This window comes from Chaetodon trifascialis, chromosome 8 (genome assembly GCF_039877785.1).
Source record: "Chaetodon trifascialis isolate fChaTrf1 chromosome 8, fChaTrf1.hap1, whole genome shotgun sequence".
NCBI classification, from domain to species: domain Eukaryota; kingdom Metazoa; phylum Chordata; class Actinopteri; order Chaetodontiformes; family Chaetodontidae; genus Chaetodon; species Chaetodon trifascialis.
Window position 1 is genome coordinate 14,781,743 of NC_092063.1, and position 70,990 is coordinate 14,852,732.

The 70,990-nt window shown below is 42.7% G+C and overlaps 3 protein-coding genes across 7 annotated transcripts; 2 read left to right on the forward strand and 1 right to left on the reverse strand.

Moving 5' to 3' along the window:
• Positions 1-457: 457 nt before the first annotated feature.
• On the reverse strand, positions 458-13,239 carry larp4aa (La ribonucleoprotein 4Aa). 2 transcript variants are annotated; one of them, XM_070968354.1, is made up of 17 exons: positions 12,669-13,239; positions 10,171-10,288; positions 9,679-9,837; positions 8,547-8,631; positions 8,299-8,435; positions 8,104-8,207; positions 7,887-7,997; positions 7,743-7,796; positions 7,413-7,622; positions 6,814-6,917; positions 6,613-6,654; positions 4,348-4,587; positions 4,186-4,240; positions 3,914-4,072; positions 3,670-3,809; positions 3,369-3,579; positions 458-3,043 (listed from the first exon to the last, which is right to left on the reverse strand). In XM_070968354.1, exons 1-17 carry the CDS (start codon positions 12,783-12,785, stop codon positions 2,651-2,653), a joined length of 2,439 nt encoding a protein of 812 aa, XP_070824455.1. In that variant the 5' UTR covers positions 12,786-13,239; the 3' UTR covers positions 458-2,650. The 2 variants fall into 2 exon arrangements, with proteins under 2 accessions (XP_070824455.1, XP_070824456.1); XM_070968355.1 differs by lacking the exon at positions 6,613-6,654 and having other exon boundaries at positions 12,669-13,235.
• A 3,834-nt stretch (positions 13,240-17,073) lies between these two features.
• Positions 17,074-28,611, forward strand: ifrd2 (interferon-related developmental regulator 2). Of its 2 annotated transcripts, XM_070969273.1 has the most exons (13): positions 17,074-17,645; positions 18,747-18,803; positions 22,461-22,577; positions 22,821-22,905; positions 23,118-23,242; positions 23,449-23,606; positions 24,456-24,509; positions 24,864-25,042; positions 25,320-25,428; positions 25,571-25,705; positions 25,905-26,033; positions 26,613-26,705; positions 26,933-28,611. In XM_070969273.1, exons 1-13 carry the CDS (start codon positions 17,603-17,605, stop codon positions 27,011-27,013), a joined length of 1,365 nt encoding a protein of 454 aa, XP_070825374.1. In that variant the 5' UTR covers positions 17,074-17,602; the 3' UTR covers positions 27,014-28,611. The 2 variants fall into 2 exon arrangements, with proteins under 2 accessions (XP_070825374.1, XP_070825376.1); XM_070969275.1 differs by lacking the exon at positions 18,747-18,803 and having other exon boundaries at positions 17,477-17,645.
• Positions 28,612-29,242: 631 nt separating this feature from the next.
• Positions 29,243-38,270, forward strand: LOC139335589 (acylamino-acid-releasing enzyme). Of its 3 annotated transcripts, XM_070969252.1 has the most exons (22): positions 29,243-29,644; positions 31,287-31,422; positions 31,669-31,744; positions 31,830-31,905; positions 32,127-32,239; positions 32,491-32,625; positions 32,878-32,969; positions 33,393-33,430; positions 33,516-33,637; positions 33,774-33,834; positions 34,286-34,380; positions 34,590-34,641; positions 35,473-35,576; positions 35,738-35,870; positions 36,073-36,156; positions 36,270-36,350; positions 36,724-36,812; positions 36,986-37,179; positions 37,278-37,380; positions 37,641-37,747; positions 37,883-37,978; positions 38,031-38,270. In XM_070969252.1, the coding sequence occupies exons 1-22, from the start codon at positions 29,527-29,529 to the stop codon at positions 38,101-38,103; spliced, it is 2,178 nt and encodes a 725-aa protein (XP_070825353.1). In that variant the 5' UTR covers positions 29,243-29,526; the 3' UTR covers positions 38,104-38,270. The 3 variants fall into 3 exon arrangements, with proteins under 3 accessions (XP_070825353.1, XP_070825354.1, XP_070825355.1); XM_070969253.1 differs by having other exon boundaries at positions 37,883-38,270; XM_070969254.1 differs by lacking the exons at positions 37,641-37,747; positions 37,883-37,978; positions 38,031-38,270 and having other exon boundaries at positions 36,986-37,194; positions 37,278-37,363.
• Positions 38,271-70,990: the final 32,720 nt, after the last annotated feature.

Genomic DNA, 70,990 nt, shown 5'->3' on the forward strand with positions numbered 1-70,990 from the left:
GCCTGTGAAGGGCAGCTGTAAAGACATGACAGTGAGACCCAAGCCCAGGCTGTAATCATATTTTTATGTCCGAATCAAACTATATTTTTGTTTATTCTGTCCAATACAGACCTTATGACCTTTTACTGCAGAATTCCTTTAGGTCTTGCAACAAAACACACATTGATGCAGTAATCAGAGAAATTTCCCTGTTACATTTGAAAATGCGACAGCTTGAATCCTGCCTGAGTGCTAAACTTTACTCAACAGAATGTCTCAAACCCCACCCAAAGCCTGATGCGTTGATGGGACCTGTCGTGGGTGGAGACATGAGCTGAAAACAACTTGGATTCAGCAGGCCTGGATTGGTTTACTGAACACCTTAAAATACCTGAAAACAGAAGTCAGGGCTGATTATTTTGACTGAAACCCACGAACAAAACACAAAAAAAAGCAGAAAGAAATGTGACACTGAAGGCCAAATCAAAATAATTTATTTTTGGTGACATTTCATACAGTTCTAGGATTGTGTCTCAAACACTTGGTTGATCCATTACTATATTTCCTTTTGCCACCCCAACCCAAATTAACAGAAAATAACCCAAACATAAGGAGGAGGAAGGGGCAATTCCTGTAGGTATTTGCAAGCCTGTCAACATCAACCATATGCTTCTAAATTGATTTCACATTACCCATGAGTAAGATTCTTTTTAAAAACAAGTTAGTGCATTTCTTTAATTATACTAAACCACTAGCTGCTCATACTCATTAATGAAAAAGAAATAACAGCCCCAGTGATTGGTTACTCGTTTTACTGCATTACTAAACCCAAAGTCAATGCATCAAGTATTTTCGCTCAGCTGACATCTCGAACAGTATATAAATGTCATATGCGTGATTTTATTTTGCCAATGCGATTTCACACAACTTTGGGGAAACCAGCCTACCAAGATTGGGAGAAAAGCGTTGTGCATCAGAATTAAAATAAATAAATTTTAAAAAGCAATACATACAGTGAGTCAAACTTCAAATTCTAAGTCAACCTGTTTGTTTTTCAAAAATTAAAAAAAAGGAGAGAAAAGAAAGAAAGAAAGAAAAAAAAAAAACATAACGGCAAACTCACCCTAAAAAGCACAAAACAATCTGGTGATACCTGCTGCCAAAAGCCTCCCTCTGTAAATTCAGTACTACAACAATTACATTCTCCCACACACATTTCTAGTGAAGGGTTATTACAATATAGCATAGGCAACTACACCTCTACAGCTTCTTCAAAATCCAGTTTCACTGAGCCAAAAGTTTCCCCAACACTACATCATTTAGCGGACCTCGCGAGTAAAAATCAAACTTTATCCGAGCACACTACGATCGCAGGCAGCTGGCACATAGCACGTGAAAATGCTCCAATTCTCTTTAGACGCACGACTTGGCTGCCAAATATTATGTCGCTATCATCCTTAGCTAAGAGCACTCCTCAAGTCTATTTTTGACACTATGCCATTGTTGAGAACAATTCACAGATATAAGCTTAACCTGGATATCCTGTGATGACGTAGAAAAGCCAAACCTCACCTAAACCATCGGGCGCACTGAACAGTCAAATCTTACCATGAACCTAATCTGCCTTTTCTTTCTCTCTTGGAAAACATCAACCTACTACCCAAGCAAACATGTAAACAGAGAACCTGACTGATTATCAACATGACAATGTTCTGAATCCATCAGAGTGGGCAGACCCCAAAAATCTGTTCTGATAGACAGATAAAACTTAGTATGAAAAACTTTGGACCAGGCTAACAGGTTCACCGCGGCCAACCGGCCAGCGAGCGCCCCAAAGTGGTTTTCGGCTTCAAACAAAACCACACATCTGACTGCGGCGTACATCGACAGCGTCCGATATCTGACTGATAACGATTTAAGCCAATTATGAACCAGGATCAAAATACTACCATAGAACATATTTCATTAATATACATTAGAAGACCACACTGTCCAGTTTTCAGGACAATGATTCTGAATCTCTGATGTAAAAATCAAAGAAAAAAAAAAAAAAATCATCCATTTCATCAGTGCAACAGCACACTGGAGCACTTCAGTCATTTTGCTTAACAATCAATGCATACACAGACATCAGTCAACCCTTCAGTCATACTTGCAAACCTAAGCACACAAGGAAAAAAACAAAACAAAAAAACCCAACAAAAAACTGATGTCTCATTGCGTGTTAGTGATATTTTTGTATATGTACATGACATATATGCATGTTCTTTTCGTCTTAGTGCATATTGTTCTTGCAGACATCTATTCGTTAAAATAAAACAAGAAGGTAGAGGGCCGTGTATGAGGCCCGTCCTCCCACCTCTCCCTAGCAGAGCATAAATGAGACGTCCTCCAGATCAATCACACTTAAAATTCTTTTAAGCACAACGCTGGAGGCCAAAACAAAAATTTTTTGTTTCCTTTTGAAAAACACTCATCGAAGTTCTTCAGGTGTCATTTTGCCCATTAGTCCTGGATGTCCCGGTCTTATTGTCATTTTAAAAGCTTTTCTTTGGACAAGTTCCAGGGGGAAGGTGGCTACCATAATGTTGCTTTTATGTTATTCATTTTTATATAATTATATATATCCATGTATATATTCATACATCTTTTTTCTATTCATATCAAGTTTTTACTTTGGCGATACTGGGGGGATATTCTGCTCTTTGCCAGTGTGCCTGTAGCCTCCCTGGGGGGAGCCGCGTCGAGCCGGAGGCGGGCGCCTCTGGTCCCGAAATTTGAGGCCCCCGGTGCCTCTGGGGCCATTGCTGCGGTAGTAGCCTTGAGAGTCACGTTCACGTGGTGGCCGGCTCTCCTTGCATTCCCAGCCACCCTCCCTGTCGTGGCCTTTCTCTTGCTTGTCTCCAGGACCGCTGCTGGAGCCTGGCTCCTCGGCCTTGTTCACGCGCAGCTCGCGCAACGGCTGGCCTGACGCGTTGCCCGAGGAAGCTGGGGCAGGGGCTGCAGGGGGAGGGTCCTTGGGTGGCCGTTGGCACACCTCGGCGTAGCTGAGCTTACGGGGCTCCTGAGCCAAGGCAGGAAAAAGCACAATTTTAAAAACATGCAACACAGAATCCAAATAATACATTCAGCCTTGTGGTTCCTCTAGTCAATCCCTCAGATCTCATAATCTTAACGCTCACTGGGGTAGGAGTGAACCGTCTGGACTTTTGGTGGGAAAGGGCAGAGAGAGACAAAGGACAGAAACTAAAGAAGAGAGACAGACAGAGGACGGGGGAGGGAACCAAAGCCAGTTGGTCCACTACCTCACTTCCCTCTATGCGCAAATGGTGTCATCATCAGGACTGTGCTCCGGTGTGGGCTGTTACTGCAAAGAAGCAGATCCTCACCTGTGCAGGGCTGGGAGTCGTCGCTGTAGCAGGAGCCGGCGTGCTGGGTGTCGCTGGCGTGGAGGCAGCAGAGGACTGAGGCCTGGAGCTAGGCACAGGCTGTGTGGAGGAGGGCGGGTTCACGGTAGTTTGAACGGGTGTGCGTGGAGTCACTTTTGCAGCTGGAGCTGACGACTCTGCCCGGTCAACCCTCTTCTCCTGACGAGTGATACTGTCAGAACACGGAGTACCCAACGTTAGTTACGACTTTAAGTCTAATACAGACGTTTGTCTTTGAATTGTCATGTTTGGACGGTCTTACCCAGGGGCTGAGGGTCCATGTGGTTGTGTGGCAGATTTTGCCACGGTCAGGGCAGGACTTGAGACAGCCACAGCCTCCTCTGCGACTTGGGCTTGGCCTGAACTGGGACTCACAGTGGCTTCCTTATTGGCTTGTTCGGTCTATAAACAGCAAGGAGGCATGCATGTTACACCTCCAACGTTTCCCTCTAAGCAATAATGTCACTACAGTTTTATCTAGGAGATTAGTCTTAATTTCTTCTTACCTTGTCCCGGTACAAGCCGCGTACAACGTCTGACATTCGGTTTTCTAGCACTGGCTCTCCCTGTGTACTGACCACACAGCCAGGAAGAGGTGGGAAATTGGTAGCAGCCAAGTCAAACTTGGGTGGAGAGACCTTTGCCTCTGCTAGCGGTACCGGCCTCTGAGGAAGGAAATTGAAATGGAGGCAAAAATAAGGGAAAAGTCACGAGCTGTTTCACGCTTAAAATGACAAATGCCAACACGACAAAAGACAACGTGAAAACTGCCATTTACCGCAATCCGTTCGTCTTCTCGCCTCCTCCGTGTTCCTCTGTAGGTTGTGCCCCGTCTGAAATGCAAATAAATGATCAGTCGAGTGTCGCTGGTCGCGCCACAGCACGCGAGCAGCAGGCCAGCCACATATCAGACCTGCCAGTTTGGGTAAAACAGGTTTACCTTCCACGTCCGGCCATGCCGCCGTCGTCGCTGGGGTCCAAAGACGAGGAAGAGGAGGAGAGATGCGAGAATGCTGAGCTCAGGTCGGAGGCTGTCTGGACTGGGTTAGTGGTGGAGGCCCCGGCAGCAGTCGGGGCAGGCGGCTGCGGGCTGCACAGTCCAGTCAGACTCTCCAAGGGGACGGGGGTTATAGACGCACTGGTCACCTCACTTGTCCTCACCTGGGGCTTCACGTGGTTTCTGTTGCAGAGGGGGAAAGGTGAAAATGAGCAGGGTCAATATCATCTTGAAAACACTCTTAAAACATACTGGTAACCAGTGTTTCCTGCAGAGCTTTTTTTCCTTGTGGGCATAATTTTGGACTCCAGGAGGTGTTACACTGACCATACTACTGGCTTTTACAGCAAATGCTTCCAACCAGTTTGACTTCCTGCTTTTAGGGCGGCTGTTAATACGATAGGAAAATTTGCAGAGGAAGAATGAAATCCATCTCACTGCACATGTGGTCATCTTTATATTACGTCCAAGTTATTGTCCGGTGGTAATGCATTTGCAAGCACTTGTTCCAATGCCCAGCAGCTGTTACAGATATGTAAATCCAGTTTAACGAGCTACCACCTGTCTGGTCCGATGAGTGGAGCTTGTGTTTGGACGTGAATGCAATTACAACCCTGATTCTAAAGAAATTGGGATGCGGTGTTAGACAAACAAAAGGTGACAATTTAATAATCCTTTTTTGACATATACTCAATTGAGAGCAGTACAAAGACAACATATTTAACGTTTGACCTCATTAACTTAATTGATGTTTGTAAATATCTGCTTATTCTGGATTTGATGCAGCAACAATTTTCAAACAATTTGGGACAGGAGCAGCTTAAGACTGGGAAAGATGTGGAATGCTCCAAAAACACCTGTTTGGATCATTCCACAGGTAAACAGGCTCATTGGTAACAGGGGATAGTATCGTGATTGGGTATGAAAGGGGCATCCTGGAAAGGCTCAGTTGTTCACAAGCGAGGATGGAGCGAGGTTCACCACTTTGTCAGACGGTTGTTGGTTAACACAGTTTGTTTGCATTCTGTTTTCAGCCTCCCAGCTTGTTTGGAATCAGGGTTGAACATACAGAAACCTGCACTGTAATCACAGCGGCTATAGGAATGAAATTGGAGCAGACAGGAATAAACCTACATAAATCACTGGAGGCTGAAGCATCTAAACGGACTTCAAAGGAAACACTGGTGGCATCAGTTTGCTGGAGGAATTAGACAGCATGCTGTGTCCTCAGGACAAATGCGGAGACATGCAGGACTACATCTGTGCTCATGATTGGCTGAAGCAGGGAGACTTTTGATGTCAACATACTCCATGTTTGGCAATCTGCAACCAACCACAAACTCACTGAGAAGAGCTGACAACGCCCATGGTAAACCCAGATGGGCGACTAATATCTTAATGCACCGCAATTAGCGCTTTTGGAGAGAGACACTGTTTGTCTCGCAGCTTGATTCACATTGTTCGATCTCCTAAGGAGTCTTTGACCCTCAGATCTCATAATCTGAACGCTCATTGGGATGAGAGTGAAGCACCTAACTTTGGAAGGGAAGGCTAGAGAGAAAAGAAGAGGAGGAGAAAGGGAGAACCAAAGCCAGCTACTCCACTCCCTGGTTTCCCTCTATGCGCATCTTGATCTCATCACTGGGTCTGACTTAGGAAGAGTTCAGTGACATATTAGTGAAGCTGATTTTTCAGCATACAGATTAAAGCTGGACAGCCGGCTGACCAAGACTCAACTCTAAAGTGTCAGCATTTCTTGTTATAGCCTATAACAACACATGGACTATGGTAATACAACCACTGACGAGGAAAGCAGCAGTAAAACAAAGAAAAGACAATGACCAAATACAATGGATGGTTAGTTGTGATGGAGAGAAACTGTTATATGTAATAATGTCACAGCAAAGAGGATAATTTGGAGCCAAGGTGGCCAGAGCTGGGAAAAGCCAGTTGCTCAGAATCAGATAGCAGCAGCTGCTGCTGCCATGTTGTAGGTAAGCCTACATTTATCAAATGACATGGCAAATCCAGGATGTCCATTACCTGGCAACAAACATTTATCACACTGATGAAAAGGATTACGGCTCGGCAAATCTGACTGGCAGAAGGCAGGGGGGGCCCCCGTTATGGATTTAGTCATTTGGCTGCTGCAGTATGGTAAGAGATGAGGGGAGCAATGAAGCTTATCATACAGTATAATAGTGGTACCTGAAGGCATTTATTACATTCTTTCTTGAATAGAGGGGGACACTGTGGGGACAGTAAGAAGACAGGGAGTGAAGAACATTTCCCTGCTGAAGTTACCATTATCTTCAAGCAAAATTTAATATCAAGTGGTAAAACATTGCACTTAGATATACGTTTATGCAAACACCACATTTAAAAAAAAAAGAAAAAAGAGGTTCTTACCGGTTTCTGTTGAATGGGCGCGTGATATTAAGAGAATTGGAGCCAGTTTTGTAGTGTCCGGCTGAGCCAAATCCATTCACAAAGCTACTGTTGGGAAACGGTGCCTGCACAAGGACAAAAAATAAATAAAAGACAGTGTTTACAAATCCCATTTCATGCAACAATGTATTCAAGGTAATTTGTTTAGCAGCTACCACAAGGGCCTGAATACAAATTTCCTTTATTACTGGCTGTGTTTACTCCAGAAAACTTGAATATGTTGGCTCACTTGTTATGCAAAATAATGTGTGTTTATGTCTACTGACAAGTCCAACTGCAAGACGGGAGAGACTCATTTGAATTCACTTAATGCATTTCTGTTCAGATGTTAAAACAAACAAGGTGGCGATGACTAACAAGCGACTGGGCAGGTTTTCTGGATGCGGGGGGGCCAACAGCTACTGCTGGTGCACAACTTGTGGCTTTCAAGCTTAATTACTTGCATCACATTTTAGGCATCGAATGCTAATGGCGCATGGAAATGCATGAGGGATGAATTCCAGAGTAACTTTGAGTTAGTGCGACGTGTCTCACAGCAGTGTAGGTGCAGCGTGTCTCACCAGAGGAGTTTCGAAATACGGTGTGGGCGAAGGCGTCCAGGTGGGAGGTACGATGCCGTAGACTGGATACTGCTGCTGGGGGTAGACGTGCTGCATGTAGAGTGGAGAGCTGTACTGGGACTGGCTCTGGGACTGCTGAGCGTACAGGCTGCTGTCCATGCTACGGTAGCCATTCTTCGCAAAGAATGTGTTGATGGCCTTTATCCTGGCCTGTCAGCATGGGGAAATTTTTTTTTTTTTTTTTTTTAAATCAGGAGGAGTGAAATGACTCAAAAGAAATTTAGAAACGGCCCTTTTCAAAATGACGACCAGAGTTTTAAGCGAACTCACCATAATGGGGTTTCCCTGAAACGTTTTTACTTCCTCTCTCAAGTACTTGTATGCCTAGAGGAGCAGAAGAAGGACTCATCAGGCGATTCGCGGTTCAACATGTCGACTGAATGTTAAGAAAAGTGCCATCGTGACTTGCGTTACCTGCTGAGCATCTGTGTCTGATTGGAATGTGATGTACCAGTTGTTGTTGTGCGCGAACTCGACACTTATCACCTTTGGACAGTTGTCATTTTTGAACAGAGCCTCCACTTCCTGTGAAATAGATGCAAAGAATGGACTCACACTTCGGATAAATATTAACTTTAATCTCACGCTTCGTGCAGTATTCATTGCTAATGTGTGCACAAGTTAGCTTTACCTCGACAGGTGTGGTTTCAGGGACCTCCCTCAGGATGATAATGCACCGCTTGTGATTTGGACGTACTTTCTCCCCCTTCTCGTCCACTTGTACCATCGGCGAGGCTGAGGGAAATTCAGGGGGTTTAAATCCAGACACATAACAGATGTAGGCTTGCCATTTTAACACAAACCATATCTGAAACTTTGCACTCACATCTCAACACATCCAGGATGAGGTCCATGTCAGTGGTGAGGACCTTGATGCCCTCCATGCTGGCTATAGTCCAAATAGGGACAAACTGGTCACTGTCCATCTGGGACATCAGGTACAAATCCTTCGAGAGGTTTTCTCTGAATCACAAAATGACAAAGTCTTGTGGATCAGCCTTCCCTTGACTTGGGAAACAAGTCCAGTTTCCACATTCTACAGTACAAAAGGTGCTTTGAGTGCTTGGCTCTTACCGAGAGAAATAAAACTCCAGCTCTTTCTTCAGAGACTCTCGTAGATTCTCGGAGGAGATCGGCTGTTCTTCAGGTTTGGAATCCACTGAAAACCAAAAAGAAAATGTCAACGGTAAAAAAAGTGACAATATAATTCATAACAAGTTCATCTGGAACATAGATACTTTCAGAGAGACTCAGGGATTGGGTGGGGGGATAACATCTGATGTGTGTCATCCACCCGCTGCCATACAGGGTGAACATACAGTCAGTGGCCACTTTATTAGCTACACCTGTAAAGTCTAATTACAACTGTTCTCCTGCTCGTGCAACTTTTATGTTGAGTCTTTTATCAGTAATAGAGTGGTCCCCCAAACCTGGATTGTCAGAGTCGGCACTTGTTTGTCATGCACCTGCTGTGGCTCTGCCCACCCCACACTACACTCTTATGATCAGCCTACATGCGTCTGATGCTTTACCTATGAGACCCACGCTGTAATGCCTTTGTGAATCATCTGTGATGTGAACTGACAGTCAGCACCAGAGCTGAGGGCGTTGGAGGTCTTGTTTTGGCCTTGGTTTGTAAAACTTATAGCCTGCCATGCCTTCACTCCTGCATTGCTTTGTGTAGTGACACAGCATAAAAAAGTGCAGTGGTTTAACTGACAAAAGGTGAGTAGACTCCCAACCCATGACTTAAATAATCAACTTTTAGGGGGCATCTGTTATCAGTGAGGTCATTGTTAGTGATGCTGTCTGCCCCTCTCCTGTAAGCCAATGGGAAGGACAAAAAGGCACGCTGAGCATAACTGTGGAGTGTAGACTGCTTCATTACCTTTCATTAAGTAATAATATGCAACTCATGTGAGTATTATTTAATGAGTATGACTGAGCCTGAGAAAACAGATATGAAATGTATTTTGTGGCTGTAGTTATGTGGCTCCAAAGTCCAAGAAAATTACCCTGATGTCATCATCAGGGGACAATAAAGTTGAGCACAATCATGTGGCCTGGACAGCCAGCAGTCTGCAGGTTTTCATTCCACTCAAGCAAACTTATTTTAAATCCCATCCAAACTTTAGCATTCAGATAATAAAAATGAACAAATGCTGATGTCACGGTTGGTGAGTGCACATGAGGTGATGTTACTGACCTGAGGTCCCTGTGGTGGACTCAGCGGGAGTAAATCCCAGCTCCGGAGGGTCCATTCCATTTACTGCTATCTCAGCTGTTGCTGTGGAGCTGCTGTCATCCAGGGCCGTGAATCCCACAGTGTACTGCTTGCACCCAGCAGACGAAGGCTCAGAATAACCTGTGGACAAGGTAAAGAGTTTCATCCAGAACCATCAGGTCAGTTTTAAAGCTGTGTTCCTGTGTTTGGCTTAATGCTGTGGGTGCACATTGATAAAAGTATGGATGTATACAGATGTCAAGGGAAAAAAGGTGTGAACTTGATGCAAAATTTGTTTAAATGTAAATTTAAGTAAGGTGTTATAACTATTGCTGACGAGAAAAAGTCAATATTTATTTCAACAGACATGACAGCCAGTGACCAGTTTTCCAAAGACATGCCGTTTTTTCACACTTTAAAGCTCTGCAAAGTTTCTGATGGATATGTAATTGAGCTGATGTTAGAGTATCTCACCTTCACTGATGTCTGAGGCGGGCCAATGAGGACTGTTGGTAACAGCTTCGCTGGAGGCCACAGGCATCTCCTGCCACACCTTGGCATTTGGGTTCAAACCGGTGCCCTTAGAGGTGACCTTCAAAGCAGAAACAGCAGGATCAGACGAGTTCATTTCACAGCCGCCAATCATTCAAATGAGACCGCTGCAATTTGACTGTTTATTTACGATCAAACAGATCTGAATGTGACTGATACGCCTCATCTGTAACTGAGACCAAGACTATGCTGAGTATCATGCATTTAATATTCTTGCTGATTCACCTCAGACTTGCCATCATATTCATTCCCAGACAACTACTAATGAAGATTTTGAGAGATCTGAGTTGTTGCAGAGGCAAATTTGTTAACGTCTGAACAGATTTGAACACATAAAGGTACACTGCATGTTTTGTAACTATCCAGTCAATCCATTAACACTCCCAACAACAACACATGAAGTTACTTTTTATATCAAATTAAATCAAATGCAGTAAGCAGCAGGCACCTTCAATGCATTAAACCAAATAGATCCAACAGCCTTTGGGGGTATCTATGACCATCAACTAGAATCTTAAGGGAACATGATAACTTGATATAATTATGGCAACAGACTTTGAAAATCTAAAAGTAACCAAAAGGCAACAAAACACTTAAAACATCCCAGAAAAATAAAGTTATTCATATAATTCAAACAACTCTGACTAACAAATCAACCGTGTAACCATTTAGTTTTACAGGCTGATGCACTTCCGTCAATTCTGTATCTCCTTCAGCTACTGAGCGAAATAAATGTGTCCCTTGTGTTGTTTGGGTAAACGTTACATCATCACAAAAGCATCAGCATATATACAAAAACCAGGCAGCAACAACAAGCAAAAAAAAAAAATAAATAAAAACCTTACAGACTGAACAAGGAATTAAACTGTAGTGTTGAACGATGTCCCATGGAGGAACGACAGCATGCAGGCAACCATCACTACACCTGCTGAGTTCACTGATTCCTTCAACCTTATATTTAGGGGGCACAAACTGAAATCACCTGCTGCAATCTTAGGATAGCGGGAACACCTGCATACCATTGACATCTCCATGACATCTAATTGGAAACCAGAGAAATACAATGAAATGTGCCACATTGGGGACATAGATCCCCTGAGGACAAAAGAAGCCATTATCTAGTTAACCTCAAGGAGAAGAATGATTATTAAAGCTTCGCACAACTGACATGTCTGCTTTGTAATAGATGATGATAAAACTGGGTAAAAACCCACTAACACAGTATTAGGCGTACTTTGTGTAACTTTCACCAATATATTTTTGATGCATGTAAATCAAGGACTGGATCTGACTCTCGGTATCAAACGGGTTGTGAACTGGCAGGAGAACTCCTTACCCTGCAAAGATCCATGGCCAAGAATAGACCACACATACTGTACATATTAAGGCATACAGACACCGATACGAACTTCATGTGTTTCAACTGTGGATTGTGCTTAAACTGAAGCTGATGACAGCTGTACATTAACTTTGAAGCGCCAGTAACTGTCACATTTACCAGCTTCTTCTTCTGACACTGTCACCTGTTAACAGGTGCACCTCCTGTTTGCAAAAGCGATCGGCCTGACAAGTACAGCTGCCGGTTAGCAATATGCCTCAGGACACTTCTCTCCACCAATTAGTCAAGAATGGTGGAGCGAAACGATTAGGCCTCGGTGACTTTCAAAAGAAAGCCTGAACATTTATGTACGGTGCAATATTACGCATGGTTACAATGCATGCTTCTGTGTTACAGGCCGTTGCCAGCCAAGTAATGTCAGCTGACTGCGCTGCGCAGCACAGGCCAGGTATTTGCAACGCATGTCACTGCGCTAGCTGCATTAGCTAGCAGCGCGATTAGCTAACAGCCAACGTTACTGAAGGAGCGTTTATCCTTCGGCTAATACTCGAAGTATCGATCACTTACAAATGGAAAATAATTCAATCAGCACTCCTCTGGTCCAAACAGAAGTGACATTCTCCAGCTGTGTCAAAACTTAACTTAAAGGCTAATGATTACTCAGCAAACTACTTAATGAGCTTGCTTGTTACAGTGGCTAAGCTAGCGTTAGCTTGCTATCTAAGGGTGCTGCAGTGGAGATCTGGGTAACGATAAGTGTGTAAAATGACCTGCCCGTACTGGTTGCTCGTTAGTAGTCGTGCAAACACTGCCATATGTGCGGTGCCTGAGGCTGTTTTCGCTTGATAATTAATATCACTTTACGATTAAACACTATGAGAGGATGATTGCACGAATGGCCATAAAGTCAAAGCCAAGCTTAAACTTGGTGGCTTATTAAATGTCTTGTTTGGGTTAATTTTAGCTGTTGCCTAATGGATATCGCCCATCACGCAGAGGGGGGCGTACTATGCTAACAGGTCTCCAACGAGCAGCAGTCGCTTAGCCAGCTAGCTCACCAGCTAAAGAAGGCCTCACTCACCATGCCGCCTGACCCTCCCTCGCTCCCCAGCGGAGCCTCGTCCTTCCCACCGGTCTTCGGTCCGGGATCAGTCTCCTCCTGCAGCAGCGGCAGCTCTCCGCTCTGATCTGAACTCATCAGCCGCTCCTGACTCACTTCCACCCCGTCGCGTTCTCCCGGCCCCCGCCTGCCACCACCTCCTCTTTCCGAAATAGCGGCTGGGTTCAGCAGTCAGTCTGGTTCTCTCCTGTTCGACTGGATTGGCCAGCAGCACACAGAAACTAGCTTACTAGCTAGCTAGCCGGCTAGCAGATGTGCTACAGACTGAGGCTAACGACCTAGCGTGCTATGAATCAACGAAGCGGGCTAACGTCAGCTAGCTCAATGAATCAAACTTGCACGCTACGATACTAATCGCATAAGCGATGCCAAACCATGACTCTTCTTAGACCACAGTCCCCGCTGGCATTTCATCAAATATGACACTACACACCGGGTTCGTGAGGCGCATTCCTAGCCGGGCGACCGGAGCGGACACTGGGGACACGCACCCTTCCTCAGCGCAGGCACACCGTCCGCCGACGTCCCGGCTGCCACCGCGAGTTCTCGGTGACCTCTGCAGAAAGCATTTCCTTTTCCTTTTCCGGATCCAAACTGTAGTTTTACACAGTAGTTTTGAGAGTAACGAAGTCATTTTATTACAGTATTTATGTATTATGTAATTCTGTACCGAGGAGTACCACGATCAGGGTATATAAATATATATGCAGACTTCTTGTATGTTATTGGTGTTGTTAGAATGATAAAAGTTCGATTCCATCCACTTTTATTTGAAAGGTGAATTATACAAAGAGGGATTCAAACCAATCTATGAAGTTAACAGAAGAAAAACACTTAGTTTTTTTTATTTAGAACTGGTAGAGAAGTCTGAAGCACTCAATAAGATGAATTAAAACCCTTTAGTAACACATGACTAGCAATTTAAAATACAGGTAAGTACAAAGGAGCAACAAAAGACTGGGAAAGTTGTGGAGTGCTCAATAAACAGTCTTTAATCTGCTGCTGACATCCTACCAGAACTGCAGAGGAACTGAACCACAAAAAACAGTGGTTTCAGGTTTATTTGTACAAAAAACAAAAGGATCTACATCAAAATTAAATCTTTTTCCTAAATTCTCAGCAGCTGGATAATCATTGTTTTCAACATCAATTTAGGCGAAACTGGCCTTTTCAGTTCACTATAATGGTTATTTACTAATACTCATTTTATTATTCTTATTTTTTTATGAAATTTTAAAATGAGAAAAAGACATTTTAAAATACTACTTCTGACTTTGTGGTTACATTTCTTTTCACCAATGTGTACCTCAATGAATCTTCAGTTCAGGTAGCTTAATTTTTCTGCTTATTTTAAAATAAAGACTGAACAAATGGCAATGTGAACTCTCCCTGGCTTCTTTCTTGGAAGAAGGCTGTAAGTCTGACACACAGCACCTCACCAATGTTCTCCATGTGGTACAAACAAGATAAAGAGGACAATGAAAGAGGGCCGTCAGGATAAAGTCAGTTCTGAGTTTTTTGCCACTTCACCACTGTTGTTTAAATGAGGTCTTCATGTTAATTGTAATGGTTCTATTATTCCACAAGATGGAGACATGTGGTTTGAAATTATGGGTAAATATCATTTTCCAGTAATACAGAATCTGTTTATGGAAATATGACAGCTTGATAGGCAGTTTAGAAATCTGGAAATCACATTGCAATAAAGATTCTAACCCTCCAGCTTTCGGGAATAAACATTTTGGTACATGGAACCAGACTGACCCAAATAATCATGCTGTCATTTTCATGAGCTTTCAGGCCACCATCGCTGTGGTCTTTCATTATCTGAGATCTGCATAGATAGTGAACTTTATTTTTTCATATATTACTGAAAATTACAGAATTTATTTTCTTAATCATTTGAGGAGAAACATACTCACATGGATAAATGATTTTAGAAATTCCTTCTGCCTGAAATAGAAAGATCTCATAAGAGCCAATGATTAAGAGGTTGTTTCATACTGTCTATGTTGTCTTCATTGTTTGTTTTTTCTCTTTTATTTTTATCTTCAGATAGATTCATACCAAGGCATTTTATTTCAGTTTGAACAGGAATGGATTCAATGTTTGCATCAGTACAAGTATAAAGAGGTAGCAATTCACATTTTTCGAATTCAAACACAAGCCAGGTGCTCTAGAAAGGACTGAGATAATGTCCAGGCCTTTACTATTTTAAAAGTTCTCATATTATTCCATCAAATCCTGGTGATTTACCATTTTTCATTTGTTACAATGCCCTATCAAGTACATTTTGTCGTCCTCACTTCATTTTTAAGCAGTTTGTATCCTTGGTGTTGCATTACTGGCATCTTCAGGAGCTGGTTAACTCCTAAAGTGTCCACGTTGTCAGATTCTTCCCCTCAACCCAGTTTGCTTAAAGGTGTAAGCCTGCTATTAGGATTTTTCTCAAAAACAGTTTATAGAGTCAAAGACAATCCTGTCAATCATTTTTGATGAACCATTTGACGTGTGTGAATCTATGCCCTCTGCCTGTATCTTGTTACTTTCTTATTTTGCTGTGTTTGGGATGTTTCTGGGTGTCAGCCTTTGGGCAGCTGGTGTGCAACCCCCAGCCAATCACAGTGCGTAGAGTGTGAGGTTGAGACTCCATATAAACTTAGTGACCAGGTCACACCACTGTTTCTGTGTCTCTCCTCTGTTTGACTGAGAGTGGGGCTGAGCTACAAACACACATGCAGATAATCTATTTTTCATTGCACGTGTTTGTCCTCCTCTTATCTCCTGATCCCAGTGCTGCTGTCATTCTGTTTCCCTCTGACTTTGAAAGTTTGATTGTGGTGTCTGTGCTTTATTTTCAGTAGCTTATTTGGCTGCTTTGTTCACTGTCACTACCCATAATGCCCTTGTGTGCAGGAATCCAAATGAGTGTAACCACAGTGTCTTGTTTAATTAGCTACATGTGAGTGTATTTCCATAATTTCATATAGGTCTTGGTGATTAGGCTGTACAGAGCAGATGCAGAGTCTCTACAGATCAGAGTTCTGTTAGGTTTGACTCGTTCAGCCCACTTTAAAGCCATCCAAATGGAGTACAACTCAACCATATACACTTAAGACGTTTGATGTCCGTTTGCACATTTTAACTCTGTGGTTAGGAAGTGCAGAACCAGTGTTGTCTGTTATTAGACTTTTTGATCTGTCCATAAAAACCTGAACATACTCTCTGTGTATTCACTTTCTGTAGAACTATAGAACTTGTTTACTAAATTTGCATTTTTCTTTCTTGCCTTAACTTGAAATTAACCACCAGTGGTTCCAGTATCCCCCTGCTTTGTTTTCCAATGTAAATGCTCTACGTTGGAAAAATAAAAGTGACATTCAAAAGTTAGAAGTACTAGCATTAAGAAGGGATGACTTCACAGCCACTGTGGACAGGAGGAATGATTACAGTGACCTGATCTTGAACTCACCGATCCTTTCAGGATTTATTCAGTTTACACATTGAGCATCAGGACTGTCTCACTCAAGGGACAGATTTAGTGTTACCACTCACATGTCTTTGTTCTGAAATCATTCACTATCATTAACATGAAACTTTTTGTTACATGCTAACAGGTTAAAAGTTGACCGTGGGAGGATGGTTAGACACACTGAAGTTCATCTGTCTTGTCAAACTCACTGGTCCAGTGTTGTGTGTTCTTTTCATACACTTTGATTTGGCATCATGGTCAAATAATGTATTGTAATATCAATTCAAGAAATGCAACATGTAATCACAAAACTGAAAAACGGTCTAAAAACTATATTTTGGAGTCTCTGCATGACAGAATGTCTCAATTAGGTCAAAAAGCAGGACCCACAAAATTGCATTTGTGTTACTGAGAAACAAGAAATTACACATTACACTAATATAACTAGACAGTATATATTAAAATGTTATTATCCAAATTCAACTCTGAGAGATGTTTCGAGATACAAATTTGTTTCTATCCTTCACTGGTGCGTTTAGTAAAGTGCAAACTCCACAGACACCCAGTTCGAATCGTGGCACATAAGTCTTTGGGTAGAACAATGCCTGTTTGAAACTAGTTGGGAAAAATGCTTGAAAGTCAGACTTTAATGCCTATATTCAGATTTATATTTCAAAAATCAATATGAAAACGTTTTAATTCTGAGAAGTCGCTGTTTTGTTTTAACACAGGGTCCACTATATCAGTTTTTTGCGCAGTATTCTGACGTTACTGACACAAATTTGACCATCCCTTAGAATTATATCCATCATAGAATTCACCTAAATCTAAATACAAGGGTCTCATCCGTCAGGTCTGGGCTTGGTTTTAGACATACCGGAAACGGGGGATGCTGCAGAACTAACCTGGCAACCCCGGCTGCCGGTCTGTTCAGTAGTTACTGAAAGGAAGATGGTGGACTTGGCGACTACAGCGTGCTCAAAACTCCGTCCCAAACACTTTGGAAAATACTTACTGTCGCAACCTGGTTTTACGTATAGATTACCTAGGGACAATCATAGATAATAGATTGTGGAAAAACGTTGAGGAAAGTGACTTTTTCCGCCACCGCACAACTGTTTATTCCAAGACTGAAGAAAGCGGGGAGTTCCGGAGCGTGGTGGTGGTTGGTGCTCGTAAAGGACGTTAGCAAACGTTAGCCAAAGTGTCAAGAAAAGTGTGAAGACGGTGCAATTGTGGGAGCTTTGTCCCCAGCTGTCGACATAAACCACGGAGTCCATCCAGCCCTCTGCTGCCGCCGCCTTCAAACCAACTGTCAAATCTGTGAAGAGCAGACTTGACAGTTGGACTGAAAGCAGGCTAACTTTAGCTAGCTTCCCTCGGCTAGCTTTGTTGTGAACTGTGGATCAAAGCGCGGCTCAAAATGCCACGGAGTAAAAAGGGGAAACGTGGCTCCAGCAAGCCGGGTAAGTAGCCGCAAGTTAGAGGCCATGCTAACTCACCTTCCAGCTTCTGGCATGAAACCAGCAGGAGTGTTATGACACTGGCAGTTGTGATTTGAACGTTAATAACAGTTTCACGTTGTACGTCTTTATCGGCACACCTTAGGCGCAAAAACCGCACGCGCGGTAGCAGTTTGGGGACCTCTTCTGTCTGCCGTGAATAGCCATACATCGAGACAACTGGTTACTCTTCCGACGTTTATTTAAGCTACTTGACTTATAAATTGTTTTGCTGTCAGCCATGTGACGTTAAAGCCATGTGGCTTTTAGTTAGTGCTGCAGCTTAGCAGCGCACTCCGCTAGTGACAGTTTACATTGAAGCCACTGACTTTAATGTGTTTATATACGCGCAGAAGCAAAGTGCCATTCATCTGATAGAGATCTGTGACATTCAGGACCCCGGCCTGCTAAAGCTGCACATGTAGGGTTAAGGTTAACCGCATGTTATTTTTAGCTGCGACGCCATGCCGCTTAAAACAGGTAGATGAAAACCGTGTTGAAGAGAAACAACCAGTGCAACAAGTGCAGCAGGGTAGCTGAGTTCATTTACGTGCAGTTAAAAGTTGCTGCTCCGGAGTCACAGCTACACGTTTTGTCTCAATATACAGCCGTATTGCTGACCATGCATGTGCCTGTGAGGTTGTTACAGCCCCCTCACGTTTTATGGAGTGACGTTTCCTGCACGTGCCAGCGCCTCAATGCACACAAATACATTTTTGGGGAGTGTAGATTTCTGATGAAGATTAAAAAGGGAATGAGGGACAGGGCAATAAAGACATAGACCAATTTGGAGTATTAGTCTGGTGTTTCCATAATGTTTGTCATCTTTTATGATGAGTTAATTTAGGGCTTCTGAGATGTGCAGTGTTGTTATTGTGTTGCCATGCAACATTTAATGAATTGGGAAAGTGGAGCTTGTCTCTTATGTTTTCTTCTCCGTCATGGTCATTCCTACATTTTACCTTCCCGTTCACCCATGCATCTGTCCACCGATCTTCTTCGATCCATACACCCTTTATTTCATCCATCCATCCATTCATTCCTCCATCCATAAATCATCTCCAGGCTCTCTTCGTCAAGAGGTTCTTCAGCTGCAGTTGTCGGCTAAAGCCTCGTTGAAAGGTAACTCCTGACCCTTGACCCCTGACCTCAGCTTCGTGTCCTTCTCCAGGCTTGTCCAGAAGCTCTTGAAACTCACTACACTGCATGCAGTAAACCCAGCAACCCGCAAAGTTTTAACTCCTCCCACCCACTCACGTTACACACTCAGGCTGCGTACCGTATTGACTGATGGGCTGACTTTACCACAGCCTCTTTCTTGTCATAGTTTCCACATGCATGCCATGCTTGAACACCATGGGCTAATGCCCCCTATGATATTGATTGCTGTAGAAAAGACAAACATCATAGGACTATAAAGGACGTTTGTCCACATCTGACCTTGACATCCACCCAACCTGTTTCCTTACAAGTGGCTGCTAACATCTGGTCTTGTTTTATCACTGTCTACTTTGCCCAAGTCTGGGGGTGTTCCCATCTTGCCATTAATTTGGTTGAAATCTGTCTGACCAGCCAGCCTCATTTTCTTACCTTCGCTGACAGTGGAAAAGTTTGGGTGAAAGCATCCATTGTTTCTCGGAGTGGCTCTTATGCATATGTTTGTGTCATGTAAATATAATACATTTTTGACGCTGTGTTCAGATCGCCCCACTGCTTGATCTGCTGAAGAGTGGGTTTAATTTGTAATTGCGTCATTATTACTCTGTGACTTTCCCATCCTACATTGCCTGACTGCTGTTGTGTTTTTTTTATTATAAATACCTGTAATGTTTGATTGATTTATAGTTCAAATCTGAAACTTTCCACAGATGTCTACATACAGCAACACATTTGACAAAATCTGATGTTATTTGTGAGGGAATAGATAAAAAAGCTTGTCTGCTGCTCGGTCTTTGTCTCTCAACAGAAACATTCAACCTTCCGAAGTAAATGCTTTCTTATACACCATGTTAATTGGATGTTTACATGAAAATGGCAATAACTAAAACGAATGATGGTAAATAAGAGTTGGGTTGCATAAAACCTCCTTAACTGTGAGGGTAATATTCCTTAGGGAACCACTGCAAACTGCTTGTAGAGAGAACACAGGTTAATTTAGTCTTGTATTTAAAGCTTGCACTACCAGGCCATGCCCGGGGTCTCAAACGAGCTCCCACCCATTTGGCTCTGACTTCTGATTTGTCTGTCAGCAGAGCCTCTTCCTCAGGGAGTGACTGATTGCTCTGTAAGCAAAAAGGAGCAAAGTGGAGATGACACGTGAGTTCTGGCAGGGAGCTCACACTTACCACAAGTGAGTTGTGTGTGGGCAGGCCTGCGTGGGAAGGTGTGCAGCTGTGTGTTCCTGTGTGTGTACGGCTGCAAGGGAGAAGCCGATGCAATGACCGGCAGTTCAAGGATGATGCCCGTGGAATTACCGACTGTTACAGGCTCGCAGGGCTTTATCTCTGCTGTGAGGCCCACGGGCTGTTCTGTCAAAGAAATCAGAATGTTACATAATGAAAACATGGTTGTTCAGGTTTAACTTGTTGTGATGGAAAGCTGTATGTCTTATGAAGCTATCACTCTATTGAATGAATGAATGTGTTTAACCTCTGCAAGACAAGAGTCCCTGAATTTCGTGTAAACATGTTAGCACAGCAGCATCATCTTCAGCTCCAAACAAGCACTTACACCCAGTTCTACAACTGACTGTATGATATACTGACACGTGTGAAAAGGTAGCTCTTAATAGGAACACAACATGCAACCATTATGTCATTATTGTACAGTACATTTTTGCCATTTGGTTCATTAGGTTCAGCAGATGATTCTGCTACTCTCAAAATTTTGCCAGGCAGTTGCGATCATAAGATAAGAAAAGAGCCATTTAAATGACACTTTTGCACATATGGATATATTTGTCAACCGCAGCAGAAATTCAGCAGCCTGTTATAAGATAAGTCCCACCATGAATGCCTCACTTCCGCAGTGTAAAGAAAAGGCAGAATAGCAGATGAGACAACAATAAGTCTACAGTTGGGTCTGCTGAACTTTAGCCCAATTTACTCAGTTTACACACCCTGAGCTCAAAAATAGTCCTGGTTCCAATTACCCATTTAGCTCGTTTGAATTTTCTCTGGAATGTTCTCATTACCTGAGCGTAAGTGGAAACAGCGAAATGATATCAGAAAATCTATTTCTTGTCGTGTTCAGAGTAGGCGTTGAGCCTGTGCCTGAAGCTGAGTGGAATGGACTATACTTGGTAATGTTGCAGGTAATCTACAGGAATAGGTTAAAAACATGCTTTCATTGAGAAAGCATCTCACAACTCAACTTCCATGTTGCATTTTCTGCAACAATAGCACTGACCTCTGGGTTACCTTGAGTGTCCTGGTTGACCTGAACAAGGTTACACACACACGCATGCACCCACATAGAGTCTGACCATTCTGGATCGTACACACTGAGTGAATGAATAAATGAATGGCCACTCTGGTCTCCAGTAATCCCACCAACAGAAGAAAGTCCTGAGCCAGCAGGAACCTGAGGGTTAGCTTAGCTTAGCTCGCGTGGCTCTTATCCCCTGTTCAGTACAGGCTCTGTGTAACAAATTGTCCCACTCTTTCATACACACACAGGGCAGAGCTGTGTTGAAACACTAATTACTGCCCTTGTAAGAGTGTAAAAGATAATGGAGAGTTGGAAATTCCTCAGGTTATCTGCTGTATCCTCTCATTACCGTGTGGAATTGATAATGAAACGTGACAGTGGCATATTGGAGGTTACATGTGAGTCTGAGTGTGTTTGTGTGCGTGTAAGAAGACCTCTGCTGGTGTACAGTTACTGACAAAGACAGCTGAGCAGAGTAAGCCTATAGTCAGCTTGCCTAAACCTGCTATTAGTCACTGCAGGGGAATGGCGTCCTGCCAATTTCTGGTTAATTTTGGGATATATCTCGCTAGGTGTCTCTATTTCACATTCACAGTTAACCAGCTGTCATTTTGAGGCCTTTACCAATCTATAGAGATCCTAACTGGCTGTTAAAAAAAACCCACCTTACTGTAGAATTTAAGTCTCTATATCACCAAAAACGGACAATTATAGCCTCTGAAAAAAGGATTTACCGCAGGGTTCTTGGATATCATGGCGTTCCAGTTCCACTCCCTTGTATTGCAGCTTGCTGTGGAAAAGATGATACAGAACCAGGCAGCATTTTGGACAATAAAGGGAGGAAATAACTGTTGTTGCCCAACAACGTTGTGGCTTCTTGTTTGGAAACTTTTCAGTCTATTTTTGACCAAGTGTTGCATATTATTTCCTTGTCCTACAAGCTTTTTCTGCACCCTGTCACTGCCCTAATATCTGCAGATTGTGAGCTTGTCAATCCATCCTCACCATACTTGTCATGATGGAGATGCATCGTCTAGATCTGCTGATTTTAAGTAACCCAGTAACAGTCATGCTGCAGCAGCACACGGCTGCCACTGAAAACAGCATTCAGACTTTTGCTTGTTAACTCGCATCACGATTCTGAGATGATTCATTCCCTTCCCTTCACATTACCCAAAACAGTCAGAGCTTATGTCTGAACTAAGACTCCAAGTGTGAGCTTTCAGTTGAATGTAAATGTAACAGACCCCTTGCTCTCTCCTTTTTTTCCCACCACCATCTTCATATCCCTCCTTTGTCCATTATTCCTTCATCTCACTATTTCGCCATCTGTCTTCTTTCTTTCTGTAGGTATTAGAAATGGGGTGAAGGGAGAGTCGGGTGCCAGTGATGATGAGCTGACATCTGATGTTCTTAGCCACTACAGCAGCGCCAGCGAAAGCACCTCGGTCCTAGAAGAGGGCACAGGTTTGTACATACATGCAGATAATGCATGCACATGCTTTTTGCAGTGCTATTTGTTTTGGATCATGTTAGCCACAGTGCTGCTTATGTACACTGAAGGAAATAAATGTAGGCAGTGTTTTGTAGTGCATTTTCTGTGATGTGACAGTAAGGCATGATTTCCATGATTTTTTCCCTCCTAAACTGAAGCATTAAACTTACAAACAGTTAAATCCTACAGTATGTGTATTGACTGGCCAAATGCAGGAGGGGAGCAGGTGGATGAGCAGACTGCCCAGGAGGAAACAGAAGACAAACTCAAGCAGTGTATAGACAACGTGATGGATAAGAGGTGAGGTGTTTGTTTGTTTGTTTTTTGCTTTCGTCTAATCACTACCAATGATAAAAATAGGAAATGTCAGAAATAAGCAGGAAGACAAATGCTGGTGAAAGTGATGGTGCAATACCAGATGTGAAATGGAGTAGATATGCAGGAAGTGATGTTACTAAATATCTTAACCTTTTCCTCCTCTCTCCCTCTCCTTGTACCTGTTTCTGTCTCAGCACTAAGACGCGTCTCGCAGGTCTCGAGTCCTTGCGACAGGCCTTCTCATCCAGGCTGCTGTATGACTTCCTGACAGAGAGGCGCCTCACCATCAGCGACTGCCTGGAAAGGAGCCTTAAGAAAGGTGAGACAGAACAGATATTCTACTATGGTGGTTGAGTTTATTTCTGTGGTGATTTTGTATAAATTCACACACAAATCATCAAAGTTTTGTCTTCCCTCAAGTGTTAGTGCAGAAAACATGTAATCCTGTTTCTCAAGGTGCAACTGAAACGCAGTCAACAACAGCTGCAGTTAGTGATAAATAAAAAGTAACTCTGTTGCCTCCAGGCAGCGGGGAGGAGCAGTCAGCAGCAGCCACAGTCTTTGCCTTGCTCTGTATCCAGCTGGGGGGTGGAGATGAGGCAGAGGAGGGCTTCAAGATGCTTCGCCCCATCCTCACCTCCATTCTGATTGACAACAGTGCCAGCATTTCAGCCCGCCAGAGTGTGAGTAATCACATACACCTTCTCTAGTGTTGTGCAAAACATTGGTTACAGCATGATCATTCTGTCACAGCAGCAGCAGCAGCAGCAGCAGCAGCAGCAGAAGCAGAAAATGATATACGGAATGCACATCTGCTTGGACGTACAGCTGTGGGAATGTTGCATCAAAGTCTTATGAACTGCAGCTGAAAACTCAGTCAGCAACGTGACAATGAAAGATGGGGAGCAACAGCAGCAAATCCAAAAACATCTGGTTCAGCAGAGAAGTTATTGAGTGCAAAGTCTGCAGTGCATTCCTCCCACCCAGCTGACCTCACTCTCACCTCCATTGTTGTCTAATAGTCAAATGAATCATAGCTCAGACATTCAGTTAACATTAAAGGAAAACTCCACTCCACAACGTATTCTGGACAAATTCAGTTTTAAGGTGGACTGTCCACTCAAGGAGAATTTCCCAGCCTGTCAAGGTTTCTTTTGATGCGTCGTAAGGCTCTTGCCAACTGCTGCTTTCAATTCACTGTGTCAATTTTGGAAACAAACAGAAGACATAAAGATGCAACAGTAGACAGTGTTTAGGGGTCTCTTGAGGACACTTCTCACTGTGTGACATTAACGGCAGTCAGGTTTTTCCCAGTCAGTAGTTGCCCAGTTTAAAACCAGATATTTACCATTCAGGAGATTTTCTGTAGTGAAAACATTAAAAAAAGAAATCAGGTGAGGGTCATGGTTGCCACCCTTGTACAATGGTCATGTAAGTTTTGACCTCAAGTTTGCATCAGGAGATTCGCAGCTTTCCTCTGTCTGTAATTAAACCTCAGGTCATGTGACTGTTCTTGCATCTGTCTCCATCAGTGTGCCAGAGCTTTGGGGATGTGCTGTTATGTCTCCGCCGCTGAAGATGGAGAGGTGAGAATGACTTGTTCTCAATGGCTGAATCCATCATGACACTCATGATTTTCAATGGCTTGCAGGGGGTTACAGGGAAATATGGCACCACGGGGAATAGTTTGACTGTTTGTACTTCAGAGGTTTCAGTTTACTCATTGTTGCCTCCACACCTGATGTTTAAACCAAACTATATCAACAATTAAAAGCCTTCTAAAGATTTCCCAAATAAAATCTCATCAGTTGTGAGGCTCTTATTATCTATATTATCTGGGATTTTCACTGGTAGTTGTATTTACATTGTGCTGTTAAACGTCATCCCTCATGACGTTTTCTCTCTTTTTCCCCTGTAACATCACCACTGAACCCTCCCAGGACTTGGTCAAGTCGTTGGCCCTTCTGGAGAGTGTGTTCATGTCTTCCTACCCCAACAGAGAGGGAACGCTGCCCGCACCCAAACCCGGCAGTCCAGGCCTCCACAGCGCTGCCCTGCAGGCCTGGTCGCTCCTGGTCACCCTCTGTCCTGCATCTAGACTGACTGTGCTGCTTGACTAGTGAGTGAAACTAATTCTCAGTGTTGAAAATGGAAAAAAACAAAAAACAAAAAACTGCCTCGGTGTGGGTTAGTGTGAGTACCCAAAAATCTCCATAGTAATCTTTCATTTGTGAGTTTTAGTTTCATTCATTTATTTAATTTTAAACAGTGTCATATAGTTCTCTAGACTTCCATGGGCGTGACATTTTGGTAAATCATATTGCTGATGTAAAAGCTGTTAACAGTGACAAGTAGTGTAACCAATCATGATTCTTTCCCTCTGTCTCCTCCTGTAGTCACCTCCCCAAACTGCAGGCATGTTTGCAGAGCAGTGATGTAAACTACAGGATAGCAGTGGGGGAGACCATCGCACTGCTGGTGGAGCTGGGACGAGATATAGAAGAGGTAAATGCACATAGACAGTTGTGTACCTTTGTGAGCAGACACACACACACTGCTGCAACAAATGCCATGTACTTCTTTTACCAGTATCCCCATATCTCTGGTTTTAATGTCATTGTTCCATGCAACAATTATGTCACTGTAGGAATTCGAGGTGGAGGACGCTGAAAGTCTGTGTCAGTGTCTGAAGAGTTTAGCCACAGACGGCAACAAGCACCGAGCCAAGAACGACAGGCGGAAACAGCGCTCCATCTTCAGAGAGGTGCTGCATTACATCGAGGTGTGTTTTATCACTGCAGCCACAATATCTGCAATGATAACGATTTCGCTTCCTGTGCTCGTAATTCAGTTACTGAACAGTTTGTCTTTTCAGTTTCAAGTTGTGCACATCTGCTGTGGGTTTTGCTTGAAAGGTTTGGCCTTGTGTCCTCTTCCTTTTTTGGCTTTGACTTTGTGATGTCCCCTTTCTTCTTCTGCAGAATGAGGATTTCACAGAGGAGAAGATCAGGTTTGGCATGGAGAGCGTTTACATCGACAGCTGGATGAGAAGAAGAATCTATGATGCCTTCAAGGAGATCATGGAATCCGGAGTTAGACACCACCTACAGGTGAGGAAAATGCACTGAAACCAGTTGCTTATGTCAGCAGAAAGAGTTTGTGTGTTCTTACAGGAATAGAGCTTGTGCCCCAGTAAAGCTGCATATGCCTCTGATACAGCCATGTTCACGGTCGACTAGTTTTCTGTCACTTCCACCTGGCCAGCAGCCTCGCGTGATTGCTTTAATGCCACATATTTTTTGCATCACCTCCATAGAGTGATACTAGTTTGAACACCAGAAGCTGAGTAGAAATACTGATATGTGCCTGCAGAGCCAATTTCATTAGCAGGCTGTGAGCTTGGCAAATGACACGCACACAATGAACACACCTACACATGCATCACATACTGCATGTGTGGGCGAATCCCACTGCCTTGCTGTTAGTTTTATTGTGCATGAATAAACTGAGCAATAATGCAGACACATCCTGCATTTTCCAATAATGGCACATTAGATAGGAAATATTAATAGAGGTCCTTGGTAGGCAAGATGATTTTACACCTCAGTTAATTCATTAAATTCTGCATGTTTGTTTAGATGGACATTTATGTGTTGTTCATTTTGGTGTGTGTTTTTGCTTTGGTGCAGTTCAACCCACTGCTGAGAGACATCTTTGGCCTTGGCCCGCCCCTCATCCTGGATGCTACTGTCAAAGGCAACAGGATCTCTCGATTTGAGAAGGTAACAGCTTGACTTCTGTCCTTGAATCTCAATCTGTGCGCTGGAACAATCTGACCTTAGAACATGTGATGGCATTTTCTGAAATTTTCTCCTAGTCTTGCATTTATGTTGCATCCTTGAGCTGCTGCTGCAGTGAAGGTTCAGGAAAGGAACTCATCCTGTGTGATTGCAACCTGAGAAGTACAATAATTGTTGCACTCATCTTGTTACTTTTTTTTCTTTAACAGCATCTTTTCAACTCCGCTGCTTTCAAGGCGAGGACTAAACAGAGAAACAAAGTTAGGGACAAACGGGCCGACGTCATGTGAGAGAGGGAGGAGGACAGAGTGAAGGGATGGACAACTAAGTGAGGAATTCCCTGGGCTGTATTGAGATGAATACCTTCAGCTGTCAGAGACACAAAGACTCAACGAACTCGAAACCGGGCTTTTTCACTTGTGCTCTTCACCCGCAAATTAATTCTCAAGATGGCCAACATATATTCTTAACCCCCACAGGCAGAGGCAGCCTTGCTCCCAGCAGGCACGTGCTTTTTCACTCATTTTTGAATCGTCTGTAAAACGATGCTAAACCTCTTTTATGTGGGATTAAATCGGCTTCATTACACTAGTTTTCTGTGCACACAACAGATGTGATCTTCAGATATGAAGAAGGTGTTTTATTATTTTATCAATACAAATACAGAGAAAGTTAAGTATGAAGTGTCATTGAGAGTTAAACATTTTTAAAGCTTTATGGCACATCTGAGAACCTGTGGAAGCCTTCCATGTTAGACTTAGTGAAACCCTCTTTGGTGCTGATTGGTTGTTTTTGATACTCATCTTGAACTGCTGCCCGGCGGCTTGACAGTCAGGTCTTTTTAATCCTAATTTCTAAAATCAGTTTCCACGTAAAGCCACTTTTCCAGGATGTAACGACTCCCGGTTAATTCTCTGAATCTTAATCTTTGAGCATCCACTTCTATAACAAAAAGCAAAAATAAATAAATAGCCATGGACATAATGTGGAAAAACTCTCCTCGACTGTGGGCTGATGAGTCCCCTCTGTCGTCCTCTGTTTCTACTCCCAGAGGCTCCTGCAGCTGCCAAACCAGAAACTGACTCGATAAACAATGCAACCTAAAAGAAAATGTGTGTGGTGTTTCGCGTGAGTGTGTTTTATTTGAATTTTATTTAACACCATGGAATAAAACACAAAACCATATAAACAAGAAGATGCCTAATTAAGATATAGAATCAAAGAGTTAATATTGTCATGTTTGTATTGATTTATTTTTGAGAGGAAAAATACATTTGAACCGTTTCAGGTGAATAATTGTATTTTACTCTCTAATTAAAAGAGCAGTACTGTGTGATTTTTAAGAAATTAAAGAATGCTAAGAACTGTTTACAGACATAATTATGAGATGATGATGATGATGATGAGGAATTTCTATTTTTTTCATGTATATTTTTAATGCGGGTTGGTGGGTCATACAATCTATGTGTATGTGTTGCAGATAGAATGTATAGAGGGCTTTATGGTAAGATGTGTACTTGAATCATTAGATGCATTTGAATGACTTCCCCTCTGATGAGCAGTAAATACCTACAGCCCGCTAACCAGAGCTGCTGATTAGAAGGGTTGGCGTTTGTCACAGCGGTCAGGTTAACATCTAAAATTGAGTGTCCTCACTGTGGCAGCAGCATCAACATTTTCAGTGTTTTTGACTGTAATGAATTTTCCAAAGCACACTTAACAGCTGCCTGGATATTTCAGTACTTTGGTGAAAACTTTTCATCAGTTTCACGGTTTCCTGTGGCCTCGAATATTATGGCCTCGCCAAACTGTCTTATTAGTGGTTCTGGTGTTTCAGAACAGGGACAGAGGATGAATTGAATGAAATAAAGATTATTTGAGCACTTTCTTGGCCTCTTTTGTAGTTTCAAAAGGAGATGCAGTTGTTTCTGTCCTGGAGAGACAAAGATCTATGGGATTGTGACTTTTTGTAGAAAGTGATCAGATTTTACCACTGATAACCTTAATATAAAATCAATGTTAGCCTGAGAACAGATATGACACACTTTAATATGAACGGTCTTAATATGACTGGCTGAAGATAATATAATGAAAAGCAGCTACAGTTTGATAGAAGAATGATAACAAATGATAAACATTTACATTTTGAACCCTCATGGAGTTCACACATTGTTTCAGGAAGACAAATATTTATTTAAATATGAAATTCTAGGCTAAAACGTAACTAAGACTCCTCCATCCACCTGGAGAGAGGGGTAATCTTGAACCCGCAGAGAAGAAAACAGTCGTAAAAATGAGCATAAGAAACGTACAGTGAACTGCTGGTAATTAAATGTTTTAAAAGTAAGCTTTAATGACATTAGAATTGACGTTAGTATTGATAATATTGACCATTTCATCTGAAGCAATCATTGTAGTGACCATCTGCTGTCCCCTTGCGGACGGCCGTTTCCCTCCAGAACACCCCTCCAAACTGAACCACAGTGGTATCGGCCATTCATAAATCCAATATGGAGGCACTGGTGCAGTAAAAATCATAGTTGTGAAATGTTGAATCAAGTCCAGAGGATGCAATTGGAGGCGAAAAAATCATTGACAGACTATTGCTGATAAATTCATGAACGGAGCTGCCGTGAAACCGAGCCTTGGCGACTTTTGTGACCCTCCTAGCGGCTTTTAACGGGTTTAGCGCCTGTGTTTGATACATGAGTTTGCGATTGTCTCTCTCTCGCTGGTGACCGTTCAGCTGTGGCAGGTTGGTGATTTAAATGAGAGCTCCGTGTGCGCTCGGCAGCAGACACCGATGGACCCCGGACAAATCACCGGGGTGTACGGAGAGGTCAGCGGCCTCCCGACGCCTGTTTCTGCCCGTGTGAGTGAGGAGCAGCTCCCAGAGATCCGGATCTACACTGTGGCTGCAGGTGAGCTGGGGAAACGCACGCGCACACACGCTTCCACGTTTCCACGTTTCCATCACTTTTGGGACATTACTTATATTCATTTCCTGGAGACTTATCCCAACCTTAACCCAAGTATTGTTGGTGATTTTGCAAACCATTTGCAAAGCAAGTTTTGACAGTGTTCCTCATCACCACAACGATGGAAGATCAGTGGGTGCATTCCACTACTCACGACTTCATCCGTCTGCTAATTTATTGCTTACTAGGCTGGAAATTATTGGAAAGCAAAAATCATAAAAAAAAAAACATATTCAGAAATCTGAAACTACATGATTTGTAGTGAAGGAGCAATAACTTTTCATAAACAGTAAGGACTGCTGAAGAATGAAATGATTACCTTTTAAACTGAAGAATAAGGAAAAAATATGGATCTAACTTCTCTAATTCAGGGTCAGTATTATGTTTGTGTACTGTGAGATCTACCATACAAGTTTCAAGGTGGGAAATACCATACCTTTACTTTTAAATGCAGGGTAATTACACAAGGATCCCCACAATCTGCAAAGTTCTTTACACCACACAATATGAAAACACTGAAATAACCACAGAACACAGTCCTGTTCTTCTAGCTTCCCCAGCAGTGTCCTGAGGGTGGCTCTTAAGGAAAGGCCTCGGAGGCATCGATATCAGGTTGGATGCCAGTTTGCCCAACAGATGTCCTGTGTGCAAAGCCGATGCTTTGGACTGATGATGGCACGAGGAAAATTCACAATGTCCAAAATGAAAATCCCATCATCTGGCAGATATGAGAGTCCACAGTAAACCTCCTGCACAAATTTCCATTTGTTTATGAATGTGTGAATTTGTTAATCTGTCCATTCCATGTGAAGACTCGACCTGAACATGATGAATGGTCAGAGTCACTGGAAGTCATCCTCTTGGACAATGAACATCCAGGTCAGATTTGATGACAGTCTGGCCTGTAGTTGTTCAGATATCTTACCTGAACCAACAGGTAAATACTGCAGAAAATGAAAGAGATCCTCATGTGCTTAGATTTCAACCCACCAACAAAACTAAACTAAATCCCTCTGGGAATGACTTTTTGGATTTCGTGACAACCTGCTGGTCAAAGGCGCTCTGGGACTGACACCAGTGATCTTGTCTTAAGGGTTTAGAAAGGTTTACAGAGTAAACCCATCTGTTTGTCTGGAGGAATACTGTTCAACCTGACTGCTGTTTATTGGATACTGCACAGTACATTGGATTGTGGGTTGGGGAGAGGACACTGGCATCATTCAAGTGGCTGTTTAAATGGCTTTGACTTGAAATAAATACAGTAAAACATTAGATGTTAGTATGACATAAGTATTTTTGCAATCTTCAAGCTATTAAAGTTGTCATATTGATATGTCTAAAGCAAGATATTCTAAAGTTGAACAATAAGCATAATGAAAGATGACAGTGACAGCAAACTGGAAGTTTAATTATTCATAATAATAACTTAAGTGCATTGCAATACCTGCCAACAGTTACACCGACCCAAATGTACTGTATCTGTGATCAGCTAATGATCCTTTAAACCACAAAGCTTAGATGGAAATAACTGAGCGTCTCTTGTTTAAATCAACTTTATCCAGCTTCTAACTGTGTCCACATCCAGAGTGGAGTCAGAGGGATCTGGTCCGAGGATCCAGACTTCACTACACACAGCAGTGGACTCTGATCACAGACATCAACGACCACAAGACAATCAGGACTGTCCTCCCACCAGGACCCTGTGCACCTGTGTCTGGAGAGTGAGTACACACATATTTACAAAATACTATAACAAAACCCCTTAAATTTAACAGAATGCTCGGCTTTTATTAATTCCTCTGACATTTCACTCGGATCTCTAAAAAGGAGATTTATTACAGCTTTGAATGGAAATGAACGCTCATACTGTGTTTCTGCTGCCTGAATACAGAGTGGTGTGGTCACACTCGCAAACGACTATTGAACATTTAACCAGAGAGAGTCTTTACTTCTTCTCTGCCTTGCAGACTACTGAGTGGACTCTCTCCCATCCGAGGCCTGAGGGCCGTTGTCAGGGAAACAGGTGGCCACCAGCTCCTCGAGGTGGGAAAAACAGAGCGCAGTATCCTCTGTGAGATCCATGTTTGAGCCTTTTGACCGACTGTTGTTGTTTATGGTTGTTGTTCAGATATGGGACCTCCACGGCCTCAGGAAATGCCTCAACCTGAGTGGTCTCAACAAGCACGGCAGAGTGTACGATGACAGTAAGACACGTTTCACGTTTTAGCTTATTTCAGCAAGATCAGCATCACCGACCCAGTCACATCAACCTACTGCGCACAGTGTTTTCCACTTCTGAGACCTATGTGGGCTACTGTGCCCTTGTATTGTTGTGTGTTAATGTGTTTATATATGTTTGATGTGTGTGTGTGTGTGTGTGTGTGTGTGTGTGTGTGTGTGTGTGTGTGTGTGTGTGTGTGTCCAGCCCAGTTTGGCTGTCTGTCATGGTCCGAGTGTGAGAGCAAACTGTTATATGTAGCTGAGAAGAGCAAGAAGACATCATTAGAAACATGTGACGGGGAATCTGCATGTGGGAAGGTATCACACACACACACACACACACACACACACACACACACACAGACATCCAAACATGCACACATGAAGCAGATTTCATTGTCAGTTACTACACAGAGAAGTATTTTTGTTTACACATGTCTTATTTTGCTGGTGAGTGTGTGTGTGTGTGTGTGTGTGTGTGTGTGTGTGTGTGTGTGTGTGTGTGTGTGTGTGTGTGTGTGCGTGTGCGTGTGCGTGTGTGTGTGTGTGTGTGTGTTCTGCTCAAACAGGACAGGAGTGTGTACTGTGAAGACTGGGGTGAAGCTCTGACCAATAAGAGCGTTCCTGTGATTTGCGTGGTCAATCTGCACGGCGGCTCCGTCAGTGTGCTGCAGGGCGTCCCGCCTGATGTTTCACCTGGACAGGTCACCTGACTCTGCAGGATTTAGATGTTTCTGTTAGTGTTTGGAGGTCAAGTGTGGATCCCACTTGAGTCTCAGTGTGTGTTTGATCATATTGATACACACTAACAGTAGCATGTACTCTTTGGCTTTTTACACATAGTTTTCAAAGTTTTCCGTGTGTGTGTGTGTGTGTGTGTGTGTGTGTGTGTGTGTGTGTGTGTGTGTGTGTGTGTGTGTGTGTGTGTGTGTGTGTGTGTGTGTGTGGTCCTCCAGGCTCTGTGGGCTCCTGGGAGCCAGTCGGTGTTTTTCGTCGGTTGGTACCACGAACCTTTCAGACTGGGACTGAAGTTCTGCTCTAACCGCAGGTTTGATAGCTGCTTCGTTTGAGTGAGTGAGTCAGCATGAAAAACTGAAAAAAAAAAAAAAAAAAGGAACAACGACAAAAGCAATTTATTTATCCTGCTGAAAATCACAGGTTTCGATTTGGGTCAGTCATGAAAAGAAAACTGTGTGGAAAAAATAGAGAAATGCACATTAAAGCAAATTATCATATTCATTCAATATCAGACAGTTATTATTGTTATAGCAGTATGTTGGTAGCACGGGAGGTCATTTTGTTATGCTGAATTGGAGATGAAAGATCAGAAAAAGCAGAAACAATGTTCAACCTTGTTTGTGTGTCCAGGCATCAAGAAGACGCTCAGACATGTAAAAGCAGTTTGTTCACAGCAGGCCTTGGAGTAAACAGTGGAAATTACAGATTCGTTTCTCCTAAAATTCTGTTTCAGATCAGCGTTATTCAAGCTGGACCTGGATGGAAACTGTGGTGAGCGCATCATATTTGTGCTTTTGCTAATGAACCACACTTGCACACTCTCTGATCCCTGTACGTCCTCCTCCCTCCAAACCAGAGTGTCTGTCTGGGGACAACCTGTCGGTGTCCTGTCCCAGGCTGAGTCCAGACGGGTCTATGCTGATCTACCTGCAGGGTCGAGTCTTCGGCCCTCACAACCAGTGCCTCAGTCTGCAGCAGGTACTCTGTGTGTGTGTGTGTGTGTGTGTGTGTGTGTGTGTGTGTGTGTGTGTGTGTGTCTGTCTGTCTGTCTGTCTGTCTGTCTGTCTGTCTGTCTGTTTTTCTTCTGTTAACAGTGACTGTTGATCCTCCACAGTTGGACCTGAAGAGCAGGAAGACATCCACACTGTTGGACGTTGTCAGCAGACCACAGACTGGTAGGTTACATACTGTGATATTGCAGTGTCTGCAGTTTTTTTGAACACACACTCATGATCCCCAGTGGATGAATCCACTGACTTTGGCGATCCTTCTCTCGTACCACCATGAGATTGATTTCGTGGTTTTAAGTGAAATGTCTCAGCAACTATTTGATCTATTGCTGTGAAATTATGGTCCATAATGTATATATTTTGTATATTTTCTCTGTGGTGTTTATACTGAAATGCAGTCATCCCAGAGTTAGCATTGATACAGGCGATATTTTAAAATGACCTTAATTAGAAATGCAGTGCTTGTTTAGTTTATTAATGTCCAGTTTTTGTAGTGACTTTCAGGGGTAGCAGGATAAAAGCTAACATGGTGAGAGTGAGGGTGCTCGATGGAGGACCAGAGCTAAAAGAAATGTAAAGGTAAAAAGTGAATTCTCTCCATGTCTCTCTGTTCCAGGTGAGTTTGCAGGCCTTTATGAAGCTCTGCCCTCCTGCTGCTGGTCTGCAGACAGTCAGAGAGTGGTGTTCAGCAGCGCCCGCAGAAACTGGAAGGTAACCACCACATGCTAAGCTAAGCTATTCAACTTCTGGCTCTGCACAGTTTACTACACAATTTATATACAGACATGAGAGACAACTACAAGCCAGAAATTAATTTTAAATAAAAAATATCTACGAGACAGTTTTTCTAACATTTTGAAGGTCATTTTGATTTTGTGCTCATCAGTCGTCACACTTCACTCTGTCCTTCTCTCTCTCAGGATCTCTTTATGGTCGACAGAAGATCAAACAAAGTTACCTCCCTCTCTGATAGTAAGAGTCCATCCTCTCCTCCACCTCCTTTTCCTCCTCCACCTCACTCTCTTCTGTCCTCATCTCCATCTCTTAATTTCCCTCCTCCTCCTTCTCCTCTCTTTCACCCTCCCCCCTCTCCACAGCTTCCGCCTCCTCCCTCCCCCTGTTGGCCTCCCTATCCTCCCCCATCTCCTGCTTTTTTTCCTTCTCATTTTCCTGTCCCTCCTCCTGCTGTTCCTTTGTCATCTCCTCTTCCTCCCACTCCCCTCTCCCCTCTTCTCCCACCTCCCCCTTTCCCTCCACCTCCAGGTGCTCTTCCTTCTTCTTACTGTCATGTTCTTCCTCCTCCTCCTCCTCCTCCTTCTCCTTCTCCTTCTCCTCTTCCTCCTCCTCCTACTACAGAACCCCTTCTCCATCCACCTCCCCCGCCTCCCCCTCCTTCTCATCTTCATCATCAGGAGCACAAGCGAGAACAGGAAGGTACGACAAGACCAAAAGGCTTAATGCTGCCACCGACATCATATCGGAGAATTTCAAAATAAAAGTCCAAAGTTGCAGAAACGCCACAAGACCGTGCAGTGAGCACCAAGACAACAAAAAATAACATCAAATGCAGCATTTCATCACAGTAGCAACGAATATTGCTTTTGTTGATATTTATGTTTAAAGACTTGGTCAGATGGAGGTCTTATCTTCACTTGTCTTAGAGTTAAAATAATGTTATGATTCCAAGTAAAATGACGTAATTTCAAATACATCTTCACGTGTCACTACTGTGTCCTGTCACCTCTCTCTCTCTCTCTCTCTCTCTCTCTCTTGTTTCTCCGTGTTGCCTCCTCTCCTCTGCAGGTCTCTCTGATCTGCCCAAACTTTATGGCAGCTGGAAGCTGTTGACAGTCCAGAGGGACCTGATGGTCGTCTGCTGCTCCAGCCCCAGCAGACCTCCCACTCTGGTCAGACAACACACACACACACACGAGAGACACAACACCAAGCACTGTGCTAAAATACTGGTTATTGCATGATTAAATCGATGGTTAGTTTGATGGAAAATTTATTTGTTTTCTATATATGTGTGTGTGTGTGTGTGTGTGTGTGTGTATGTGCTGTGCAGAGGGTGGGCTTCCTCCCTTTGGCAGGTGAGGCTGTAACCTGGCGAACCCTGCAGCAGCCGGTGATGACCTTTGACTTCCATTGGACAGTTCTAGATGTAACGCCTCCAGCACAGGAGGACAACCCACACTACTGTGAGCATGAGACACACACGCATGCACATACACACACACACACAAAAAACACACAGTGGGTAAAAAGGTTGATCAATCACTCCATCAATATAGACTTTGCTGTGATATCATACTATGTTCTCTCTCTCTGTCTGTCTTTCTCTCTCTCTCTCTCTGTCTTCTCTTTCTTTCTTTGTCTCTGTCTCTGTCTCGCTCTCATCAGCTGGTCTAGACTTCGGGGCTGTCCTGGTAAAACCGTCTCGTCCCCTCCTTGAAGCCAAGATACCTCTGGTCGTCTTCATCCACGGTCTGTGTTAACATCAGTTATCTCTGTGGTTGCTATATTTCTGCTTGCAGGATGGAAAATTGCTTGATTTGTTAATACTATGACTGAATTTTTATGTTTGTTTGCTCCCCCAGGTGGCCCCCACTCCCAGTTCCCAGCAGAGTGGAACTGCACCACAGCTGGACTGGTTAAACTCGGCTTCGCTGTGCTCATGGGTGAGACGGCTTAATTGAAAAAGGACATCACACTGTATGTGCATATGTTTTATACAGAGCTAGGACTCATCACTTTGGTTAAAACTATGTATTTGTTTATTTTTGATCTTAACATCCATGTAAAAATCTGATTTTAAATATATTATTTTCATCATCTTACTTTTACTGACTGACTTTTATGAGTGCTAAAAGTGGTCTGTTTATGAAATATGTGTGGAAAACAGTTCTGACTAATCTGCTTTTAAAAAGAAAATTTAGGTTTCATGGTGAAAAACACTGAAACAATAAGACTCCCGAATTCCCGCTGCCAACAGCTTTTCCATTTCTCTTTTTAGTCTCCCCTCTTTCTCCCTCTTTGTGTCTCTCTACCTAGTGAACTACCGCGGATCCACAGGGTTCGGCCAGGACAGCATTTTGTCCCTGATCGGTCAGATCGGAAGCCAGGATGTAAAAGATGTGCAGGTACTGGCTGACACAGAGTCCTGGACAGAGTGAGGTTGGCAACAGAAAGAGGAAAAAAAATCTGTGAAATATCTGAGATAAAAGACAAATTACAGGCAGAATGTGTTCACGCTTCTTTTATCTCCGTGTCACCGTTCAGCTGAAAATGGTTTGACCTCAGTGTCTTTACCCAGAGGGCCGTGCTTGCTGCACTACTGACGGACATCACCCTTGACCCCAAACGCTTAGCCGTGATTGGTGGATCTCATGGGGGCTTCCTAGCTTGTCACCTGGTTGGTCAGTACCCAGAGTTCTACGGAGCGTGCGCGGCCAGGAACCCCGTCATTAATGCTGCCACTTTATTGGGCACCAGTGACATAGTGGACTGGTGAGACACATGCATGTACGCCGCAGCCTGTCCACACAGTGCAGCACATCCAAACCACTATAAAGTTTGAATGGTTCATCCTCTCTCTGTGTCTCCAGGCGTTACACCAGTGTGGGCTTTCAGTACTCGTATGACCAGATCCCCACTGCTGAAGCCCTGGTTGCGTTGTTGGAGAAGTCACCCATCGCACATGCTGCTCAGGTCAGACTTTAATCACAGCTGAGCAAATAACCAACATATCCATGGAGCAGGAGTTATTTCTCTTTCTGAAATAATCTACCGCTGCACATTCAAAGGTGAGCTCTGTTGGTATTTTCAAATCCAGGCTGAAAACGTACCGCTTTTCTCTTCACTTTGATCTTCCCTGACTTCACCGACTGGGAACCCAAATCACTGACTGCTCCTCTTTACTCATTATCAGTGTGTGTGTACAGTGTGTTTATCTGTGTGTTTGCTCGTAGATCAAGGCTCCAGTGCTGCTGATGCTGGGGGGCAGAGATAGGCGAGTGTCTCCTCACCAAGGTCTGGAGCTCTACAAGGCACTGAAGAGCAGAGCTTTACCTGTCAGGTACAACAGAGCACACAGAGCTTTTCATTCAGCTCAGACATTCCTCTTATCTTGTCCTCACCCTGTCGGTCATCCAGACTCAGAAGTATTAGGACACATTTTTAGCTCTGCCTGTTGTTCTATGTGTCCATCCAGATTGCTGTGGTTTCCAGAAGATGGACATTCTCTGTCCAGAGTGGACACACAGGCCGACTGCTTCCTCAACACAGTGTTGTGGCTGCAGCAGCATCTCTGAACGCACACACACACACACACACACACACACACACACACACACACACACACACACACACACACACACACACACACACACAGACTGTGATGAAGCATTGCTCAAGGATTTCTGCTGCTGCTGAACATCCTTATAACAGAGGATAAATGAGGTTACTATCAGCAGTTGGCAATCTTGAACACACCACTGCCTTTTTACCAACAAAAACTCATTCTGTACGTTACAGTGTACCTAATTTTGTAATAATGTTTCCAAATGAAAGCATGTAATAAAGAAAATCTTAAAAACTTGTATAGATTTTGACATCTTTGATTACTCAATGCTGCATAAAAGTGCCCCAAACTATTATTGTCACATTTATTTATCAATTAAAAAAAGACTCTTTACATTGGTCCTCACCCATCTGCCAAGATCACCTCTGACTGACTCATATCTGCAGTCTGAAATATTTTTCTGACTTATCATATACACTAAATGTAATCTGCAGAATGTCCAGCAGATGGCAGTCTCTGCCTGTCATCACAGTTTTGCCTCACTGAACATTTATTCCCTTAAAAATTAACGCTTTTATCATGCCAGCTTTATGATGTGTATGTATACGTGGCCGTTTCAGATCTCTTAAACAAAATATCATCCATGCATGGATGCATCAGATTAAATGCATCAGATCAACTACACATTAAAACGAATAGCTAAGTGTGATCCTCTGTATGTCATCACAAGCTTTGGTCTTGCAAAAAAACCAAAAAACCAAAAAACATCACTGAGACCCAGAGCTCAAAGTGTCACATGGACCTAAAATAGTCACATTTTAAAATGTGACATCTGAACCTTTGGAACCACTACAGAACTGTAAACCCCTGAAGCTGCTTGAAACCTCATCTGGTGTCTCAAACTGAGGTTCTTGACCGCCTTCCTCACAACAAATAATCTGCTGTAACCCTTCAGCCAAGCTGAGACAGGCAAGATCCAACAAAGTGATCTCTTCCTCTCTCATTCCCTCACAGCTGGATTTCTTGTCATAGAGATCAAATCTATCAGTCTCTCTTTCTTGCCAGACATTAACATCTCACCAGATACTTGTTTTACTTTTCCTCTGTTTGGCACAGCCAGATCAAATTCTGGGAACAACAATAAGATTAATCCGTCTTGTATCTCAAAGCTTCGTTCTAACAAACCCTGTCCTACTTGTTAAAAGATTAAGGACAGACTGTGAGATATGGGACAAGGAGAAGCGGTGCCTCTACCTCTGAGACTTGATAGTGGCCTTGAACAGTCCAGTTGAACAGGCATTTCCTTCAGCTGATACCGGCAACAAATGAAATTCACAGACACGTTTTGTGGCCGAGATGACACACTGAGGTGGTTGATATCTTCCAGAAGCTTCCTCTGTGCTGTCCCAGACACAACGACGGTGTTAATTGCCCCCCCCCCCCCCAACACTTTGCTCTATGGCCTTGACTGCAGCAGCTGCCTGGTGAAGTCACTGTAACGTGGGTGTTGGGTGAGGTCACCAGTTTGAGAGATGGAGGGAGAAAAGGATGGAGATTGAGAGAGAGAGAGACTGTGCTGATGAGGAAGCAACAGATAAAGAGAAGAGGAATGAGACAGAGGCGACTGAGAGCCAGATAGAGGGAGAAGTTCACGGCGCCCCGTCGTGGTATTCTGGTGTGTGGGCTGGGGCACAGAGATGAAGCATTGTTGGGAGCTGAAGACAGGGGAAAGACTCATGCTCACGCTGGGTGTATGTAGGACGTAGACAGACAAAGGGGAAAGAGCAAGTGTGCTTTGTACGCTGGTGGATAAAGAGCCTTTTGGAAATGGTTTGTTCTGGTGCTTCCCCTCCGCAAAGACAGACAGAGAGAAGCTGAGCACGGCCCAGCAGAGGACGATGGAAAAGAGCTGAATGGAATAAACAGGAGAGCCAGGCTGGGTTAAACTGTCCTGCAAACCAGACAGCGAGTGAAGGCTTCGTTCCCAAGGGAGCATGAATTCACTCTGTAAATCACGGTAAACCTGCAGCTCTTCTGCAGGTCAGCTTCCATCTTCACTGACCTTGAACTCACAGGGCCTGCTCACTGGCCATGTTAATGCAAAGTGTTCAGCCTTTAATCAAAATGAATATGCTTGGAACATTTTCCCCATTTCCTGTTGGCAAAAAGGACAGGAGATAGAAAAATGGCTGGAACTGTACACATTATTAATATTTATCTCAGAATATTTGGAATTGTTGAGCAGCTTGTGAGCAGTTGATTGTGAGTACGAAGTAAACCAGTCGTGTCTGAATCGTGGACGCTCCTGTTAGTACTCGAGGGCTCAAACCCACAGTAGACAAGGCCTGGCTGTAATCCTTGCCTGAGCTTTACGCCTCTGTGTGCTGTCTTGCTGGAGGAAATGGGCCTTAAAGACCTCATCATGTTATGAGAGCGAGACGGTAATGTACTGAACTGCTGCAGTTCGGTGTACTTTAAAGTCCAAAGAATAAAGAGAAAACTGTGTTTGACTGGAATGGGTTGAAATTGGATTTGGAATGCGCTTTGAGGGCGTATGACTTATGTTCAAGCTGGAAAGGGCTGTTCAAACTTCCATTTCCTGGTTCACAAATGTAAAAATTGTTTTTACAAGGCAAATAAATCAAATTCTCAACCATGAAGTTCCAACATCTGCATCCCTCCACACATCGTAATGGCAGCTTCCCCTCTTCTCATCCAAACCCTTGAGCCATGACCTTCACCTGTGGACACTGGGCGTGGGCCAACACGTCATGTCTTCACTCGAGTGTGAAAATAGGCAGGGCGCAAAATAATTCTTTTACAGTCTCACTTCATACTCTCAATAAAACGTTGCCCTCAGCTTCTCGCCCCTCATTCCGTTTTCCCCTCGTCCCCCTCCTCTGAACTCTCTTTCTGGCGTCCGTCCTCGTTATTTTCTTTGTCTCCCTGTTTTTACCATGAAACAGCATTTGTGTGTGTACACAGCGTTCATTCACAAGCTTGTGAACACAGGCCCTAATGGGGGGAAGCAGCATTTTTACCATCTCCCTTTTGATTCACCCTTTGACTGTTAAAAGCTGTTTGAACAGCGTGGGCCCCGCTCAGGAAAGGACGGGATGTTCCTTTGTGGCGGCGCTATGCGTGCTGTGACCTTTCGCTTTTTTTCTTTTCATTCTTTCCCTCTGATCCGTTCCTTCTCTGTCTGTCTGTCTCTAACTTCAGCTATCTTTTTTTGTTGTAAATCTGCCATTTGCTTTGTTAAATGCTGATGAATCGCAACAGACTGGTGGGATTCAAATGGTTTCACAGCGCAGCTGGCTGAGACTATGATGGCTTTGGTTTGTCATCTATAACAGGTGGAGCTATTGTCTTTGTAGTGAAGAAGGTGGGGTGTGTTGGTGGTTATGAGGATGCTGTGAAGGTTTTAGGGTTTGGTTTGTAGAGGTGTATGTTAGCTATATGTTGATATGTGCATGTTAGGCAGAAATATCTTCTGTGCAGTGAAGTCATCCCTACCCATTTCCATCTTAAATCATTTGGAATAATGAAGAGTATTTTTTCTTGAGTCTCATGGTGTGATCTGAAACAGCATGAAATAATTCGCTGCAGGGCTTAAATTATTCTGTTGTTTGTTTTAAAAAAATGTGTTTAGTGTTAAAGATTCAATAGGTGCATTTCCATCCACCTCCATGCACATTTTCAATTTACGTATAAAACATAGCACAAAAGTTTTTATGAGTGGCTGAGGCGGAAATGAAAAAGTGTGACAAAATGCAATGGAAGCAGACTCAGGAGATAAACCACGATGAAGGTGAAGCATGAAACTAAAAGCAGCAGACGATATTTAGATATGTGCAGGGCAAGAAAGACACTGAGACTGTAGTGTTACTCAATTAATACATAAAGCAACACATTTCATCACGTTTTCTGACGTAGTTTTCCACTGTTCGAGTTTTTGATCAGCATATCATGTTGTTGCTCCCTCTTCTTCTGCACTGATTTAATGGTACCTAAACTGGAAATTTGGTTTGGATTGGTTTGGAAGTTTGGATGAAATCTCGCTTCTAGTAGACAAAATAACTTAAAATGAAGACTTTCTGCAGTGTGAGTCCTCAAAGGAAACCTAAATGTTCATGCTGAATGGCCAATATTTTAATCATACATATTTTCCATTAAAGGTGCAGTAAATAAATCATCAAAATGAGCATGCTGGACATATTAATTGCTGTGGTTCTACTGTATTAGCTCAGTCCACAGTACCCAGCGGCTCATGGGAAGATGCCCTCTTTAGCTGTAGGATCCATCTGAACTCCTTCACACACACACAAACCTCTTTCATCTCTCCTCCTCCTCCATCCATTTGGCTCGCCTCCCTCTCCTTTTGTCACATTTATCTATCTCCCTATTCCCATGCTGCGTCCTAAGCTACTTTTGTACCAGCGCCATGCAGGATGATATGGTGGGTGGGGAGGGGGGAACATTTCTTGGCTCCAGTCGCTCTTATCCGGAGAACAACTTACACCAAAAGAAGGACAAGACAGCTGCAGACCCGTCGACACAGTGATCCAGTGATATCTCTTGACCTCACTGTTGTTTGTTGCTGTGGTTACTGGAGGATGCACGTGTAAACGACTTGTTGGTTAGAGAATCTGTGATATTCAAAGGTAGAACCATGTTTGTTCATGTGCAGCATTCCTTCACCTGAATTTGCTGATATGGGCTGCTAGAGTTCATGAGGGCCTTCAGTGTCAGCAAAGAGATAGATGGATGATGGAAGAGGCACACAACAGTTTACTGAGTTATTGATGGTAGAATTGAATGAGCAGCTGCATTTACTCATAAGGATCAGTTTACTCGCCTGTGGCTCTGGTTTGAACTGTATGAAGTTTGAGAAAACTTAATTATCTCACTTCAGGGTGGAGTTTGAAAGACATGGGTGCTTACCAGGCAGAGGGTCTAATGAAGAATGCATGATGGAAATTGTAGGTGTCTTTGTAGCTTAGCTTGTAGCTAAAAGTCACAATATCTCTGTTTCTGCTGCACTGATGACTATCGACAAGTTCCTAACTGTATAGAGGTGCAGCACTCAAAAGCTGGAGTGCCCCTTTAATGGAGAGCCTGGACATGTATGAACTGTGTTCTTTGTTGGAGAACAGCGGGCAGAAGACAACGTTGTAACACAGAGAGTCATGTAACTCAGTTTAGAAATATCAGACACTTGGCTTTGGGCCACATCGGCTCAGCAGACATCAAATATTATTACCAATAGTCCATAAGGTTACTTGATAAGTTGAGTCCAAACCTGGGTGCATTTCATTACTGTGGCATTGTGTTCCCTTTGAACGATGGATCATTTGCTAAATACAGTGCATAATTGATGTCTGGAGAAAAGAAGTTTAGACAGTTCTAAATGAATGATCACAGTGGTCTTGCTTTGGTCTCACTGCCACACAAACAGGGATGTACAGCAGTCCTGGATGGGAGAGCGGGACGTCATGAAACGGCACCTTCAAACAAGCTGGATTTCCCATTAGAAAACGTTTGTAACAGCTTTTCACCAGATGATACACCTTGTCATGATTTTTTCCTTTTTTTTTCCGAAATAATACATCAAAAATCTGAACCAGGAAAAAAAATCAAAAAACATTCGTAATGGTAAAGGAAGCAAAGCAGGAATTGGAACCAATAACATCTAAACCTTACTGATATTTGGTTTGGTGGACAGGAAATCTGTGATGACAACATGTTCAATATGAAGTTCAAATTCACCAGATCTTTCTCATTTTCAATTAAGCAACCTGTTAAACACTCTCTCATTCTGAAGCTATTCATTTACTGCCATTTATTTGTCTGTAGCGGCGCTGCGGTTTCTCGATGCAGATGTCAGCTCCTCTGAAAACAAATATAACTCGTGATGGCTGCCATGGTTCTGCTGTCAGGCAATAACATCTCCAAATGTCAGTGTCAGGACTCAGGAATGACAAGAATTCAGAATAACATCAGTGTTTTTCGTGGCTCCTGGAGTTATTGAGACTCCCTCGACAGTGAGAGGACTGCACCAATAATTGCAATAATTTCATTTGCAAAAATGCCTGTTGTCCATTTGCCCATCAACAGAAAAAACTCTGTGTGTAACTAATTGCCTTCACGTGCACTATAGGAATCCCCTCAGCTCAGTAAAATGTGTACAGTGCAGTCTCCTCAACTAACCATTAACTAAGAAAATTCTTGACGTCTTTGAATCATGTATGAACTTGTGTTTTCTGACAATTGTTTCTCACTTGTAACCTTCTTAATAATAAAGCTGTCACCTCATCACCATCACTTAAACATGCATATGCTCTTCGAAACTCCGAACGACCTTGCCAAGTCCAAATATCACAACACCTTTGACTGTACAGTAGACTGTTGACATACGTTCGTTGCTTCAGTGTCTCAACATGTATTTGGTCGTTCTTAAACTCAACCCACACTGGCCATCTGTTTAAACGAGTGAAAGCCAATGAACGTGTCCCCAAACACTGATGATGACGATGCTTCACTGTAGATGTGCGTATGAAGCTGCACTTTACTGTAAGCTGCTCATTGAGTTTGAACTGTCTTACATGATGCTGTTTGCTGACTGCTTTGATACTTCATACTGTTCTTGTTTTCATCAGACGGCTGAAGGAATTTTCTACAAACTATTGACTGATGGCATTGAAAGCTACAGTTGGACCTGAGGAAGTCCTGTAGATGGAATATCATTCATCAGTCTGGCATTATCTCCTGCAGAGCAGAGTGAACATTCAGGAGCTGCATTAACTGACGGTAGCTTAGCTCAGCTAGTTAGCTGCCTTCTTTACTGGTGCGGTGTTGCAACTGCTTAAAGCTGCTATGAGTGCAGCAGGTTGTGGAGATAGTTAACTAGGGGAACATCTACCAATTAACAACACAGAGTTTATGGTTCTGCAGATTCATCCAGGTTGTTGTATAGGAAAAACATCACTGGTCCATTTAACAGTAGAGGGGGTTAGAATAGGAAGGGCCCCAACCTCATGTGGTGGGGCACCAGCATGCAGAGCCATGAAGAAGTTCCAAACCCTGGATGAGATCTACTACACCTGAACTACACCTCTGTAATATTAACACGTGGAACTATTAACTATTACCATTGATTATTTTTTCTTTTTCTGTACTGATGCTGGTGTAAAGCACTTTGTAACGTGTTTGAAAAGATGCTATAAATAAATAAAGATTTACTTATTTACCCTCACTTAGAAGCATGTACAGGTCAACTAGTTTGGAGCTTGCAGGGTAGCCTAAATGGCCCTGCATTGCTTTTTCTCTACTGGACTGGCACCCTGCTGAATATTTTGTGTCTACCATGGGGGCATCCAAGAAGGCACTTTGAATTGTTTATTGAGCATGGGGACACATGAGTCCACCAGTGTCATTTAGTTTTAGTTTTAGTTAACAATTTTAATACTTGTCATTATCACAAAGGTTGCTGTCATTTTAGTTTTATTTCATCTTTGTAATTCACATTTGTTCTACTCGTTCTTCATTTAGTGGTGTGTAATGGCCTGAGCTATATTGGAAAAAACATCCTCTTGGATCACACACCACAAATTCATCAGTTCGTCTGATTTTATCTCACAAACTGAACAGAAATGTTCAAAGTGAGAGGGGCGCCTGCAGTAAAACATGACTTAAAAGCTGTCCTCTTTTCACACTCATCATTTCAGGTATCCTCTATCTCTTCTGCTTTAACTCCTCTTGTGTCAGCAGGTAAAGGCCTCATCATTAACCTCTCGCGGCCAGTGAACATCTGTAAAGCATGCTGGGACTCACCACAGGTAAGAAACACTCATCTTTCAAAGTTCCCTTCAGGCCTTTGTGTGACATTAGACAAAACTTAACTGCATTTCTTCAGCCATGTGCCAATGATTTAATAAAATAGTAACTATTAAAATCAATTCTATTCGTGATGATAAACATTAGTGAGTGTTAAGAACATATTGAGCATGAACAGCAGAGTGGATTATTCTGCTGCAGCGGGTATGTTTTCTTTTGGTCATGGTGGTTTGTGTTTTGTTGAACTTGCCTTACGTCCAGTTGTGTGACGTTTGTAGACTTAACAATATTTTTCCTGCAGTCTGGAGTCTTCAAGGTCAATGTGTGTGATGTCTGGGAGGTGATTCTGTATGAAATTTCTTTTGTCCAGTGCAGACACCCTTATCTCTTAGAATATAAACAGAAATCTCAGTTAGGAGGTCATCAACTCCCTAAAAGATCATAAACCGTGCACCGTGTCACCCGAGCCTATGTGTCATACTGTACGTTCAGGTAAATAATGCTTTTTGGTTGTGCAATTTTCAATCTGAAATACTATTAATAACACTCCAGTGTGTTGCTTATTCTCTTTTAGTCCATCCATGCTAAGATCTTTGCCGAGTAGGTGCAGAATAATTTTCCAGCAAGCGGCAATATTATTTCATATATATCAAAACCTTCATTAGACCCATTTTTGGACTTTTTTGTTGTTGTTTATGCATACTTTTTTGCATGGGGTTTTTGTTCATTTCAGCATTTTGTGTCAGTACGTGTTTGTGTCTATCTATACATGAATGCAGAGTGTGTGTGCTTGTATAAATAATCTATGCAGTGGAGCGTTTTGGATTATGTGTGATGCATAATTCATTGATAAGAGATGGGATGCTCTTTCATTAGTCAAACCAATCGGGATGCTGTCCTGGACACACCTATCATTACACTGCTCAGTGATTTCATGCTGTGTGTGTGTGTGTGTGTGTGTGTGTGTGTGTGTGTGTGTGTGTGTGTGTGTGTGTGTGTGTGTGTGTGTGTGTGTGTTCATCAGTGCGTTTTATGAGTACGTGCAATAGCTATTAGAAGTAAAATATAAATACATTTTAGTGCTATTTGTTGCTGTGTTTCGGATTATGCAGCAGATACTTAAAAATGATTTTATGGCCTTTATCTTATGTACTGGACTGTGATACCAGTAAGAAGGCTGTAAAAATCCATATTTTGTAAAAGATCAGTGCTTTGCTAAGCACGCGTCTGGGAACAATAATTTCACATCCAGACACACACTGCTGAACACAGATAACGAACATGCGTGAGGCGCCATCAATGTACAGAATGCCAAAGCAACAGCCCATTTTAACAGCAGATTCTGCTCCAAGCTGGTAAAAAAAAGGAACCCGAACTCGTTTAAAGTCGCAGACATTTTAAGTAAATTCTGAAAACATGTACTAATTATAGATGTAAATCTAAATGTTTCATCCTCGTGATTTGTTTGTCTGGAGACTGATGGATCTCAGTCGTGCCACCACCATCCCCTCCTCCTCCCAATGAGAAAAACTCAGTTCATATGCATGTACCTGTAATCTGATCTACGTCACTTTGATACCCATTGTAGAAGCATTGACATGATGTACATGAAATGTACAAATCTAACATATCAATGGTTTGCAGAAACTTACAATGACAAGATCTTATTCCACCGACTGGGCTGTTCCAGAGAAACCAGCTCATCAGATCATTCTGACCATACAGTCGGTCCGGGGCCTCATTAATTAACTGTGCATAGAATCAATGTCAAAAGGTTGCTAATGGACAAAACATGGAACTGCCTATGGCCAAAAATATATGATGACTTCCTCCAATAAATACCAATCAACTTGAATTCCAACAGATATTATTTATTATTGCTACTGTCTGTCTCTGTCTCTCTGTCTTTTTTCTTCATTTTGTTCCTCCTGCTCTGTTTTTCTCCCCTCTGCCGTAACACACCTATTGTTCGGTCTGACTGGAGATTAACCTGCTATTGGCTGCTGAGGTCCATAACACTTTATCCATCAGTGGAGTGTTTGCCAAAGGCTTTTGCTCCTTAAGATGGTGAACAGAGAGAGAGAGAGACGAAGGTATGAATGTGTGTTTGCTCTCTAGTGCACTTTCATATGTGCATGTGCAGTTACGTGTGTGTGTGTGTATGTGTGTGTGTGTGCTGGCTCATTCAGGGTGGGTTTCAGACAGTGAGGGTGTGTGAGGACATTGTGTGTGTGTGTCTTTCATAAATGCGGGATTACCCTGTCGCCCCTTTCTGCACAAAGACAAACAGGCAGGAGCTGAGTCCTACTTAATGAAACACACACACACACACACACACACACACACACACACACACACACACACACACACACACACACACACACACACACACACACACCACTATTATAAGTCTACACTATGTGTGCCACATTTATGGTCTTATTCTGTCCGCCCTTTTATTAGAAACTTGCGTGTTAAGGTGCACTGACTGTGACTGTGAATATATTCTAAGTGAATGTGTTGACCCTGTACTGTGTATGTGTATGTGTATGTGTATGTGTGGGTCTGTGTTCATCCCTCTGCACCTACGTTAAGATTCAGCAGGCAGCACGCGTGCAGCAGCGGTGGTGTTTATGTACTGTACTCTGTTCTTGGAGGGGTGTGTGTGTATGTGTGCGTTGCATAAATGTCCCTCCTCATGTTTATTCATCAGCTGCTCAAACTTCACTGCAGTGTTCGTCTAACTCTCCGCACTTTGATCTCTGGATTACTCAAACAGCTGAGTCAGGCGAAAAACTAAGGACACACACACGCAAACACACTGCTGAATACACTGAACATGAATATACACGCGACGGGTACAAATACACTGACATACACACTGCACAGACACGCTTTAAAATTCACCAACAGCCATGTCAACAGAGCACTGCACAGACAAAGATCGATGCAATACAGTTCATACAAAACTTACTCACACGCTATGCATATACACAAATGTTGAGTTATTATTAATTCACACACACACACACACACACTGCTAGAACACAGCGCTAGAATTGCTGACTTGTGATAAAACCAAACGACTCCAAAATAAATATTTAACCTACAGTATCCTCAGTGTAAAATACTTGGACTGAGAAAGTAGTACATTTTGAATGTGTGTTTTCTTTATGTTCTTAGATTTCACTGTCTACATATTTGCTTTTTGCTTGGTGCTTCCAGTGGAGTCTGTGTAGGTGGGTATACTGTGTGGAGACACATGACTGTCATTTACGTCACCCTTTGTGATTCACGCAGCACAGATGCTACTGAATGATCACAGGAAGGAATATTACAGGAATATTATAGGAATACTACAGGCGCAGTGTGTCTGTAGTGTTTTTTTTTCTTTTTTTCTTCTGCTTTTATGTGCCTTGATTGTGCTCAGTAAGTGCAGTATGTTAGTTAAATAACATGTACCACTGTTCATGTACCACTTGTAGTATTTTACAATTTTGTGTTATTTTCAAGGGTTTCATGGTGTAAAACAAAAATGACAGGGGAGAGGATCAGATCTAGTTTACTCATATTCTTTCTTTTGATGCACCATACAACTAAAGACTTCTTAATTAAACTAACCTCTTTTTTTTACATACTTCACATACAAAGGCAGGTTTGTTGTTTTGTCTTAACAAGGTGCCAATTTCTATAAGATATTGATGTATTACAATCTATTGGCTCTTCACCTTTTGAAGAATAAGACTGATGCTTGCAAAATCACAGCATAGTGTCTCATATCCAAATAATAATATTTTTGTTTTCTTTTGTCTGAAAATTCCTCTTATTGGTGTTGTGGATTGGTTATTATGTGTGTGAATTAATTGTCTATCATGATTACACGGTTCACTGTTTGCAAAACAGCTTGCCTCAAAAACCTCTGAAATAAATTCCTTGAAAGGAAAAGTGCAATCAGAGGGCAGTCTGTCAGTATAACTGAACGTACACAAACACGCTGATTACTGCCAAATCCTATTTTATTAACACTACTGAAGGTTATTGAGTTATTGAGTATATTATCTAATTTAATATTAATTTTCTCCAAGAAATGGACGCAAGTCTATGTAATGTCCCCAAAAGTGATGAAAACCAAACACATATGTGTTTGTGTGTGTGTGTATGTGTGTGTGTGTGTATGTGTGTGTGTGTGTGTGTGTATGTGTGTGTGTGTGTGTATGGGAGGATGGTGTTTCTGCACAGTGGCTCCTGCTGGATTTATTTTCAGTGAACGGTTGCATGGTTGTCCAGTCAGCAGGGTGGTCCAAACTAATGGCCTTGACCCAGGAGCAAGGAAAGCACTCACTGACGTCGACAACACTGATGTGAGCTTTTGTGTAGCTGTCTGTGTTTATTCATGTATATTCAGTGTGTGCAAAAAAGGGCAGACCGGTGAAGTGATGGATGGCGTAGTTTGGGTTTTCGTGAGACAGACCTCTGAGTTAATTGGTTTTACTGATTGAGGTCTTGATTGAATGGAAGTGGCAGGGCACTGGGGATAAAGAAAGCTGTGTGTGTGTGTGTGTGTGTGTGTGTGTGTGTGTGTGTGTGTGTGTGTGTGTGTGTGTGTGAGAAAGTGGGTTTTACACAGACAGACAGACAGACAGACAGACAGACAGACAGAGAGAGAGAGAGAGAGAGAGAGAGAGAGAGAGAGAGAGAGAGAGAGACTGTGTACCAACTGCTACTGGACTACAAGTTCCATGGGTATCAATAAAGTTTCATCTCATCATGTGGTATCTCATGTCTTTAGGTGCATGTGTATGCATCTGAATGTATGAATTCTTTCATGTATGCACAAGCTTTTATCTTAGTTGGTTTCTGTTAGCCACTGGTGCATATGTGTGTGTGTGTGTGTGTGTGTGTCAGGTGAAACCATAGAGGTGAACAGGCCCTGTCGTTGTAATATGATTTTTTTTCCTCAATGGATAGAGGTAGAGATAGGCCCCTGCCAGCTGGCATGAGAGACCCTATGTCATCAGCATTTTGGTGCGTGTGTTTCATCTGTCTGGGGATTCAGTGAAGGTGCCCGTCATGCTTGGCAAACACACGTTAGCGCCATAAAAGACACTCTCCTGCTTTTTCCAGGCACACTCATACATATGCATACATGCAGAAGTTGCTATATTGATTGTAAAATTTGTGGGATGTACTGTAACTGGAAAATTGCTTTATATGGGCAAGGACGGAGTTTCGCAGTCCAGAAAGTCAGAGAATTAATAAATATCTAAGCAAGGCAATGCATCTCACATTTGAAAAGCTTTTCTCACAGGAATAGTGGGATTTTCCTGTTGACAACAACAGCTGTGGTACAGTATGTGAATGTGAGTTGTTGAATGAATGTGATGCATGGAAATAGATCTAAGTGGTTAATCAAAAAAAAGAAAAGAAAAAAAAAAACTCTTCACAGAGGATATGGTTATGTTTGATGCTCATTTGTGTCACAGATGGATGGATGGTCTCATTTCTCTTTAGAGATGCTCACTGGACACACCTGGCAGCCCCGCTCAGTGTCAGCTGCATTGAGAAAAATAAAAAAATGATACAACACAGACTAATGCAGTGTTGCACTATTAGGAAGTTTAATGCCAAATTATCAATCTGGTCCAGTTCTTTGTTCCTTTCAGTGTGCTGTTTGTGTTGTGTTAAGGCAGGATTTGGGCAGTGTGGTGGCAGAGACGCTGGAGATTGGTGCAGAAGAGATACAAGAGATCAAGTACTGGTGATCAAGATTTAAGAGATATAAGATTTCAGATCTTTATTCATCACCACACAACATGCAGATGCTTTTTTTGTAATTTGGTGAACAACACACAACATGCACATCCTGGTAAGTCCTTCCTCCGCGGCAGACCAGGAGCGGTGGGCTGCCAGCTGCCAGCGGCGCCCAGGGGACCCAGTTCATCTTTGTCACCATTCGGTCAGGTGGTGATCTTCTTGCATGTTTTCAGTGTTTTTTTTTGTGGAGGATACCCCAGGTGAACACGAGGAGAACATGCAAACTCCAAATAGAGAGGCCTCTTTTTCCTAAAGGGCAGCAGGCACTGAGGGCATGGTGGAGGAAACACCCCCCTGGCGACCGTGTCACCAACACAAGAAAAAAGAAGACTAAATATAAACTTATACTCGCAGGTAGCACTAGTAAAGCAGCCAACTCTACCACTAAGCAGTAGAAACAATCAATGCAAGGAGTCCTCTGCAGTCCACAGTCTTCATGCTGCGCTTGAATGTGATGAGTCCCAGCTGTGTTGGAGCTCCCAAGCCACCTGGAGAACCACGGGTGCTTTTCATTCCATAAATTGGTCTCCTCGTCTCCTCCACTCGCTTCCTCTCCTTGCGTCTTAGCTCCACCCAGCGAGGACATGAAAGAGGGATGCGAGGAAGGGACGTGAGGACGGAGGAAACGAAACTCCGAAATGAAAAATCTTCGCTCCACAGCGTCAGTCCGAAGCGACGTCAATTACTGATGACGTTTGCACAGCTGTAAAAGCTGTAAAACGTGATATTATGGTCAGATCTGCAGTCAGACTGTTCTACTCCTGATTGCTATTGATGAGGTTTCAATTATATGCCGTTAGAGGCATAACAGAGGACGGGTGTGTGGTAGATTAAACCAACAGCCTTGTAGCCTTGCTTTAAAAAACCGTAATATACCAAGAATTTTAATTAATTTCTTGGTGACAGATACAATTGTTAAAAGGACACAGTTGAAACAAGAATCAAGATTACATTTGTGAAGACCTGCTCCCGCCATGATTCAAACGTGCCACATACGACACGCCCCTTAAATAATAAAAGACTTCCGCGTAGGCTACACCAGTGTATCCTCACTCTGATCTCCTTCAGAAGCCTCCTCTCTCCTCGCTCCTCGTCTCCTTCAGGTGCATTTAAGCAATTGGAAGATCCTTCATCATGGTGGAGGGGAAACGACTTCCGGGTCGACGAAGGAGAGAGGAGACGAGGAGGCACAATTCAACGTAATGAAAAGCACCCCACGTCCAGCCTCTGCCAAAAAAAAAAAAAAAAGCCCCACACCTCTCCACAGTACACAAGAAAATACCAGAATTTCCCCAAACCACCACCTCATTTCACCCACATTTACAGGTTAAATCTGAAGTCAGTAAGAAGAACAGGGGTAAAAACAGCCGGGCTCATGGCAGAAGAAAAATAAAAACATGTTATATTACAGTAAAACCTAAGTCTTACAGTAAAAAGATGTGCCTCTGTTCCTGGAATATCATCTTCAGAAAGACATAATGGAAACAAAACCCAAAAGAATATTTTCTCCTAAAACAGTCAAGAGTTATAAAGTTGAACAAACAAGTCTGGTGTACTCAGGGGCATTTAAGGATGATGATATTATTACAGACATGACTTTTTTTCTGTTGCAGGCACATTGTTCTGGAGCACTGGCCCATGTTTTTGAACATTCGTAAGGCCTAGAGCAAAATCTGTCCTCCACTGCTCCACAACCTCTCAGTCCTGGAAGTGAGATTTTCCTGTTTTCTGTGTTTATTAATGTATCAGTGTGTCTGTGTGTGCTTGTGTGTTTCAGAAAGAGACAGAGACAAAAAAGTCCACATGAATAGAGATAATAGCCCCTGAAGCAGCCTGTCCTGCAGCTCATTTAAAGTGATTTCTGCAGACAGATGCCTGTTTCGCATGAAATAACAAGAGCTGCGCCAGAAGTTGAATTCGAATCCAACAGTCATGCAGTCTATGTTTTATCTGTCACGTAGTCATTTTTGCATCAGAGTCCAATGAAGATTTTTTTTTTTTCATAATTCTGCCAGAGCTTCATCTTGTCGTGTTTCGCCTGTTTAAAAAAAGCAGTGATTTAGTCGGAGAAAGAACAGAATAACAGCCTCGTGGCTTTGAACTTTCACTTTTCAAAATACAAAATATTTCCAGGAACCATTTGAGGTGTGACCAGCGCTGTTCAGAGGCTCCCGCCAACACTTCAGATGAAGGGCTTTCAAAGGGTGACACTGTGGGCTCCTTGAATCTCAAAGATGCAGCGGGACGTCATGTTTGTCATGCCTGTGGGTTGAGATTTGACTGTGTTCCAAAAAGGAGAAAGACTTTTTTATGCAAATTGGGTGCAAATATTTTTAAAGCTATTATTTACTCATTTGCCTACATCTGCTTCTGCATGCCTGCACCTGCCTGCATCTGCCCCTTTAACCTCACGTAGCGTCTTTGCCTCACATCTTTCCCTCTGCGCTCCCCTTAACTCTCCTGTGCCTCCATGGCAAAGCATGATTTTGGGTCAAATATGGACCAATAATAGCCTCCAGACTCTGTACTGTTGCCTTTGACCTTGGCAACCATTAAACATGTCATGTGTCATCTGATGTCACCTGCTTTTTTCAGCAGCAAGTTTTGCACAAGTTAAACACTGGACATTTACAAATTGCGCTCGCAGTTCTGCCGTCCCTCCATAAACAAAATGCCTTGCTTCCACTTTTTGCCCTCGAGTCAGCTGTTTCTTTCCACAACTGGTGTTCCTTCTCTTCTCCCATTCCTCCATCCATCACACCTTTCCTTCCTGTGTCACTTCAGTGAGCTGTGAAAGGATTTACAGCTTACAAACACGAACATGGTTTACAGCACGTCCACATCCATCCATGTCCATGTCTGGCTGGGCTGCTTCTTGTGTTTTCTGCTTCTTCTGAAGAAAGAAGAACACGACTTAACCGTTCATATGCCTTCATAGAAGCACTAAATGGGGGTGCAACATATGTTCTTTAATGCATTGATGTTAATTCCACGTGGCGTAATTGCATTTTAGGTCAGTGGGGAGATACAAGTGTACATCAAGTTGAACCAAAGTGTTGAAAATTGAACAAAACATTTGCGCTTGAGACTTTAAGATTTCACTTCCTGAATGTACAGAGAGGAGAAGAAAGATGAGAGAAACTGGAGGAAAATAACAGCTGAAGTTTCTTTGTTCTTAGATCAGTCAGATAAGCTGACTGACAAACATTTGCATTTGGAGAAATGTGCTGCAGCTTCAGAAATGATGCCAATTCAAAAATACATAAAAAATCCAAACCAACAACTGAAATGTGCTGCAAATGAAAAAATGTGCTGCAAGAAGCCAAAACAGATACGTTAAAACCAGCCAGGCTGCAAATACAGAAACGAGTATAAGACACGCAAACTCTGAAAACGCTGCAATTCCAGACAACACAACAGAAGCTCCAGGCCTGTCCTGGGGAAGAGTGGAATAAAGATCTGACAAGACATAAAAAGGTATGTATTCTTATTTAACATTTAGTCTTAGTCTTTTACAATTTTATAACAAAGCAACAGCTAGCTATAGCTTAGTGTTCATTTGGTCATTGGTTTTTTGTATGTAGTCCTGTGTCAAATGTTTTTATCATATTTAGGCCACCTCATCCTCTTTTCAGTCATGTTTTAGTCTTGTCTTCATCAAAGAAAACTATTTGAGTCTAGTTCTAGTCAATAAACACTGTTTACATTTTCGTCTATTTCGACACAAGCTAACGTAATGGCTGAGAATGCAGCTCTGCAGCGAGTATCTGATCCAGAGGTCTGATGATGTCATTTTAAGGAATACATCTGGATTCATTTAGATTCACAAAATGACAGATGACAAAATACATCAGCTCGTAAGTTGCTGCTCAGGTGTTTGGTGCATACGAGGCTGTTCTTTATGATTGCAGGGTGTGTGAGTTTTAGACTGAAGCTCTTATTGCAGCTTTAAATAAACTTGCAATCAAGCTGAAACATCAGCGTGTCCCATGCACACACACTTACTGTGCTACAGTTTCACGTCGGCATCCCCCTGCATGCAACCCACACTTGTGACATCGACCGACATGCATGCATGCACCCAGGTCACGTAAACAGTTTGGATCATTAGCTTTGTGCTTTGTATTCCAAATTTATGAGCTAGAAGCTCATAAAGAAGAAGATATCATTGTGTTATGATTTATTATTTGCCAGGTGTGTGGAAACAGACCACTGACTGATGTAATGTGTAACAGCAGGATTTGCAGGCTTAGAGGAAAAATGGAGATGAAGAAAAATGATATTTCAGCAGACAAAAACTTCTCTCTCTCCCTCTCTAGAACAGAAGGTTAATTCCTTTACAAAAACGTCATGGCACTGCATGTAGCTGGTTATTTATCCACTCACAGCCGAACAGAAGTGACAGTTATAACTCAGAAGTGCATTACAGCTCTGTGAGGTCTAAAGGACGAGCTTTCTGAGACGCTGTGGGGCACACAGCTGAATAACACAGCTGTGTGAGTGTTTTTCTGTGTTCCTGTGTGTGCGCTCTTGTATACCTGCATACATTTTTGTGAGTCACAGAGAAAATGGACTTTATATACCTGCCACTTTCTGTGTGTGTGTTGGGGTGGGTGGATGAAGCTTGTTTGGATGTGAGGACAGAAAGTTCATTTGAAAATCAATATATATATAGTAGTCGTGAAGGTAAAAGCTTAAAAAACAGAAGGCAACATGAGGTTCTGTCTGGTGGTCAATTACTGGAAGTCCCAGCTTTTAGGGTGGGAGGATGTTGTTTTGTTAAGGTGGAAATGAATGCTGCACAGTGCCCTGTTACATGTGACTAGGGCTGAATGGCCCTTCGACTTTTTCACTCCCTGTCAGATCACTCATATTTATACTGCAGTTCACTGTTGACCTAATTCAATAGTCATGTTACTATTGTTCAAAACAAAGCACATTCTTTCTGTATATACTCTTTCCTACTGTAAATACGCTTTTTATTATCTATTTTTACTTTTGTCTGTGTGTATACTTACAGTTCTCAATATATATATTGTTTTATCCATCCATCCATCCATCCATCCATCCATCCATCCATCCATCCATCCATCCATCCATCCATCGTCTATACCCGACTATCCCTTCTCGGAGTTGCAGGGGGGCTGGAGCCTATCCCAGCTGTCAACAGGTGAGAGGCGGGGTACACCCTGAACCGGTCGCCAGTCGATCGCAGGGCAACATATATAGACAAACAACCATTCACGCTCACACTCACACCTACGGGCAATTTTAGAGTCACCAATTAACCTAATGAGCATGTTTTTAGTCTGTGGGAGGAAGCCGGAACCCACGCATGCACGGGAAGAACATGCAAACTTCACACAGAAAGGCCCCGCCCGACCCGGGGATCGAGATGTGTCACTTCAGTTTCTTTATTATCATGTGTACACAGCCTCACTGACAACCAGATACTCAAATGCAAGGGTGGTGTGTGTACACAGGTATATGGCGTGTACACACCTCTGGTAAAAAGGGTTTTTCCATCTTGCAGAGCGCGGCTGCAGCCAGTCATGTTTCAATGTTTCATGCAATCTGTGGCGTTAAGAGAGACTTGCTCCAGGAACAAACCTCCCTTCCCTTGCCGTCATTCTATAACCTGCAAGCTGTGTGAGTACAAATTTGAGATATTTGTACTTTACTTGAGTATGGTCAAGCATTTCATGCAACTTTATACATCTACCTCACTACATCTTGGAGGGAAATATTAGAATTGTGCTATTGTATTTGTGCTCCACTACATTTATCTGACAGCTTTATTTACTTGTCACCTTTCGGATTACAGTTTTTATACCCTTCCTGTCCAGTGAAAGCCATGTTTCTCCAAATGTGTTGATTTTGAACGTGAGGGATGAAGTGTGCCTTTATGGGACAAATAAACTGTAGGAAACCGCCCTCTGGGATTAGCTGGAAAATGAATCATCACAAAGCTGAAGCTCATGTCAACTTTCTAGAGATACAAGGTTCTCACAGGACTGTGACGCTACAAACATATGATGCTCTTATAGAATATGATGCATTGCTGTAGATTAAACTACACAAAATTATATAAAGTAGTTAAAATGAGCTCGGCTTTAAACATCTATAGCAGTGAAATACAACACACACATTAATGCAGCACTAATATCACCCAAATATGAACCCAAAACAAAAACATGTATTCATTTCACACAGCTTTCTTCTCGTGGTTATTTCTTTGCACAAAGCAAATCCTCCGGACGTGGTTTATTGGAGATTTATGACACAAGTGCAAAGCCTTAATGAAGTGCTTACGTCTCTCATATACTCTATGTGATCAAGTAAATCCTACTTAGACGGAGGCCTGGAGGTGAGAAGGCCTGCCTGAACTTGCCTCAGCACAGCCCAGCGGACGGTGACCAAAGCGTGGGGGGAGGCCCCTCGGACAGATGGATGAGGAAAGAGAAAGAAGGTGAGGTGATGGACAGAAAGAGAACGATGGAGTGAGAAGCCTGGAGCTGTGATGAGATTGAATGACGGAGGAGGCAGCTATTTCCATGTGAGGACAGATTAACTGAGGGGTTAAGTGAAAAGTCTTCACTCTTCATTTTCTCCGTTCGCCTTTCAGCTTATTATCTAAAAGGCTGCAGATTTATGTGACAGCTTCTCTGTTCCTCCTTCCTCGCCTCCTGCTCTCATGATGTCCTTTCCCTCCCAGTTTAATTCAGCTGATGTTGCTCTTGTACCCCTCTTGCTTTGCTTTCTCCCCTTGACCGACTCCTTCCCACGCAGTCCTCCCAATTCACTCCCGTCTTACGCCCCATGACCTTTCTCTGCAGATGATAAGCATTAAGCCGACAGTATGATGGCTATGAAGCACAATTTCAGCCCATATTGTCTTATCACAAGGAAAGACTGTGCAAGAGTGTAGAAAAAGATTTTGCCTCACTTTCAGACCAAACTTTCTGAATTTCTGTTTAACGCATTTCATAAAAAAGTCACTAATGCTTGCAAAGAAGCGGGAACTTGTGGAACTTTCCCTTTTTATGTGCCTTTGTTATTGGTGAATCCTGGGTTTCTAAAGGGTGCAGTATCTTCTAAAAAATGTTTTGCACCAGAAATATTTCAAAGATGTCCCCTTCAATTTGGGGCCCCCTGAAAGATTTGACCCTTCCTCTAACAGTGCCCCTGGGTGTTGCAGATAATGTGCTAAAGTGCATCAGGCGGCGTAACTTTCATCTTGACGGAGATCATATAGAGTGTTGGAGAGCTGGTACAGCTGATAAGAATCAGGTCAAGGTAATGCAGGTAATCCTCCAACCCACATCCACAGAAAACTTAACATCAGCACCCTTAGCCAAGGCTGAATTTGATACACACCTGATACACACACACACAGGCAGGTGGACTCTCACATAAACACAAACAGGAAGACAAAGGGGCACGTAGGCAAACTCAGATTGGTTTGTAGGCTGAGCTTTGTACAGGTTTATACATCTTGGGACAACTTTTGAGGGTTTTGGATTACACAAGTAAAGTAAGCAAAGTATGCAGTCCTATGTTTAGTTTAAACCAGTCCAGCAATTTATTGAAGCAAACTGTTTGACTGATAACAAATGTGAAAGAACGGTGTTGCACAGTTCTCAGTAGCTCTTAAGTTACTTGCAGTACACACAGAGAACAAAGCAGCTAAATAGCTTAAACGACTAGAAGCAACTCTACTGCACTCATCAGTGTAATTTCACCTGCAACAGGTTGCTTTTTTTCAATTGAAAGGCTCTAAAAACCAACTTTATGCTAATTGCCCAGCACAAAACAGCAGACAGATCACTTTAGCGACTGGGTAATGAACAAAACGGACCATTTAGCGCCTAAAGAGCCAGATATTTCCCCTCAGGAGTTAGTGGAGACAACGAGCTAATCGCTACCTCAAATGAATGCTAATGTTGCTTTGTATCTGCTGGATGAATAGATAAGCAACAGTTTGCTAATTATCAACTTTATGGGGTGATGATGTCATTGTTGCATTTGCAGCTTGTCTTAGCTGCCCTTGCGTGCCAGATATAAGTGTCAGGAGTCTGCAGTGAGTGCACAGACCTGAGGCTGGCGTGGGATTGCTGAGAGGAGCTCCATGGCTTTTCCTCACAAAGTCACAGAATGACAATCATATAGACATAAACAGTCAGTGTGCTCGTACATTTACACACTGGGGATGATAGGCAGGTGCACACACAGTCACACAGGCACAGTCACACACACCCTGCTGACTCACCCACATGCTAATCACAGGTGATGCTAACAGAGGTGGAATGTGATGCTGGACTGTAATCAGGATGTTGACCCACATACTGATTACAACACTGCAGCTCCAGCCGCAGCCAATAAAAGGCACTGAGCACTTTTGCTACTGTTTTTCTTCATTTGTGCACTTTTCATCCAATATTTCTGGCTGGCTACACATTTGATATATGTTTAGTGTTTTGTTCTTGTTTTGACTCCCTTCCCTTGGCTTATGGTTGCAGTCATTACTTGAACCAAAGGACAAAGAAAGGCCTCAGAAATGCTTTCAGCTTCAGCTTGTTTCCATCTTACCTTGATGCCTGATTTCAGGTCTGAATGTCTTCTCTGTTCTCTGTACATTTAGCCATTCATCTCTATTTTCACTCACACTTTGATAAAACTCATTTGGAACATACGCTAACATGACAGTTTAATGTATTTTATCTGTTTGCAGCTTCTCACAACACTTTGATTTCAACATCAAAGCCAGTCTGCACCACCTCCGCCTGCATCTGACTTTGTGCCAAGAGAAACCTGTGTGTGTGTGTGTGTGTGTGTGTGTGTGTGTGTGTGTGTGTGTGTGTGTTTTCTGCATACAGGTCTGTGTGCATGTAGTTAATGGCAATACACGCTCCTGACTAGACCTCAAGTGTATTTTAGGTATTTTTCAGGGGCTGAAAAACCTTTGTTGGCTTCTGTATGGTTCATAACAAACTCAACATGGACCACAAATAGGCTTTTATTTAATATCAAGCACAGTAAACAGATGCTGCATTCCAGTCCTTCCTGTAAAGTCTGACTCTAGCAGGATGTAGTTCACGTGTCCCCTGTTCTTTAAGAGCGGTTCCACTTTATTTGTCCTGTCAACGTGATGGATGGAGGGGTGTGTTGTTTGGTCATGTCCGCTCACACACACGCTCACACACACACACGCTCACACACACACACGCTCACACACACACACACACACACACACACACACACACACACACACACACACACACACACACACACACACACACACACACACACACAGGGGCCTCTCTGTTGTGGTGAAGCCCTGTCTTCATAGCATTGTTGACAGATGCACTAGGCTTGATTAAAGACATGGTTCGCTCTCCACTGTGTGTGTGTCTGTGTGTGTCCATTTTGTTTAGGACCATGTGAAAGCTGTATCTTGATATGTGCGTTTGTGTGTGAATTTGTATCCACCTTCTGAACTCAGATGTCACTGTTTTCCAGGTTCCTGGATAGCTGACGGTTTGTGTGTCAACTCTGTAGCTAGACTGTATACAATAATTTTCTATAGAGTTTCTTCAGTCATTTTGTGTGTAAGTGACAGATGCTCTTTGTACTGACTTGGAGCACCTGCAAAGTCAGGAAAAGAGATTTTCCGCCATCACTCAGCTCCACTTTATCTTCTCCATTTGTAGTGTATCGCACACCTTGTTTGTGTTGCGGTTGGCTTCATGTGTGGGCACTTGGATTTAGCATGTGTGTATTTGGCGGGTGGGAGATATAAAGCAATGTTAGATTATCTGGCTGCATTTCCTTCATGAAACTTGCAGTATAATTAATGAGAGGAATCTTAGAAACAAACAAACAAACAAACAAACAAACAAACAAACAAACAACGATTTAGACATATCTTACAAATTAAATAACAGGGGAGCAAATAAAGAAGGTTTCCAAGCCCATTTTTACATTAAAACATTATTATTTATCATTCAGTATTATGGAGAAGAGTGGTGGCAGTCTGCTTCAATTCATTCAGTTATTGTGCAGTAGATTGCAATGATGACCTAAAAATGTACACTATTAATGTAGCCTGAAGACTATACAGCTAAATAGCTGATCACATTAAAGGTACCTGCAAATATCACTTCAGCTCATTTAAATGCTGGTTTGGTCGTTACTCTTCAATACCACTGCTCAAACAAACAGACTGCTTGTGACATGTAGGCCACAGTGCACCTTTTGTCAACTTTGTCACTTCTTCCCTTGCTGGAGCTCAGCCTGCCAGCTGCTGTCAATCAAACACAGACACACCCCTCCAGCTGCGGAGTGCAGAATGACAATGTCTGACATTTCCCCAAACATCTTTTCTTCCTTTTAATATTATAATATTTAACATATTATTATTAAACACTAAAAGCAAATTTGAATGGATATGACAACATTATTTTGGCTGCAAAGTGGGATCTAATTAAATTTGAGCTTATAGTGTGAATGAGGGTGTACAGTGAAAGTCAGTATGTGAAGCATCACCCATCCGACAAAGCAGCTAGCTTGGATGCAGGATCCAGGAATTACAAAATTTACATATGATGTTTTCTCCTCTACAGTGAATATACCGCCTGCTGTCAGTGCTGGAGCAACATTGTTCGGGTGCTGTATAGGTCAGCAAGTTTAGGATTCAAGTTAATGAACTTTGACTGGAAAATCAGGGCAGTGTGCGGTTCACACGCCGCACCCTTGAGAATAAAGCCGCTTTCTCTGGTGACCCTGCTCTGCACAGTGTTGCACTGGCACATTTGGTGTGAAAGCAGGCATTGTCATTGTCTCAAGAAGGGTGATATAACATTCTTAAAAATTCACCATTGTGCTAACACTATGTGTCAGGTGATCACAGTATTACACATGGCAGATTATTCAATAGTTTAACCAGAATATTTAACCAGCATCCATCCAGCAGGGCTGCTAGCGTGGCTGAAAACGGTTAGGAGTCGCTGGTGTAACAGACATTGTGTGACTCTCTTTGGCTGTGTAGCTGCCTGTGTGTGTCAGCTGAGGACAGGTATTTCCTATAGCAGTGAGCCAAGAGGGTGAAACCACAGGAAGGATGTAAAAATGTTGGCTGAATAGAAAGAGAGGGATTTAGAAAAAGAATAAATGTGGGTTTTTACATTCATATCCAAAGCAACATGCAGTCAGTGGCTAGACCAGGTTTAAAATCTTGCACAGATGTGCTTGAAGACTGTCCACTGTGGAAATCAAACATATCACCTGTCCGTTGTAAGACATGCTCCATGACATGACATATATGAAGCAGCAGTGCATTCTGAATCAGAATCAGAATTCCTTTATTGTCATTGTCACAGATGTTACAGTGAAATTGGTTAGGCACTCTATCCTGTGTGTTTAAAAAGAGAATCTAAAAAATAGTAAAATAAATAACCACATATGAAGCAGCAGTGCATTCTCATGAGACCGTTGGATAATGAAAGCAAGAGAGACGTGAGGTGAAGAAAGAAAAAGTGGTGGAGAGAAGAGGAATGCGACAGAGAGACAGAACAGCTGTTGCAGTGTGTCTTTATCTGTCCTTGCTGTGCTCTGCTAGCCTCAACACATTTAGATTGAAAACCACCTGGAGACTGATGGCCACATTTAGGCAGTTATATGCATGTTATTACAGATGGAGGGACATTTAGGCTGTTAAAGGTGTTTGTGTGTGTTCCTCTTGGTGTGGCAGAGATGGATGTTGAATCTGCAGTCATTTCGGGATGAACAAGGCTTTAGCTGACAGACTGTGACCAGCCGGGTTTGCCTGCCACAGTTTGTCCTTGGGATTCAGAGACAATGAGACAAGAGATAAAGCACTTAAAGAGGGAGGTTGAAAAAGAGAGAAATGGGATTTCTTGGGCTAATAAAGCCTTCTCTGTTTCTTGCAACATTCACACTGTGGTCTGAAAAACATCTGAAAGCCAGTTTAAAAAGTATACACCAGCCAGATAAAAGGCATCAAGGCATAACCATGCTGAAGGAAAGCAAGAGATGCAGACCATAATATTGAAAACAAAGACGCATGTAGTCTTTTCTTTCAGGTGGAAGTACCTCTAGCTACTCAGAGCTACCAGAGCCTCGTGGTCAGCAAAAGTCCAGTCAGAGCTCTGTGGAAATGCCAGGTGCTAAACAAATGCTCCAAAAGTGCCCATAAATTATATATACTGTAAAAATGTTTATTCCTCTAGCTTTAATTATGTGAGTGCAATTGGCTAACTCTTAAAACTGACGTTGTTTTGAGCTATTTTGGATGTGTTTTCTTGAAGCAGTTTGTAGAAATTAAACAAAAAGATATGTTACTGGCAAAAACAGAATAAACATTTCAACAGACCACTTAGCCGTGAATGTGTGGAGATTGTGCTGGAGTGTTATCCCAGTCCGGCTCTGTCTAAACCTTCAGGTTCTTATCCTAAAAATGCATTCTTTATCTTATTAAATGTAGTTTCACAATGTAAAGACCAATAGAGTGACACTTATTAATCATAATAGATTACCATTTTACTTTGTAATTGTAAGGTAATGGTTCTAAATGTATAATCAGTGCTGCATCCACATGACTTGCATATATTTTTGACTTACTATCATAAAGCAGGTGTAGCGTCTTTATAGTAATGCAAGAATTTATCATACCATACCTTTACTGGATTTATGCAAATCCTTTGACAGGAGACCTTGAGTGAAATCCCACCTACACCATCATCATCATTGCGGCTGCATGTCAGAGTTTCCCTCAGTTCCCCATGCCTGTCAGTCTGCCCTTAATGCATCTTTAAGCTGAAAAGCAGGATTTAAGGATCCTTTTACTCACACTGATTTAATAGTATTCTGGTTGGGAATGAAAGCTACCCAGGACCTACTTGGTGTTAAAGCTACAATGTCGCACTGGTGGATTAACACACTGAAAAGAAAGTATAAAACAATACTCATATCACTGCATTTAGATACATGTCATGTCATATGTTGACTGTCGATCCACTTATACCTCTCACGTTTTTTCATAGCAGAGAAACAAAGTTAACAGCTGCCAGAACTGAAATTCTCTGCACAATGACAAGTAATCTGCCAGCGAGTTACTGAAATGCTTCTTGGCAAAACAGACAGTATCAGTCACACAGGCCAAGCAATGATAAGTGTGATAATAGTCTGTTCAGATACGTTTTCAGAGCCTCCGGCACCATTGGCGAGCAATCATTTGACATAGACAAACAAACAAAGCAAGCTTTGGCATCCAGCACTTGAGACATGTGAATTACATAAACAAGCATGCTGCTTCGAGTGAACAGAAATGATTTAGTGATGTCAAGGCTGTCATTGCAAGGCTGTATTCCAGTACGGAGCCACAGGCAAGACACTTGTTTCTTCTTTTCCAGGGGTGCAGACTTCAGTGCTCCTTCATGTTCTTCACTGTTACTTACCAACACTGTCAGCCTCCCTGTTGCACATTTTACATTTTGTGCCTGACGGCTTCACTAATGAAAGCCGACTCATTGTAGGAAAATGCACAACCTTTTCCCACAGAGTAAGAGGTTCCTCCTGAAAAACAACTAGAACTCAAAATGCTGAGGTGTTTCTTTCATTCATCCTCTCAATTGTGAACTAGTGTTGGGTACCAGTTCATAAGAAAACTACATGCTGTGGCTGCTAACAGTACTGTAGCACACTAAACAAGGGCACTCAGACCTAATTACCGAGGAAACAGTTTCCCAGTATTATGGAGTGTGGAATAAAGGAATAATCCGCCTAATTCAGCCCAGAGATAAGGGCATCCGCTAAACAAAGAAGTCATAATAATAAGACAATTTCTCTGGGTAAATTCCCACTAAGCTACTCAGAATCCGATTAAGCTCCATCATAAGAGTTTTGTGAAGGTTTTTTGGGAGCAAATTCACCCCCTCCTCTTCCTCCTCATGTCCTCTGGCCACCTCGATGCCCCCCTCCCCTCCCTGCTGCTGTACTTTCTTCTGATTGGATCAGCCCACACTCTGGCTGTACGGTGACCTTGTGTACCATTGGTCAGTCTTGGGACGAAAGGTATGAAACCACCAGCAGAGCTTCATTATGGGTTGGATGGAAGTAGCAAGTATTTCTCACATGCACACACTGACACACACACACACACACACACACACACACACACACACACACACACACACACACACACACACACACACACACACACACACACACACACACACACACACACACACACACACACACACAGCCATTCCTGTCATTCCCCGGTCTTTAGGAGAGCTTAGTAGAACTTAAACACTTGGGATTAGTTGAGACGTGAAGGATTTTTAACCAACAAATAAGCCTTTTATTTTCTGTGTGGCATGATCTCTCTCTCTCCTTTCCCTTTTGACAGGAGGGCAAGGAGAAGGAGCCCGGAGAGGGAAGGGAGTGTAGAACGGATAGAGCGGGGAAGAAGGGAAGTCAGACAGATGCATTAAATTTTAAATTTGAAACCTCTGTTTTTTTAAACCTGCACAGAATAAACCAGAAAGCTCCTACACCTCACTGTATCACTGATAAAGAACATGTAGGAATATTCACAGTATATTCACAGTTCAGTAACAAAACTATATTTGTATTAGTATTGTGCTGTTGGTTTACTTTGATTTATCCAATTTGCTTGTATTCTGTTATTAGACTGTATGCTATGCTTTATTGTTAATGACTTCACATTCGTCAGCTAATATGTGTTTCAGGCAGAGCGGTACGGCTGCTGCGTCTGCCTGTCATATTTTTACTTTGGTTTGTGTCATCGCTGTCAGGTGTGTTTGTTCTGCCAGGTGACTCTGTATGTGTGTGTTTGTGTATTCACAGCTGTGTTTGCAGTACCAGGGAAGTGTTGGCAGTGATTTCTACCATGTAGAGATGAGCCAGCTTGTGGTTTGTGTGCTCTGAGGGTGAAGTAGCATCATGCAGTTTGCCACACCTTATTGAATATACACACACGCACACACTTCATTACTAACACTTAATGAGTCATGTTCATATACCAACCTAACCATTATTCCTTACCAGCACATGCCTAAACCTATCATTTACCTCAGTGTTAACCTTAATTGTATTTTGGTTGGCTTAAAGAATTTGGTTCAAACATTTCTCCAATGGAATGCGTAGTAATTTACAATTTATGAAGTGTTGAATCACATGTTTTTGCAGGTTTGGTATGGCCCCTAATACGTAGCATTACAATGTTTAGATGAGTGCAAGCTAACATGTGCTAATTAGGTTTCATAATCCAGTTTTATGAGAACTAAGCAACAAACAAAAAAAGTAAGTACCTACTTCAAACACAATCAGTTGCTTCTTCCTTTGCTCCCACCCTGGCAAACATGACGGGAGCAGGTGACTTCATGAACAACAAAGTCCACATACGGAGGAGGAGAGGATCCAAAACACATCAGACTTTGACATGGGGGCCATGGTTCCAACTGACAGTCAGCAATGAGTTTTTTTTTTTTAAGCAAGATTGTTCCTGAACGTTCACATTAGTTGGGATGTTTTCAGTGGTTATAATGAATTTTCTCTGTTTTAGAGGAACTGTTGTTCCGATTCACAAGGTAACAAGATGAACAGCAGCTGTGTGCAGGATGAATCTGATCTCAGCGCTCACAGTGAATTGTTATTGTAACCCACCACCTCTAACCCTTAACATACCCCTCCTTCATGTTAGAGCTCAGATTCATCATCAAACAGGGCAATTAAAAAGTCTACACAGACCGAACAACACAGAGTCTGAAGAATGCCCTGAAGTGAAGCACTATGTTAACGCACATCAAGGCGGCGGGATATCGTGGTTAGATTGCTAATCCCTGCCCCATTGTGCACTTAATCTCCCCTCTCTGCATCTCAGCGAGTGTCGACTCCCTCACACACATTTCCTAACAGCCTGTCTATCACTGCCTGTCAGTTACTGTGGCAACGCTGTCAGCGCCTGTCAGTCACGGTGGCAACTTGTCAGTTACCTTGGTTAGTTTGCGGCTGTCCTGTTAGTCACTGCTGTTTGCTCAGTCATGGGGATCAGACTAAGTGTTTACACACCCCTCGGGGTCACCAAGAGACCGTGGTCTTTGACCTTGTGCACCCTGGATGTTTTAAGGGTGTCTGTGTGTTTGTGGTTTTCCCTCTGTCTGCTCACCTGTTTGTCTCTACCTTCTTCTGTCTGCTGCATTTCCGGAGCGGTCGGTGCACTTAAATGTTTACATTGGGGATTTTCCTCATAATTATACACTAACTCTGAGTCACTACAGCTGAACTTGGTCTTTGTTTCGAGCATTTAGAAGTTCTTGGGAGGACACTGGCATGTCTTCACACCTACTTCAAATGAAAATGTGAAAAGGTTATGTACTTGGCAGCACGCTTAAATCCTTTTTTTGTTCTCAACATGCGCTTGTCTCTACACGACGTGCTTGTGGTTAATGTTACACGTGTCAACTTGTCAGTTTTATGAATGGGATTGTTAATATTGTGTATATTTTTATAACGTAGAGGGGGATGCGTGTACAGTAGGTCTATGTATGAGTGGGCATATGTGGGTCTGAGTGTGTTTTCCAGGACATAGTTGGTCCATGATGACTGTTGGCTTACAGACAGGCCCTGACAACAGCAGCCTGCAGGTACTCTGTGGACACGTCTCCCTGTCTCCCTCAGCCCTGTGGTTTAAAGTAACATTTTGTCTTGATTTGAGCAGTTCACTGAATGCACCGTTGCAACACTTTTGTATGAATGCAATAGTTATCATATGACAGGGTATATATATATAAGCTGCATGTGAACTGTACATCAGTCGACTCACAAATGATATAGCTTATCACCAAAAACTGGTAAAATGATGGTACTGGCCAAAGTTGATCTGATGATGAGGCTAAGTTAAGGAATTGCCAAAGTTATTACAATTAATCTTGAGGGGAATATGATTTTCTCTACCGGATTTCATGGCAATCCATCTGAAAGTTGCTGAGATGTATCACTTAAAACCAAAACTGTGGTGGACTGACTCACCATCAGACAAAGCGGAGGCTGTCAGGAGCAGCAAAAAGAAATTCTTGATGTCTGGAACGTAAAATCTGGTGGAGAAGTTGACCCAGTCTACCCCTTTAAGAGTTCTAGGTAAAGGTAATTTGGCATATATTGGAAAATGATGTTATCTCGTTTGTTTCGGTTTGCTTCTGTTTGCTTCTGTTTCTGTCCTATTTCTTTGTCACTGTATCTTACAATGCAACCATTTTGTCCTCCTTCTCTAACTCTGTGTCTCAGAAAGTTAAACAACAGCATAAGCAAAGCAAACTGTCATCTTGAATCACCCTTTATTTCACCTCGTGATCCAATATGATGGAAGAATAAACCACAAAACCCCACGTGGAGAGCAAGAGAGACAGAGAAGAGGAAACTGAAGGGAAGGAGTCTGAGTGTTGTGTTGCAAGAGAACTAAAAAAATCCCCCATTGCATGTGAGCGTGATGTAGATTATACAGTTGCGTTAGAGGTCATGTTAATATTTGAATGCAAGGCTAATGTTTTTGCTTTCTTGTTGTCATACTTGGACCTGTTTGTATGGTGTGTCTGTCTGGGCATTGGGTTATACATTTGTATATAATGTGTGTGCTTCACATGCTGTGTCTATGTTTGCAGAATAAACATGATATCAGGCCCAGAGGGTGTAGAGGCAGGCTTGTGCAGATCTCTTTCTTTACTGCCCTGCTCATCTCTCTATGGCCCCTAACCCTAAACCTTTGACCTTTAACCCCTCATCATATGTACTGACAGGCAAACAACAGGTTATCCTCAGAGACTTCAGATTAGCTAACAGGTTAGTTATTTTCAGCATTTTTGGATTTTTTTTTTACAATATGTAATCGTGTTTTATGACCTTACATCAAAACATATACTGAAATAATCCTGATGCGTTTAGAAATCGTCCTGATGCATTTCTAAAATCAGTCAGTTCATAAAGTCTTGATGCTGGGTCCATGTGAGTTTTGACCGCGCTGCCCGGGGCAAGATGAGCTCACAGGTAACTTCACCCCAGTCCTTCTTCCTGCTTCTCTCCTTCCTGTCGGCTAAACAAGTCTCTACCTGTCCGGGTGAGCCAATAGCCCCATGACTCCTACACCTAACACTGTGTTTTTTTTTGGAACTCTGTGCATGATGAGGAGTGTGAACATTTTCATTAATATATAATAAATATCTTACAAAACACAGTTCCACTGAAAAAACAGCGACTTGTGAGATCTTGGCCTTGATTCACTGTTCTGTCTTAAAAACTCATAATGTAAAAACCGTGGCTGTGTGAGACAGTGTATCTATTGAGAGCAGTACATTAAAATAAAGTTAATTATCTGTGCAATCCGTAAAACAAATCTTCATTAACCTGTACAAATGCCACTAATATTAAAAGATACAGTTGTAGTTTAATACATACATTCAAAATATACAGTGACCACTGTATATTTAACCCAAACAAGAAAACAGTCATTGTAACGTAACAGATTATGTTTATCGTTACATGATGTAGTATCACAGCTGCTTCACTGCAGGAGTTGTCTCCTGTGCCTTATGTGAGGTGATTAGCATAAAGTTACTCTCTTCTGTCACCATTCCATCTTCCTATGAGCAGAGTCTTTTGGCTCAGACCTTTGCGATACAGGGTTTTCCAGTGGGCACCACTGCTTACTGGTGTTCCATTGATTGGCCCACAACACCTCAGAGGGGCTTCAAGTAGAAGCAGTGTCCTAGGACCACCCCCTCAGTCCCTCAGCTCTACTCACCATGAAGCTGTGCCCTCCCTCTCCTCTACCAGCCTGGTTGTGACATTGCTCATTATTAAGCCAGAGCTGTCTCCACCTGCCTGGTAAAGTCTGTAACAAATTTCTTGCAGACTGGATCTCTGACCCTGAGGACTCCCAGTGCTCTCCAGAGTGGCTGCCTGGGAAGCCCCTCCACTGAGATTTTCCAGACTCTCTTGTGCTTCTTACATCCTTTCTTCCTCAGGTACCATCAGCTCCAGGAGGGCCACCTGTTTCGTTGTTCTTCCTGATAGCACGATGTCAGGTCAGAGGATTGTGTAGGCAATTTCTTTGGGAACTTTGCCTACTGATATTCACTCTCATTTCCCAGCATGCTGACAGGATGTGTCCCAGGTTGGCTGGTCTCCCACTAAGCAAACAGCAGGGATTCTCAGTTAGTCTCTGAGGTTTGTCTTTAGAGGTTTTTGGTGTTGGTAGGACATCAAAGAAAGAACAAAGCACAAACTTAGTCCAATCTCTTCCATGTTCCAGATGTCCCCCCATCCCAGAGA

What these genes read in the sequence shown, in the direction of transcription:
- larp4aa (XM_070968354.1), bottom strand. Translation starts at nt 12,785, where the DNA reads ATGAGTTCAGATCAGAGCGGAGAGCTGCCGCTGCTGCAGGAGGAGACT. An exon ending in GCGGCTTGTACCGGGACAAG is followed by an intron (nt 3,810 to 3,913) that starts GTAAGAAGAAAT and finishes TGCTGTTTATAG; the next exon opens with ACCGAACAAGCCAATAAGGA. An exon ending in CGACTCCCAGCCCTGCACAG is followed by an intron (nt 3,044 to 3,368) that starts GTGAGGATCTGC and finishes GCCTTGGCTCAG; the next exon opens with GAGCCCCGTAAGCTCAGCTA.
- ifrd2 (XM_070969273.1), top strand. Translation starts at nt 17,603, where the DNA reads ATGCCACGGAGTAAAAAGGGGAAACGTGGCTCCAGCAAGCCGG. An exon ending in AGGTGCTGCATTACATCGAG is followed by an intron (nt 25,706 to 25,904) that starts GTGTGTTTTATC and finishes CTTCTTCTGCAG; the next exon opens with AATGAGGATTTCACAGAGGA. An exon ending in GAGTTAGACACCACCTACAG is followed by an intron (nt 26,034 to 26,612) that starts GTGAGGAAAATG and finishes GCTTTGGTGCAG; the next exon opens with TTCAACCCACTGCTGAGAGA.
- LOC139335589 (XM_070969252.1), top strand. Translation starts at nt 29,527, where the DNA reads ATGGACCCCGGACAAATCACCGGGGTGTACGGAGAGGTCAGCGGCCTC. An exon ending in GGGAATCTGCATGTGGGAAG is followed by an intron (nt 32,240 to 32,490) that starts GTATCACACACA and finishes CTGCTCAAACAG; the next exon opens with GACAGGAGTGTGTACTGTGA. An exon ending in TTGTGGCTGCAGCAGCATCT is followed by an intron (nt 37,979 to 38,030) that starts CTGAACGCACAC and finishes ACACACACACAC; the next exon opens with ACACACACACACACACACAC.